Raw genomic sequence first — 70,973 nt, 5'->3', positions numbered from 1 at the left:
GGGCCTGTGCTGGGGCCGGAGACCTTCCCGCAGGGTGCGGAGGCCGCCTGCTCGGGCGGGGCCCACAGAGACAGCCCCAGGTTTCTGGAGCGCGCGCTGGGAGCCGCCAGGGCTCCGCCAGCATTCTCCTGGGGTGACGGGCGGCTGGAGGCCAAGAGAGTGTCTGGGCCCCCTGCTGACCCCCGCTGGCCGTCCTGGAGCCCCACCTGAGGCACCGCGTGGCAGCTGTGGCCCGTGTCACTCCTTGTCTCTTGAGCAGCCAACGCGCACACAGATCAGAGCTTTGCACAGGCCGCGGGGCACTCGTGGGCCCTGGGACCTTCCTGGCATGGAGACCCGAGGCCTTCCTGAGGGGCCCTGCTCGGGGGCGCAGCAGGCGTTGGAGAGGGGCCGTGGGAAGGCAAGGGCTAGGCTCGCACCAGAGCAGAACCAGGGCCTTGGTGGTGACAGACACCGCCTGGGGCAAGTCCTTTGACTGCTGATACCTCAGTTTTCCCGTCTGCAAAATGGTAATAATGCTGGTTTCACTGGGAGGGTCAGAGCTCTGTGTCACCCTCTGGACCCGTAGGAGAGGGCTGTGCAGCCAGGGCCTTGCTGGTGGGCTCGGCTTGCCCTGGGGGAGCCTGCAGGGCCAGAGGGAGGCAGGTGACAAGCAGGAGCTGGCCTCTGTGGTCCTGACTCCTGTCATCTTCTTACTCAAAGCCCATCGTCAGCTGCTCTCCTGTCACTTGTCCCGGGCCACGTCCTTCCCTTGCAGTGCTCCACTGCCTGGCATCAGCCCTCCCTCAAGCTGTGGATGGATCGCTGGTTTTCATCCACGAAGGTGGCACTTACGCTTCCAAGTCCGCCAAGTCTGGGTCAGATCAGTGCGATAAAAAATGTACTCTACATTTAGTTCAAGAAAACATTGAAGCTGAGTCAAGAAATACATGCAATCTAATAGGACAAAATAAAATTAAGGGAATGAGGAAGACAAGAAGAGAGAAAATTTACATAACATAAAATTTGCCATCCTGACTGTGTCCCAGTGGCCTTAAGTACGTCCACACTGTTGCACAGCCACGGCCACCACCTAGCTCCACAGCTCTCCTCCTGCAAAACCAAAACTGTCGGCAGCAAGCCGAACTCGCTGTCATCCCCGCCTCAGCCCTGTCAGTCATCCCTCTACTCTCTGTCTCTTACTTTGCCTGGAGCAGGTGCCTTGGGTAAGTGGAATCACGCAGTGCTTGTCCTGTGTCTGGCTTCTTTCATTAGCATAATGTCCTCAAGGGTCCCCGTGCTGAGGCCTGTCTCAGAACTCCTTTCCACGAAGCTGAGTCACATTCCATTGTGTGAACATACCAGCTGGAGGCTGTTGTAGCGTTTTTACATTAATATAATTTTAATAATTATAAAACATATGTTATGACTTATGAAAACTTATAAATCATGGCTAGTGTAGTAGGTAGTGATAGTTCCAAATAGATTGATCTCCAGTCCCTTACATGTAACTCACTCACTCCCTGATTGCTTGGCTGGATTCCCAGCCCCACCATCATTTCAACCTTAAATTATGCTTATTCTTTCTCACCGTCTAAAAGCTTGGCACCCCTGCCCGGAGGGAGCACTGTTATAACTGCAGCAGCTATGTCTTAAAGTGCAGAACTCAGAATGCAGTTTTGATTAGTCCCCAGCAGTCAAGGGCTTGGGGATGCCATTCTCCTGACTGATACTGAGCAAGTGTCTAGTCTGTGGCTCCCACAGAGGACGGAGGCTCTGTCCTGGCCTTGGGATCTGCCGCTGCATAGGTGAAGGCTGGCGATACAAAACCAGTGCGCAGACAGCAATTACAGGGTGGCCTGAGCGCTGAAAGAAGGGGCGTGGGCCGAGCCGAAGGCCTGCTCGCAGGGCTCCAGTGGGTCTGAAGGCCTCTCTTAAGGGAGGGCATTTAAAGGAGGAGTCAGGCAGGCAGAAGTCACAGTGGGGCGGGGGGCGGGGGGCCCTGAGCTGGCCCTGCTGGGCCCGTCAGGGAAGGAGAGGAAATCACGGTGCCTGGGTGCCCAGGAGCAAGGGGAGGGGAGGGCAGCAGGCCTGCGCAGAGAAGGGGGAGGCCTTGGGGAAGACGGGGAAGGGTGAATTTTATTCCAAGTTTCCCAGGAAGCACAGAAGTCAGAGCACCTGAGCTCTATTTTGCAAGGCGCTCTCTTGCTGCTGGGTAGAGCTTGGATCAGGGAAAGGCAAGAGCGGAAGGGGCACTAATGAGGGGGCCCCGGGGGAGCCCCAGGAAGCAGCAGGCTCAAGCACCTGTTGGAAGTAGGTGGATGATTTGCTTGACCGGTGAGAAGATGGTGGCACTCCCTGTGACACTGGCACTCCCTGTGACACGAGGAAGGAGACAGCACCAAGGGGAACAGAACTCATGGGTTTGTTTCAGAAACGGAGGCATCTCTAAGGACCCCTGGGGGAGCCAAAGGCCGTTGCTGGAAAAGCCCCTGTGGATCAGCAGAGGCTCCAAGCTCCTGAGAGCCACCTGAGAGTCCCCCACGAGAGGGGAGCAACCTGGGCGGCGCCCGGGAGGAAGCGCAGAGGAGAGAGTGGAGGCCAGTCAAGCTCCAGGAGCCCCATGTGGAGAGGGGCTCAGGGGGAGGAAGGCTGGCTCAGAAATGGCGCGGGGTGCCCAGCAGAGCAGGCGGGGAACCCAGAGAGACAGCGTTCAGGGACCCGGCCAGGGCCTGGGCGCGGGAGGCCGCAGCTGACCATGTCCCTGAGACGCGGGCCAGGGTGGCCCACAGCGGGCGCGGGCGGGCAGGGCACGAGGCTGTCTGCTCCTGACCAGGAGCTGGCGCGGGCGGGTGGGGGTTTGAGAATGAATTCTGACTTAGGAACAGGAGTGGAGGAACTGGGTGCTGGCTGGAGGGGGACAGTGGGTGAGGACCTTTTAGGTTGAGAGGCACCAGAGCCCGAGGGTGAGGGCCTGTCCTCACTTCCCTGCCTGTCCCCTCAGGGCCCCTTCCCGGTCCCTCAGGAGGGCTGGTTCCTCCTGCTCCTGTGAAAGGCCACTCATCCCCTCCTCCTGCCTCACCCAGAGCACCAGAGCCTGAGTCCTCAAGGACAAGGGGACGGGGGGGGGGGGGGGGGGACAGGGACTAGGGGACGGGGACTCGGGGAACAGGGACTCGGGGACGGGGACTAGGGGACGGGGACTAGGGGGACAGGGACTAGGGGGCGGGAACTAGGGGATAGGGACTAGGGGTACAGAGACTAGGGGATAGGGACTAGGGGACGGGAACTAGGGGATAGGGACTAGGACGATGGGGACTAGTGGAGGGGAAGTAGGGGATGGGAACTAGGGGACAGGGACTAGGGGGACAGGAACTAGGGGACAGGGACTAGGGGACAGGGACTAGGGGTCAGGGACTAGGGGGATGCGGACTAGGGGAGGGGAAGTAGGGGATGGGAACTTGGGGACAGGGACTAGAGGACAGGGTCTAGGGGACAAGGACTAGGGGGACGGGGACTAGGGGGACGGGAACTAGGGGATGGGGACTAGGGGACAGGGACTAGGGGGAAGAGGACTAGGGGAGGGGAAGTAGGGGACGGGAACTTGGGGACAGGGACAAGAGGACAGGGTCTAGGGGACAGGGACTAGGGGGACGGGGACTAGGGGACAGGGACTAGGGGACAGGGATTAGGGGGACAGGGACTAGGGGGACGGGAATTAGGGGACAAGGACTAGGGGGACAGGGACTAGGGGGACGGGAACTAGGGGACAGGGACTAGGGGGACGGGAACTAGGGGACAGGGACTAGGGGGACGGGAACTAGGGGACGGGGACTGGGGGACAGGGACTGGGGACAGGGACTAGGGGGACAGGGCGACAGGGGCTGGACATGGACTAGGACAGGGACTGTTTTGCGGGGAGTCAGGAAGTGCTATTCTTTGTCGTGGGAAAGTTTACGTGCGGCAGCACTGGAGCCGTTTCTGAGGTCCAGCCCCGTGTAGCAGGAAGCTGGCATCGCTGTGCAATGGTCCCCAGCACCCTCCCTGGAAGGCTCTTCAACTCCCGCATGAAGCTGCGCCCAGGGAAGGGCAGCTCCCCTCCCAGGAGGGCTGGGCCGTTTCTGGCTCACACTCCAGGGGCCCTGCAGAGGAGCCCTGGCAGCCAGGAGGAGGGTGGGGCTTCTCCTAAGACCCATTCCTCTCTGGGTAAGGGGGACAGAAAGGCCCCACGCAAGGCTGGGCATCTAAAAGGCCACTTGGTGGTGTGACCCCAAACCCCAAGTGGCTAAGCTGGAGGGAACCTGGGGTCGTGTGATCCAAGCTCCTCATTTTACAAATGAAAAATCTGAAGGTAGGGAGGCAGCCTTTGGAAAGGGGGGGCCTGTAGGAGAGCTTGCTCCAGTCCCGCAGTGAGCCCAGGGCCCGCAGCAGGTGCCCCGGGCACGGGGCCGCGGGGCCTCCAGAGCCGCTGCGTGTTCTCCCTCTGCGTCCCCTCCGCACATGTCGCAGGTGGCTCCCTGAGATGAGCCTCAAAGTCGAGCAAATTTTACCTGCGGGGTAGTGAACACCAACCACCAGAATGCTGGTTATTTCCTTCCCCTCTGCTTAATGCCACATGTAACCCCTCGGAGCTTTCTGTGGGGACCGTGTCGCTGGTGGGCGGGTCCCTGCCAGAGTTGACTTTTCAGCTAACACTCAGCTGTGTTACCAGATCCTGGAGCTTTGCGTCCACGAGCCTCTCCTGCCAGCCTGGCACACGCTCAGAACTGACTCACAGGCTGAGGCGACGTCCTGCCCGGCTCTCATGTGCACGCGGCCTGTCTCCCGGCAGGGGCTCGGGTCCTGGCCGTCGGCGTTTCCATCTCTCACACCGTTTCGTGTTCAGGTTGCGTTTACCAAATGCTGAAATGGTGGGCGAGTCCTGCACCCAGGAGTGCTAACATAGTCCAACAATAAAGAAACGTGGGGGGTTACAGACAGCGAAGTCAGGAGAGTGGCTTCTCAGAGCTGGCAGCCTCGCGGGAACAGGGAAGAGCCCGTGGGACGTTCCCACGTCACGGGCAGGGCCAGGCCTCCCGCCAGCTGGCCACCCCGGGGAGCAGTCCGGTTCTAACACGAGGCGCTGCTGTGCCCTGGGCTGGCAGGCAGCCTTGACCTCGAGGTAGACGGGGTGAAAGGACACAGGGTAACCCGAGGCATGTCCCTTGCCCCTAGAATCGGACTGTCTGGGAGGCAGGGGGAGGCTATGTGTCCTAAGGAAGGACATCTAAGACGGTTGAATGCTGAATGGTGGCAGAGACGGCAAGGACTGCTGAGCACGCGGGGACCGGCAGGGCCACAGACGCACCCTGGAAAAGTGCTCTGAGGCGTGAGAATCGTGCGTATTGAAGGGAAAGGTAACATGGGGCAGAAACAGACGCGGCCCCTGCAAAGGTGCGAGGGTGCAAAGGAGACTGAACCGAAGGAGACGCAGTGCTTGTGCCTGCAGTGGGCACCCTCATCTCACGGTGGGCGGAACACTAAGCAGAATCTTACTAAAATGTGATAAGGCACTGAGGTTTTCTCTTTCTTTTATGCAAATGCCTGAGGCCCCAAATCCAACATGTTATTACAGATCTTATCCCTTGGGGTAACAGAGTGTCCAGAGTCATGTCACCTTGGATAGAGGTGACTGCGATTGTTTTACCTCTTTGGAGAACAAACAACACAGCAACATATTCCCCAGCGTCTCGTGCTTGGGGGCTGACCACTGGGCTTCGCTATGAAGACAACATTTCTGTTATCAATGGGAGCCCGGGCGGATCGATACGGTGCCTCCTGTGGTTTTCCCCTGCCTTCCTCAGCCTCCCTGTGGACGAGGGAGCTGCCAGGCTCTGTGACTGTGGGCAGCTCAAGTTAACCGCCAGGCTTCACTTTATGGGGCATCAGTGGGCCCATAGGAGCAGGCGGCTCCTCCCACGGTGCCGAGTCCAGTCCAGGAGGCTACTCTGGCCACCAGCCTTGATTTCAGTCCCCTTCAGGAAGATCATTCCATTTCTTCCATGTCTTTGCTTTTATCCTGGGGTTTGGCTCACTGCTCCACCTCGAGGCAGAGAAAGCTGATCACTTGACCCTATGCAGAGGTTTGTTCTGTTTTGTTTCATTAATTGTTATGGTGTAGGTTTGTCCTCTCCACGCTCACTGTTCATACCCTTTGCCCTGGGAGTCACCGCACAGAGAAACTTCTCCTGCTCCAGGGTTCTCTTTCCAAGTTCCATCTGCCCGCGGCCATCCAGGCCCATCTCCCCTCCTGTATCCAACACTCTGATGATCCTCTGATCCTCTCCACTCTCCCTTTGTCTTTTCTTATACCCCTTTGAAGGTTCATTTTGTGTGTCAACTTGACCAGGCCACACAATGTCCAGCTATCTGGTGAAACATTACATCAGGTGTGCCTGTGAGGATATTCCTGGGTGATACTAGCATTTGAGTCTGCAGACTGAGTGAGCAGATGCCCTCCCCAGTAGGATGGGCCTTGTCCAATCAGTTGAGGGCCTGAATAGAGCAGAAAGGCTGATGTCCTCAATCAAGAGGGAATTTACAGCCTGCTGGCCTTTGAACTGGGACACCAGCTTTTTCCTGCCTCAGGTCCTCCTGGGTCTCAAGCCTGTTAGCCTTCAGACTATAACTATACCATTGGCTCTCTCGGGTCTTCAACCTGCCAAGTGCATATCTTGGGACTCTCAGTCTCCATAATCATGTAAGCCAATCCTTTTACAGTCGCACATTGCTTAACAACAGAGTTATGTCTGCAAAGTGCATTATTGGGTAATTTTGTCATATGCAAACACTTACACACACCGAGATGTACAGCCAGTGCACACCTAGGCTGTATGGTCTAGCCTATTGCTCCTGGGCTACAAACCTCTACAGTGTGTGACTGTACTGAATCCTGTAGGCAATTGTAACACAATGGTAAGTATTTATGTGTCTAAATATATCTAAATATATACAAAGTACAGTAAAAATATGATCTAAGAGATAAAAAATGGTACACTTACCATGAATGGAGCCCGCGGGACTGGAAGTTGCTCTGGGTGAGTCAGCGAGTGAGTGGTGAGTGAGTGTGTGTGCACTACTGCAGACTGTAAACACTGCACACCTAGGCTAACTTTATAAAAAGTGTTTTCCTTTCTTCAATAATAAATTAACCTTAGCTACTGGAACTTTTATATTTTATTCTAATATTTTTAACTTTTTGACTCTTTTGTAATAATATTTAGCTTAAATACAAACACAGTGCACAGCTGTACAAAAATATTTTCTTTAAATCCTAATTTTATAAGATTCTTTCTATTTAAAAATTATTTTGTTGTTTTATTTTATTTTTTAGTTTTTACACTTTGTTATTGAAAACTAGGGCAGCCCTAGCTAGTGTTCTCAGTGGTTAGAGCATCTGCACAAACTGAAGGGTCTGGGGTTTGATTCCCGTCAAGGGCACATACCTCAGCTGCAGGCTGAATCCCTGGCCCGGTCAGGGAGTATGCGGGAGGCAGCCAATCGATGTGCCTCTCTCGCACCCGTGTTCCTCTCTTTCTCCCTCCCGCTCTCTCTGAGAAGCGATGGAAGAAATATCCTTGAGTAAGAATCCAAACAAACTGGGGCAAACACACACGTTAGCCTAGGCCTGCGCAGGGGCAGGGCCGCCAGCGTCACTGCCGGCCGCTCCGCACGCCGTCCGGCTGGGAGGCTCCCGGGCAGGGGCCGGAGCGGAGCCGCCCGCCCGTGAGGACCCTCCTCCCGGAACAGGTCCTGAAGGACCCGCCTGAGGCTCTGGTCCAGGAAGGAGGGGTCGCTCTCTTCAGAACTATGTCCACGGTGCTTTGCTTCCTGTCGCTGTTTTTTAATCGTAGATTTGGTTACAAGCGGATCATGTGCCACGAGCGTTCCTCTCTATCGTGAAAGGTTTTCGCCTTGGGGTTCGCGGTTTTGAACTTTTTAAGGAGCTCGCTGAGGTCTGCAAAGGCTCCTGCTAAGCCCTTCACTGAATTTCCTTGGGGCTTTTCTTTCCTCCTGCAGGTTCCTTTCTCCAGCCTCTCCTTCAGCTCTGCATTCCTGCCCAGGTCCAGCAGCCCCCCATGGTCAGCTCCTCAGGACCCACCTCCAGGGGCCCCATGTCATCCGCTTCGCCCAGGTTAAGGGTGTTTGCCATCTCACCACAGCCTGGCGGGACTTCGCAGCCTCCGCATCCTGGGCAAATCCTTTGAAGTCCCGGATGAACCTCTTCTGTGTCTCCTTCTTGATGACACCATCTGCTTCTTGGTGACATCACCCCGAGTCAAAGCAAGGTTCTCGGTGCCGCCACAGACGCTGGAATCCTTCCGGAACTGCATCAGCGCCTTCCTGGGTTGCAGCAGCCAGGGCAGCGGTGCCTCAGGTGGTGCCTCTTAAAAGCTGCTGGTTGAGTCAAAGAGGTGCTGCCAGGGGCATAAACTCCACGTGGACGTGGTATGAAGGTCACCAACGAGAGGCAGATGTCGAGGAGCATCATCAACAAGAAAAGGCTTGGAAAGTATGTCCCTCCAAACAGCACTTCTCCATTTCGCCGGCGTAGCAATTCAGGAGGGCATCGTGGAGGAGGCTGGGTCCCCAGGACTTCTCGTTGCTGCTGTAGGGCCTGGTGGTGCACGCTTCCCGCAGCGCGTGAAGGCCCTGGGCTCTCCCTGGGCCAGATCACAGAGGGTTTCAGCTTGTAGCCTGTGACACTGCCCCCAAGCAGGACTGTCTCCTGTTCATAAAAGCCTCGAAACCTCACACTGGCGTGGCCTCCGTAAGGCACAAGTCCTTTCAGGCATTCTTTACAGAATAGGGAGTTTTCACCCATATGGAATATTTTCTCTGGCAAGTAAGTTTTCTTTACAATCGGCTTCTCTGGAGTTTCCAAAACTTCCTCAGCTGCCTTCCCGTGAGCACTCACGCTCCCAGCTCGCCCTCACATTACGGGGTGAACGTGACTTGAACTGTGTCCTCCACCCAGGGGGGCAGTGAAGTCCACGTCAGTGTCAGGCCGGCCTATCTTTCAACATCGCCTACATTTCCCTTTGGCCCGGAGCGTGGTGCCGGGAGGGATGCGCTTCTGCGCCTGGTCTTCAGCCCAGGCCATCGGGAGTGTCCCCGTGGCTGACAGAGGCCTTCCAGAATCTTCATGAGCCTCGCTGCTCAGTGGAGCAGGAGCTTTAACAGCTTCCGTCACTCTTTTCTTGCTCCTCAAGGTCGTGGCTGTGGAGGTGCCTGACCGGCCAGCAGTAGCTCACTGCCTTCCACCTTTGCGATCCTCATTAACCCCCTGTAACTCCATCTCCAGGTCACCCACTCGACGTGGCCTCTCACTGGCAACACTGCGGTGGATGTGTTTGCTTAGCAGTCACGATGAAAAAAACAACATGAGATTAAATCAAGCACCACATAAAATGATGTAGTCAAGAGATGTGGTATGAGATTGAAGATGGTGGTGGACTGAGTGGAAGCTACACTGACACTCTCCCAGGACCAAGTTAGAATTACAACTAAAATATGGAAAAAGCATCCTGAATAATCAACTGCAACTGAAGACGAGCTGGAGAGCACCCTCATAACCAAGGAGGAAAAGTGGAGACCTCATAGAGACTGGTAGGAAGTGTGGGGGTTCAAGAGGGATGGCTGGAGGGATCTGGAGGGAGGCAGCTGAAGGTCTGGAGGGATATCTCAGCTGTGGGGAGGTTCCCACTGAGGACTCTGGGACTTAAGCCCCAAGCTTGGCTTCCCAGCTCAGAGCACCAGAACTGAGAAAGGTGCCCACATAACATCTGACTGTGAAAAGCAACAGGGTTTCTGTCTGCCACGAGGAGACAGCTGGAAATGCAGGCACCCTCTTAAAGAGACAATGCACAAAGTTTTATGTGCAGCCACTCAGCTTGGACTATAGCAGAGAGAGGGCTAGAGATGTGTGAGGAGAATCTAGGGTTGTGGGCTCTGGAGATAGAGCTCAGAGGGCATCCCTCTAAATTCCTGTGCCAAGACATTCCCCCATACTGCAGAGGTAAAAATTTACCTACCAAGCAACTTTTGCCTGAGGGGGAAGCAATTGCACCACCCTTCTGGGAAATCCTCTCACCCTACCCTGTGGAGGTGGAGTTTCTACAGCCTGAGCTCATTAAGGGACTGATAAAAATCTGCCACCCCATGCTCTGGAGTTTCTACAGCCTGAGGCTCATTAAGAGTATCAGATTAATCAGCCTGCAAGTAGAGGCAGAGCTCAAAGTGCTTTGAGTCTTTGTCGGATCTGCTTCTGGACCTGGGTCTTGGAAAAGCAGACTGTGGTGTGCATCTTGGTCCTGTCCAAACATGCCTAGCCCTAACAGAGGGAACCTCAAGCCATCGGTGTTGATAGCTCCAAACAGAGTACTCAAGGCCAGTCACAAACAGCATCTGACATTGGCCTGCACCAGAGACCACCCAAAAAGACTGAGAGTCCTAGCAGGCCTACCTAATACATAGAAACAAACCCAAATAGGCAGCCAAAATGGGCAAACCAAGAAAACAAACTCCAAATGAAAGAACAAGAGGAATCTCCATAAAAAGAGCTAAATGAAATGGAGATAAGCAATCTATCAGATATAGAGTTCAGAATACTGATTGTAAGGATGCTAAACAGTATGAAACAAGATATGGAAACTATGAAGGAAATTAAGAATGACATAGCAGAAATAAAGAATGCATTGGAAGGAATAAACTGCAGATTAGAAGAAGCTGAGAATCGGATCAGTGAACTAGAGGACAGGGTAGGAAAAAATCACTCAAAGATTCCAAAAGAAAAAACAATTAAAAAGCAGGAGGACAGTCTGAGGGAGCTGTGGAACAACATGAGACATAACAGTATTCGCATCATAGGAATGCCAGAAGAGGTCGAAAGTAAGCAAGGGTAAGAGAACCTGTTTAAAGTCATAATGGCAGAAAACTTTCCTAACCTGATCAAGGAAAAAGTCACACAAGTTTAGGAGGCACAGAGTCCCAAGCAAGAACTCAAAGAGCAGCACTCCCAGACACATCATAAAAGTGCCCAAAATTCAAGACAAAGAAAGAATATTAAAGGCAGCAAGAGAAAAGTAATTTGTTACCTACAAAGGAGCTCCCATAAGGCTGTCAGATGATTTTTCATCAGAAACTCTACAGGCCAGAAGGGAATGGCATGAAGTATTCAAGGCAATGCAAAACCAGGATCTGAAAACAAGACTACTCTATCCAGCAAGGCTATCATTCAAAATAGATGTTGAAATAAATAACTCCCAGACAAAAAAATGCTAAAGGAGTTTATCACCACCAAACCAGCATTGCAGGAAATGATAAAGGGGCTGCTGTAATTAGAAGTAGAAATAGAAACATTGCAGGAAATGTTAAATGGACTGCTGTAATAATAAGAAAAAATAGAGAGAGAAACATTGGCATAAGGAATTAAAATGGCAATAAATAAGGACCTATCAATAATAACCTTAAGGACTTTAAGGGAGAGATCAACAGAAACAGTCATAGTCATGGACTTAAACACCCCACTGACTTCACTGGATAGATCTTCCAGACAAAAAATCAACACAGAAACAGTGACTAAATGTCACACTAGATCAGATGGGTTTAATTGATATTTACAGAACATTTCACCCAAAAGCTGCAGAATATACATTCCTCTCAAGTGCACATGGGTCATTCTCAAAGATAGACCACATGTTAGGACACAAAACCAGTCTCTACAAGTTCAAAAAGATTGAAATCATATCGAGCATCTCAGATCACAAGGGCATGAAATTAGAAATCAACTATAGTAAAAACACTCAGAAACAAATACATGGAAGCTAAATAGCATGTTATTGAACAATGAGTGGGTTACCAATAAGATCAAGAAAGAAATCAAACTTACTAGAAACAAATGAAAATGAACACACAACAACCCCACATCTATGGGACGCAACAAAAGCAGTCCTGAGAGGAAGTTCATAGCACTGCAGGCCTACCTGAAAAAGCAAGAAAAAATATTAATAAACTGTCTAACCCTACAACCTAAATAATTAGGAAGCTTCCCTGGACCAGAGCTTTTGTTTACTGGAAGTTTTTTTTATTGCATCAATTTCATCAGTTGTTATTAGCCTAGTCAGGTTTTCTGATTCTTCCTGGTTTAGTTTTACAGGATCTCACTCATATGTGGAATCTAATAAACAAAATAGACTGAGGAACAAAATAGATCCAGAGACACAGATGCATGGAACAGACTGAGGGATCTCAGAGGGAAGGCAGGGGTGGGGAAGTGGGTGGAGAGAGATTAGTCAAAGAACTTCTATGCATATAGGCATAACCCATGGACACAGACGGCAGTGTGGTGAAGGCCTGGGGGAGTGCAGACGTAAGGTGGAGGGGATCAATGGGGAAAAAACGGGGGGACATCTGTAATACTTTCAACATTAAAGATAAATTTTTAAAAAAAGAGACATGGTAACCAAGATGTATGAGGCATATGAAGGCATATTATTTCATAGCAAACTTATTTTCTTACATAAATAGAAATAATGCACTCTAAAATAAGAAATAAAAGTATAGTATAGTAAACACATAAACCAGTACCATGATGTTTAATTAGCATTATCACGTGTTACAGACTGTACATAATTGTAAGTGCTATTTTATACGACTCAGTGTCCCCACAGATAGGTAAGTAATGCGTTGTTTTATGACAGCTGCAATGTCATGAGGCCATAGGGACTTTTTAGCTCCATGATCAGCTTATGAGACTACCATGGTATGCATTCTGTCATTGTCCAAAATGCCATTATGTAGCACATGGTGGTGATGAACACACACACGGGCACACACACAGGTATGTATGCTCACATGGGCACACATGCATGCATAGGCATGCATGCCCAGGGACACACAGGCACCCCCCACAGACACATGCACAGACACACACACACGGGCACACAGGCACACACGGGCACACACGCGCACACACAAGTACACACACATGCACACACCCACTCACTTCGTATTGGTTCTATGTCTGAAGAAACCTGACTAACGCAGTAAGATTTTTGAGTAAAAACTTACTGGCAGATGCGGCCTACTCTGTCATGTTGGGTTGCAAGGAGGCCTTATATTTCACATAGGCATCAAGTGTACAATTCTATTGTCACCCCAATAAATTTAATTAAACAATTAAAAAAGGATTGGAGTGAGTTTATGACGATGTCAGGTAGAGAGTCCCATCTTCTAGGTGAGGCTGAGCCACAGAAAGATGACAGTGCTCAAGGCAGGGCCATTCCACCCACATGCCACAGCCTCCCTTGGCATTTTATGCTCTTATAATCTGTTCTCTTTTCAATTAAACAAATCCATTGTTCTGCAAAAAAACCCCCAAACTTGGATCTAAAAGAGAACCTATAAATCATCTAGTATGAATTCAGGAAATTAAGCCCTAGAGAAGGTAAACGACAGGTCCAGCTGGCGAAGAGGACTGTGCCTGGTGTCATTTGCGCCTGGAAGTTTGGCGGCATCCCCCATACCACAGGGCTTCTCCAGATCCCGTGACTCCTTCCCCCAGGCCTGGGGGCGCTGCAAAACCGAAGGCAGGTTATTACTGAATTTATTCCTCCCTCCAGCAACACTTCCCAAGGGGACTGCTGGACAGCAAGCCTGCGATGCCTCCGGCGGAAGCTTCCCTTTGCTGAGTCTGCGGGGCCACCTCTGCTTGTTGCCGCCACCCAGCCAGACCCTGCTGGGACCACAGGCCTGCGTGTCCCACCACCCGGCGGTGGAGCGCAAGGCCCCGCCTTGCCCTGTGCCTCGCAGAGTCCGCTGAGCATCGCTGACGCTCGTCCAGAGCCCCCGAAGGGAGCCGCTGGATCCCCCGCAGGGAGGCGCTGGGGCTGTCGGCAGCCCCTTCCTGTTCAGGCGCCAGAGGCTGCATGTGGTTCCTGGAAACGAAGTGGAGGAAGTCCTTGCCCTTGGATAATTAATTACTTCACCTTGTCTCGCAAAAATTCCTTTATTAGCTCAGACGGAACTCCTCCAATTCCCCTTACCCAGAGTATATGTGACATTTAAACAAATGTCCTCTGGCATCCCGGGGCTTTGCTCCTTAGGAACCCCTCCTGCATGGAGACGGAGACCGTGGCACCGTCCTCTGCGAGCGCACGACTCGCAGTGACAGCCGTTTTCCACGCCTTCCTTCCCGCACTCCGGGTTAGCAGCAGCCCGGCCTCAGTGGTTGCAGCAAGAATGACTGGAGAACTGAAGATTTCTTTCCCAGCTTTTTGCTATAACAAGTTAAGTCAGCATTCTCATGGTGAGTGAAAGAGCAAAACCACCGTAAGGAGGATGGAGAATCAGCTCTGCCTGTGTCTCTCCTGGGGTTTTAACACAGCCGCCCGTTGTGAGCCATGCACCGTGTGGCCTCAGATCTCAGGTCATGTTCATTATCACCTATATATATTAAGAGGTACAGAGAATGTTAGGGTTGGAAATATAGCTGTCAAAGTACAGATGATGGGGTTGAAAACTGCAGAATCAACCTCAGAAACAAAACAAAACAAAAAAATGCTTCTGAGAAAGGAAGAGTGAAATGAGTTTACACACAGGCCTATTATGAAAAAAAAGTAGAAAAGAATTTTATATCTGACAGACCCGCTCGAGTGAAATAGATGGCCATGGCCAAGTGTGCAAGTAGAACACAGAAGATGGGACAGCTAAGCTCTGGTATTTTCTGGAAGGTTTGGTGGCCCGGATCGGTTTGGGCAGCCTGCCGGGGGAGGATTCACGTGGGGTTGTTGGGGCCTAGGGGGTTCTCTTCACGACAGCCGGTGAGTCCCCCAGATGCGGGCAGAGCGCACAGCTGGCTCCCGCAGGTGCTGGGCCCCCAGCTTCCGCACGGCGCTGGGCCCTCCCTCTGTGGGCCTTCTGACCGCGACGCCCTGCAGGAGTCTCAAACTGGGAAAGTGCCCGAGGGTGAGGCCCCGCAACACCCAGAAGGCAGAGAGGGGGCATTTCCACAGGGGCACCCATGAAGTCGGTGTGACTAGTCGGCAGGCACAAACGGAGACTAGCTGTGGCGTAGCCACGGAGGCAGCACCCCGGGCTGCTGTGACAAAATAGCGCAGGCCGGGGGCTTGAAGGAGGGAAGCTTGTCTCGGAGTCTGGACCTGGGGCTCCGGGGGCTGCGAGCTGTTGGCAGGGCCAGGCTCCCCTGAGAGCGGGGACAGAATCCTTTCTGTCCCCGTGAAACTTCTGGTGTCTGCTGGTCACCCTCGGCATTCCTTGGCTTGTAGATGTGCCTGTCCCTCCAGCCTCTGCCTTCGTTGTCACACAGCTGTCTTCTCCCGCATCTCTCCTCCTCTTTGTAAAAGGGTACGAGTCACTTTAAGGGCCCACTCGCTCCATGTGACCACCTCTCCAATCATTTTGCAATAACCTGTATTCAAATGAGGTCACGCGTCTGAGTTCCTGGGGGACGGTCTGCACAGATCCTTTTGGAGGGGACGCAGTTAAACGCATAGCAGCACATGACACAGCCTTAACCAGGGTGATCAAGGGAGGCCTCTCTGGGGACAGTGCGTTTAGGAGCAGGTCTGAGGCAAGGGATGCAGTGGGCTGACCGTGGCTACAGGAGCTCGCAGAGCCGCGACGAGCGCCTGCAGCAGCCACGACGGGAGGAAGGCCTTGGTGCGGTTAGGGAATTGAAAGCAGGCTGGTTTGGGGCACCTGTGAGCAGAGGGGAGCGGACGAAAGACGGAATTGGAGACGCAGCAAGCAGCCAGGTCACAGGGCCTTGTGAGCCTGTGCGGAGGTCGGAGGTCGGGCAGGACTCTAAAAGCCCCGGGATGCCCCCAGGGGGTCCCTGCTCGGCTGGCTGCTTTGGGCACAGGCTGGAGATCGCCAGCCCGGGGCGGGGAGGCTGCTTAGGAGCTCAGCACCAACCGATGGGTGATTCCTTCAAGGTACCTGGTTCTTCAAAGAAGATAAAAGCGAGAGGGCCGGAAAGCCTGTGCATGCTGGTGTTGTGCCGATGGGGGAAGGAGGGTGATGCTGAAGAGACAGGTGCGTGGAGGAGGGTGACGCTGAGCGCGGGAGGAGCTGGCTCGCAGGGGAGGAGGCCTGGCTGCGCGGATGGCTGGGCGACCAGATGTCCCGCTGCCTGCTGTGTGTCCAGGCGGACGGGCGCAGGATGTGGCCGCCAGTGGGATGGGTGGGAGGTGGAAGAGGAAGGGAGGCGCTGGGCACAAGGAGGCCCTGGGAACGAGAGAGCAAGACGTGGGGTGAGCATTTCAGAAGGCGCTCTTTCCAGGTGGAGAGGAAGACCACCAGGCCCAAAGGACGGAAGGTGGCAGGCGGCCCAAAAGATGGCAAGATGAGAGGAGGAGGAGCTGCGGTCCAGAAGGAGGCAGGGCTTTGCAGCCACAGGGGAAGCTATGCCCCAGAGGGGTCAATGCATTGAGTGCAAGGAGTTGATGGTCATGAGAAGAAAGTCTGCATAAGATGCTACAGGAGAAGTGAAGACTGCACAAGAGTGAGCTTTGAATTAGGGCAAGTGTGGCAGACCTTCCACAGAGCAGCTCAGGCGTAGAGGGAGTGAGGAAGAAGGCGCAGTGCTCCCCAGGACACAGCGGGAGCTGGGGCAGGAGGAGAGGCAGAGCCCGGCGGGCAGGATCCAGGGATTGCAGAGCAGTAGGAGCTTATGAAGTTGCATTTTTTGCATATAAGCATCTGCCTGAGTTTGTTAATATTTTAGTAGAGCAAGGGAACTGGGTCAACCTTAGATGAAATAGGGATAAAAAACTCTCAGATTACAGAAAGCAGATGTCAGCTTAGCATCTGTGTAGCCCTGGTAAGCCGAAGAGATTAAAAACAAATAGAAAACATGGTGCCCGTCTGCACAGGGGTGCGCATGGCGTCAAGGGAGGGGAGGAAGAAGAGAGGCGAAACCTCCTTAGACTTAAAACATGTGCCGCGGTGGATAGGCCTGAAGGGGTGATTGAAAACACAGAACCAGAATTAGCCTTTATTCTCTGCAAAAGGCCTGCCCCTGAGCTTCTTCTTTCACATCAGATCGATGCCATACTCTACAAACCGTCCTCGGCTGCTGCGGTGGGTGCCCGGCGCCCTGCCACACCCACGCGCTCTGACTGAGCTCATTGCCCCCCGTGGCTGGGGCGTTGCTGCCGAGGGCTCTCCGTGGACGTTGTCCATCTTGGGGATGGAGCTGCCCTCCGAGAGGGCCTGGCAGGTGGGCAGCACATACACGGTGGCTGGTCCAGTGCTGGCCCACGTGCAGGGCATCTCTGAAGGGCCGACCAAACTTCAGAGCTCTTATTGTGGGGCCAGTGAACTCACAGACAAAACCAAAGGAAAACTGCATTTTCTGCTTCCCTTTGTGGGAAGCCCTTATATTCCTAGGGCTTTCTTCTCTCCAAGTAGATATGAAAAGCTTCTTGCATTTCAGGGTTGACGTCTTAGTGTGGGGGGTCTGGCCCAGGAATTAGATTGGAGTGACTCCATGGGGAAGAAGAGGGTCACACCCGTCCAGGAGGTGGCATCCTGACTGCTGGTGAGATTGCTGGGAAATGGGTGTCCTCTGGGCACTAGAGCCCTGCACCCATCCTTGTGTGATAAAATCTTAGAAGGGTAACCAAGAGATAAGTACTAAGGTGCAGGACCAGAAGCATCTGGGGTGGGGTCACCTTCCCTCGAGCATTTTTTATCAAGATGGTATAGCCCTGCACTAACTTTTATGGAGACATGTTGACATGGCATTCATTAAAAATATGTTTAGAAAAATACATTGTAGCCAGTGGGTTTCAGGAGCTGCTCTGAATCATTGTGACCACCTGAATTGTTGCTAAAACACAGACTGCTGGGTCCCACCTGAAGCTTCTGGTTAAATAAGTCCAGGGTGAGGCTGAAATGTGCATTGCTAACTACTTTTCAGGTGCTGCTGAACTGCTGGTGTTCCAAACTACTGTCTTAGAGAAACAGGGTGAAAGGGAGACAAGGAACGTGGTCCAAAGGTGTGTCTTTCCATTATGTCTGCTTGCTCACCAGCTGGCAGGGCCTCTCCGGCCTTATCTCTCAGCGCCTGCCCTTGAGGTTAGAAGTTGGCTCTGCCTCTCCCTTGATGGTATTTGCCACTCTCTGGATCTGTGGACCCAGGTCCCAAATGGGGTTTTGCGCTCTCACCTGGACTGCGCTGCCCTGGGGAAGGAGCAGGGTTGAAGGGTTTGGTTATGCGGTTGTGTAATATTCAAAGGTGACCAGCAGAGGGCGAGAGTGAGGCTGGGGTTCAGCAGGTGCGCACTCACCCAGCCGGAACCTGGAGTGGGCTGCACCTGTCCCAAGAAAGTTCTTTGCACAAAGGGTCCTCTGACCCTCAGACCTCATGCACTCTCCTGAAGGAGAGAGAGGAGAGCAATTGTGTCCATCCCCAGAGGGGTCCTTTCTCTAATTTGCGTAGAGGCCAAGAGTAAGCTTGCAGAATCCTCGGTCATAGAGCAAAGTGGGAATGCAGCTGAAGAGGCTCCTTTTATGGTCTCCCCAAAAGACTTTGGGGCACATGTGTGAGTCTATGAGAAGGGCACAACTTCCTCAGAATGAGGGATGCTGGACTGGCTGAGGGTCAGGTTGCTTTAGAATACAGAGTGCTGTGTTTCTCTTCCTTGGCACATTGCCACTGTGCATCAGTCTCTGCACTACCCAGGCGGTGGGCTCAGCACCAGCCTGCTCCAAGCAGCTCGGCATAGAATCACACATTTTGGGACCCAGCCCCAGCCCTGCTGAAGCAGAAAGTGGGGGGTTGTGGCCCAGCTGGCTGTTTCCCAAGCCCTCCAGGTGATTCTGGCAGAGTTTGAAAGATGCTGGCCTAGAGCTTCTCACCTCCAACCTATTAAATCTGCTCCAAGACTGGGGCTCTGGGAGCAATCTGCTCCTCTGGCCTAGGAAAAGCCAGGGCTGTGGGGGAGTGACAGAGCACATTAAGTGTATTGCTCCTCTTTAAATGGGGCCTCTGGGGCCCATGCTTCCCTTTCTAGAACAAACAGCAATCATATGTGGCACAATGCAGGATTCTTCCGCAATGTGCGACTTGCAGAATCAAACTGGCACCCTTCACCAGCTCGGTTCTTGCTCCCCACTGGATCTGGGCCAGAACCGGCTTTTTGCCTTCCATATTTTTAGCTCTTTAAATTTTTTCACCCTTCTCTATTTAGTCCTCAAGCTCCATTTTATCATTTAACTGGATAACCTACATTTTGGGTTGTCATGGAAAACAACATCTTGATTTGTTAGGCTGGATGGTCCTTTCGGATTCTAGAAATGGCAGTGGGGAGTGCCCACCTTCCACAGGGTGTCTGGGCCTCCTCTGGGACAGCTTTCCCAGTGGCCGCCCAGTCACTTGAAAGAAAAAGGAGACTAGGGTAGAGTGACAGCCCTGCTTTCCAGCATCAATAAAACAGAAGTGGATATGCTGAAGGTAGCCTTAAGTGACTCACAAAAATGGTGTCTTCTTTTCATATTCCAATGGCCATGGCTTCAAGGTCAGCATTAGGATGAACTAGTATGCAAAATAAGTTTGCTTGATTATAATTATAATTCCTGAGTTAGATTTGAAAGACAGATATTTCCTATGAGTAACAGGGTAGAAATTTACTTTGGAAATGAACATGAAGGATAATGCTGTTTGAAATTATACAGAAATTCAAAAATAGCTTTAGAACAGGTAAATGGGCTTCTATCAGCCAAATCAAAGTTAAAATCAGGAAAATATGAATATTGCTCAACTCTTAGAAAATTTGGTAGTATTACAAAAGAGTAAGTTATAACGAGGAGAGAATCTTCCTCAAACCTGTAGTTTAAATTTACGGATCAATGTTCCAGGCAAGCATTTTAAAAATGTCATACATCTTATTTCTTGCTGACTCACCTGTTTTTGACCAATACTTCTTTGGCAAAATTGTTTATCAATGTCAGAAAATAGACCTGATTATTTTCTTGAAACAATAATGTACAACTAGTCAGTAGAAAGGTCATTCTAGCCTCAGATGGACAATGATTTTTTTTCACAGGAGTCCCTCCAATTAAAATGTATTTATCGGCACTGTGTGGTTGGCTGTGGGCATGGCCCCATTTCGTCTGCCTTCTTAAGTAGTTGGTTTTTAATTTAGTGTCTGGACACGGAAAGAAAGGCTCCTGTCAACCATTATATGTAATAATTATAGTTGGTGATGTGAACGATCTAAACGAGAGCCGGGTGCATTCAATGAAAGCATCTTAATTCATCCACATCCCAGGAAGCTCCAGCCCGGCATCCGTTCCGGAAGCACGCGCTAGGTGGCGCCCGAGAGCTCTCGGGCGGCGAGCGGGCGCCATTTGCGCGGGACCGGCCTCGGCTGCGGCGGGCATTTGGCGAGCGCAGAAGTGGGGGTGAGGAAGGGGGGCACTGCGCGGGCCGGGCTGCGCCGGGACTCGCTGCCGCGGCGGCGCCGCAGCGGGCGCAGGTGCGCGGGGCTGGGGGCGCAGGTGCGCGGGCAGCGCGGCGGGCGCGGGGCTCCGGGCGCGGGGCGCACGGGGCGCAGGTGGGCGCGGGGCGCACGGGCTGGCGGCGGGCGGGGCGCGGGCCGCTGACGGCGTCGTCACGGCGGGGGAGCGGCCCCGCCTGCCTGCGGGAGGAGCCGCGTCGCGCGGGCGGCGCTGCGGGTCCGAGGCGCGGCGCGCGGGCGGCGGGAGCTCGGAGCAGCCTTCCCAGGTACGGTCCCCTCCTCGCGGCTCGCGGAGTCCCCGCGGGGCCCCCGGCTCCGGCCCTGTCGCCGCGAGTCCCTGCCCAGGGTGCGCCTGGGGCGAGTGGCGGGAACATCGCGGGCGGGGGAGACGGTCGCCTTCTGCATCCTCCGGGGAGGGCGCGCCTCCGATGCCCGGTCTACAGCAGGTGTAAAGGTCTGACCGTGCCTGGCGTTTTTCCGAAGCAGAAGTTACTGCTTGTTGGTAATTCTGTGGAGCCGGGTTTCTGTTCACGCGGAAGGTGATGTGAGGAAGCCCTGGGAAGATGGGACGCGGAGGGGGCCGCCAGCCCGTTGGGGCGGCCTGGGCGCGGCGCGCGCCCGCGGCCCGCAGCGCCCCGTGCGCGGGCGGGGACGCCGGACCCGCGGTCCCCGGGGCGCTCGGTGACCCCGCGCTCCGCCGCCCTGCGCGGAGCGGCCCGGCTGCGCGTCCTCCCGCTGCCCCTGGCTCCGGGCCGGGCTGCCCCGGGCTTGCGCGGCCGCCGGTGCGGGTGCCGCCCCTGGACCGGGCCTGGGCGCCCCGCGGAGAAACGCTGCCCCGCAGCTGCGCCCGCGCTCTGCGGGCGGGGGACGGCCGGAGCTGCGGCTCCTCGGTCGCGTCCTGAGTGGGGACTGCGCCGGGATCCCGTTTCTTCCCGCTGCGGCCGCGCAGCTCCTTCCTCGGGAGCCTGCTCCTGCCCGTCCCTGCGAACAGCCGAGCTCCACGCGAGGAGCTGGAGTTAGCACGCCCGGGCCTTTCTGCTTTGAGCTAAGAACTTTTAAAATGTTCTTTTCGGGAAGATACCCTGGATGAGTCTGAAGGCCTGCAGGGCTGTACGCCCGGGCGGGTCAAGGCGCTCTCCCGGTGGCGCTGGATTCCAGAGGCCGTGGGGTGGGGGGAGAGGGCAGAACAGAATTAGCCTGCACTGAAGAATTTGCGGGGGATAATACCATTCTTTTGGCGGTTGTCTGAAACTGCGAGCGGTCAACAAGTCTGCCTCTGGGAACGCAGGCGGTCCCGCGGGCTGCGCTCAGGAAGAGCCCCGTTCGTGCTGTAGGAGTGGAGGCTGCGAGACGGCCGCTTTCGTCCCCCTGACTCGCCATGAATCCGTGATGGGGCCCTGGTGCGGGGTGAACGGGGGGGGGGGGGGGCTGCCTCTACGGGCGCAGCGCTGCTGCTCACTGCTCGGTTCTCTCTCCAGATGGCAGTTATATGTGCATATTATTGCAGAAGCCTCCAGAATCTTTCCTTGATGGCTTTGATAGAGTTACTCCCAAGAGAAGAGGCAGAAGACGCCTAAACTAAATGCCAGGCTGTGGCATTCCTTTCCGGCTCATGCCCAGCAATCCAGCTTTCTCAGCAGTCAGTGATGCCACTTCGCCGTGAAAGCAGCAGGGTCTTCTTATTAATTTCATGTGTGCACACCCTGTAAAGCACACGGACTTCACCCTGCCAGAAACAGATTGTTTCATGGGCGGATACTACCTCTCCTCTGATACCTTCCTATCTTATTGAAAATTAAATTGAAAAATAATGGAGATTCTTTTATTAAAAAGAAAGTACATCTGTGATGATAAAAACATTGCTTATTCTTCTAATTTTGTTGCCATAGTTGATATATTAGTATATTGGAAATTAACCTATTGATTTAGAAAAAAATTATCATTTCCTCCCAAGATAAATACAGTAAATTTTTGCACTGTAAAGAATTTCTTTGTTACAAAGAAGAGCATTAGGTTGTCTGGGGTGAGATGGTGGCTTGCCAGCTGTTTTAAATTAAAAAGGGGTTGGTGCCAACCTGTAACTTCCAATTCAGATAACCACTGTGAGATGGACTGATCTTCCATCCATCCATCTATGCATCTGGCACCCATCATTCTATCTGCCTACCCATCTGTCTATCTGTCTGGTATTAGTGTTTATAATAGACAGATGTCTCTTTAAAAGCTGAACTGATTTCTAAGACATTAGTTGTTTTTTGTTATGATTTTTCTTGGAAAATAGCTGCTTTTCGTCAAAAGGGAAGGTGATGGTTGTCATGTCACAATTCTTCATGGTCTTTAATGAGGTAAAATTTACATGTGCACACATATAAGTCTTAAATTAATCATTTAATTGATTTCAAACAATGTTTTAGGATTTATTTTATTATGTGGCTTGCAAGTCTCCCCTTCATTGACCAGGTAAAGACTCTGAACAGATGCCCTCTCCTCCTCTCCTCCTCTGCTCTCGTTGCTGGTGAAACCAGGAAGGAAAGATTCCTCGCAGCTGTCTCCTCAGTGCAGTTAAGTGTTTTCCCATAAATTGGTATCATCCAAGAGAAATAAAATGTGTGAGCAACATGCAAATTTAAAATATCCTAGTAGTTACATTAGAAAAGTAAAAATTAACAAGTAAAATTAATTTTAATGTTTTCTTTAACCCAGTATATAAGAAATGATTGTGTAAAGATATAATCAAAACAAAGTACTAATAAGATATTACATTTTTCCATGCTAAGTCTTACGGAGTATCTCAGTTTGGATTAGCCATATTTCAAGAGCTCAGGAGCCCATGTGGCTAGTGGCTAGTATGTTGGCCAGCACAGCTATAGATTTTTAACCTTTTCATAAAGCAATTTAAAAGCTGAAATATTAGGAGCCATTCCATTAAGCCAATTAAACACTATAAAAAATAAATATACAAATGGTCTCAAATTGCTAGAAGATCTCTAGCTGTGTAATCTTGAACCTATTACTTACTTCTTTATCAGTAAAACAAGAGGATTGGGTCATATACATCCCCTGATTCTGCAGAATATAACCAGTGGACAGATTGGTGGACTGAACCCAGTGCAGCTAGAGTCTGCTGTAGCAGAAGCAGGGGTGGCCTCGCGGCGTGTGTGGCGTTTGTGCTGTGGGACTGGTTTGCTTCAGTCCAGTCCCTTGTCCATGTCAGCAATGAGACCCCACATCCCCTTAGAGGTCGTGCAGTGTTCCTGTCTCCATTCCTTTCCAGTGCACACAGCAGCAAGCCCCTGGCAGTCAGTAAACAGCAGGTGCTCTGGTGTTCACTGCGACTGAACAGGCTTCGCAGGGCCTTCGGGCATTATCCTTCCTGGTCATATGTTTTCATATTTCGATGTTTGTATCTTTGCATTGATGAAATGTTCATGCTTTATGACTGACTGACCCACGAATACTGACTTCTTGATTCATGGAAATGAATGATCTTAATGAAAAGATGACAGCTTCCTCGCCCAGGTCCTGGGTAGCCTCCATGCTCAGTGCATGCTGAGGGGCCGGTACCATTTCTAGACATGGCTCTCTGTCCTGGAAACCATGACAGGGGAATGAGAGAGGCTGGCACTTAGTATGGAAGGCATTTGTGCAGTATTTTTCTAAAGCTAATGAATGTTTGGAAAGTGATTGTTTTTCTGAGAAAGAGACCTTCACTTCCTATGAGGCCTTCACACACACACACACACACACACACACACACACACCCCCCCCCCCCCCCCCCCCCCCCCCGCCTTCTCTTCCCTTAACTTCTGAAGCTGGGGTCCAGACACTGTGCAGAGCTCGGACTGAGGAGGCCTCGGGGGGAGGCTCTCTTCTGTGCATCGTCTTTGCAGCTCCGTTTCATTGCAGCACACCCGTGGCTTTGATTTTGGACTTTATCTTCAGATGATATAGAGCAATGGGGGGAAATGAGCTGTATCCAGGTCTCTGCGCCCAGAACAGAGCCAGCGGTCTCTCCACTCTGTCACTTCCAGCATCCAGCTCTGTGGCATTTTCTTTGTATAAACTTGGTCTCCTCACCTCTCCCACCCAGCTCAGCTCCTCTCACTGTTGCACGTGCGTGCATGAGATTGGCGGGCCGTCCATTGCCGCCTGGCCTGTGAGACAGTCCCTGACCCTCTTCTGAGCCTCTTTGGCCTTCCTTGGGTTCTTGACCACAGAAGAAATTAGAGGGGATCACAGAATGTAACACTGGCATCACTGTTTTAGTGAGGCCGGGACAGTGTTTGAAAGCAAAGGAGACTGGAGAGGTCAACTGCTAGGAATGACTGGGGGACCTAGGTTTTGAAAGGAACCTAAATTTCCCAGGAATCATGACAACCAAGTGTTTATATATTTTTGATGATCTCAGGTAGATTTATAGATGACACTGCATCTTTTTTGTTATTCCATTCTTTTCAATGTTTAAATTCCTCTAAATATACCAACAATTTCAAGATACAGAAATAAATCAAATTATTAGAGCAAATATTTAAACATAAAGAATGGAAATGTAAATGCAGGAGAACTTTTAATAATCTCAGAGTAGGAAAGAATTTTCTAAGGATGATTCCAAACTAGGATACTAAACAGGAAAAGTTTGTTAAATTTGGCTGCATAGGAATTTTTGAAAATTTCTGTCCAGAAAAAATAAACAATAAACAACATAACAAGGCAAATGACAGCTGGGAAGAAATATTTGCAACCTATTTCAGGTGAAGTCTGATTTCCTTAGTACAGTGGGTCTCAAATTTTGCGAGTATCCCAACCATGTGATGCGTTTGTAAACCTGAGATTGGCAGCTTCAGCTGCTGAGATGGGTTCAGCGGCCAGAGCGCTTCCAGTGTCACCATCTTTATATAGGACAACGGCCATCTATGCAGACTAATAGAAAACCGAGCAGATGGCAAGAACATGCCGGTCTCAGAGATACAAACAAAATTACTTTAACATGAAAAGATGCTCAGTGTCATACAGATTAAATAAATGCAGCCAGATCAGTAATGAGAAACTGACTTGCTCCTGTGGAGAGGATTAGAGTTTGCTAATACACAGGGCTGCGCCAGGCGTGAGGAACTAGCACTCCCACACACCTTTAGGGGCAAGTGGTCATTTTGGAGAAGAACTGGCAATCTCTACCATCTTTAAAATGCACATTCCCTTTGATCTGGCAGTTCTACTTATAAGAGTTTATTCTCCACATGGTCTCAAAAAAGAGATTAGATATTTATGTTTAAGGCTATTCATTGAGCAAAAACAAGCATCCAGTGAGAAACTGGTTGGTAGGTGATGGACCGTCTCTCAGGGAGTCCTATGCAGCTGTAACAAAGCACAGTGTGGCTCTGCAGTGATCTGCAGGAAACACTGGGAGACAGCATGCCCATGTTTGTCTGTGTGTGTGTCTCTCATTAGCTACGTGTTGAGATCTACCTCTGGTTGACTAGGCACCATTTTGTTAACACCTGATTTCACTCACCTGTAACTCACATGCTAAATGTTTCCTTACCCGCCTTCCTTTTCCATCCCATTTGTGCTCTTGACTATTTCTGGCAATTGAAACAGAAATGTTAGTTGCTGCTGTGAGTTTATGTGAAAGTGAGCTCAGTCAAGGTAATGCATTGAAAAAGTATGGGAAATATTGTTGATTTCTGCATTGGTAATTGGTGTGTACTGTTTTCATCCTTACATGGACATCCTGAGACTTTCTTCTCAAAAGATTATCCATGTCCATCCTTTAGGTCAGCTCCACATCCCACAGAAGTGTTTCCACTTCCATTATGGAAACACAAGCCATGTTTGGGGCCTGGGATCTTGCCCTACAGCCCTGAGACAGCCACGGCCTCCTGGACCTTAATTGTAGGATTTGTGCTAACTCGGAACTGTACTAATTAGAAATATGTCCTCATTAGGAGCTGCGAGTCTTTATTTTAACTGAGCACTGCGAGGTGTGTGAATCCTAACCATTTCCATACCCTCTGCTTTCTGAGGCCCACAGAGATCAGCAGAACCGGAGCTCGGGTTCTGCCTCCTCCCTGCACTGGGCCTTGACTGCTCAGCCTATCAGGACATGTGCCCCGGCACTAGGGTGAGGCTGAAGCTGGTTTAAATGCTCATGGATAATATAAGCCATGTTTTCCTACAGTCATGTCTTGTGCTAACCACTTGGTTTGGTGGCTCAGAGTTCAGCTTCATGAGTCAGAAAACACAGGCATCCATTATTAGCTGCATAATATCATTATTAAATTTAAAAAATAAATATAAGACCACTCTGAATGTTGCTTGGCAATATTACACGTTGGTGTGAAAAAACTTTCTCTCCATTTTGGAATCCAGAGCTCCTTGTCCAATTGTGAATTTGGATTGACTTGAATCGCTTACTGCACCTGCTAAACCTGAGTTGAAACGCAGGATCTGCCACTTATTAGCTGAGCAGCGTGTTACTTTAACCCTCTAGAGTCTCAGTTCCCTTATCTGTAAAATGGGGCTACTGACACCCAAAACAAAGGTGTCTTGAAGGTCAGGCTTGTCCGGTGCCTCTCAACACTTGCTCTTGCTCGGTGGCCAGGATTCCTGGGCGTCCTGCGGCTGCTGCCTGGTTGGCACCTGTGGTCCCGGGTTAATCCCTCCCTCATGGCCTGGCGCAGGCCCTCCCTCTCCTAGGTGCACGTACCCTCGGGGAATGCCGGCCCCTAGCATCAGCCTCTGCTTGCTCACCTAGTACACAGCCTCCAATTAACCCGGCAGCAGTGGTTCCCCCTGCGCCAGCAGCCAGCCTCTCAGGATCCCCTGTTTTGTGTCTGCTCGAATCCCTGTTCCCTCTTTCATCGACACTCCTTCCTCAGCCCCCCACAGGCAGCCCTGACTCTGTAACGGAACCCATGCTGTTTGCAACATCTCCTGGTTGATGTATTTGTCATTCTAGTCTTGAGCTGTGCATCATGTAACACCCGGGGGTCCTGGCCTGGATGCAGGCCTGCTGAGGATGGGGTGCCGGGACTGTGTGATGTCTGTCACTGGGTTCTGGACGCATTGGTAGCGCCAGCCCTGTAGAACTTGTTTCCCTGAGCTGCCTAGGACCGTAGAGCAGACCCAGGTGCACACTCGTTGGTGACTGGCCCCTGGCTTTTGGCTGTAAGGCCTTTCTCACTTGGTCCCCTTCTGGCCTCCTGAATGTCCCGGTTTGCTCATCCAGAGCACTGGCCCCTGGTTGTCTCCTTTCTCACCCTGTATTCAAATGTCATTTCTTTGAATTTTTCCTCCACTCCTCTTACGCTGCACACCCCCGGCCCCGGGGATCTTTTCAGTGCTGGAACCTCCCCTCCCACAGGGACCGTGGGACACCCCCCCCCCGACCACAGCACCCTGTCTGTACAGCTTCTTTTCCGACCTCTCCCAGAGCCTACATGGTATCTTGCTAATATATTCATTTTTATCTCCCCATTAACATTTATACATGTTCGTGTCTCTGTATTTTAACATTAATTAAAAAGGACCCTTTAAAAATTCAAAACAGGGCACCACTCAGTCATCAATTCATAACCTTTCCTCCAGTCACAACCGAAGTCCCAGAACCCTGTCTAAGCTGCTGAATCGAATCCTGCGCCTCACGCTCACTCCCCAGCTTCCTGGGACAGCGTCCACCACGCTGCCGTCAGAGCGCCCCTTGCTGGGACTGTCGCTGCCTCCCACCCGAGGGTGCTTTCCAGGTCTCTCTGCTCTTCACTTCCTGGCACCCGGTCGCGCTGGGGAGCCCGCTCTTTGAAGCCCTCGCTCTCCTTGGTTCCACAACATGGCCCTTTAGCACAGTTGCTTCTACTCTAAGGTCAGCCCAGCTTTCAGCTCTTGCAGGCTCCCGCCTTTCCAAACATTGTGTTTGGCGTCTCCCGGGGCCATGTCTCGGTCCTCGACGCCGCTGCTCTCACAGCCAGCTCGTCTCAAACTGGCCTCAGCCGTCAACACCAGGACTCCCACCTGTGCGTTCTGACGTCAGGGACCACAGAGGCCGAGGACGCCTTGTCCACCTGCCCGCGTGCTGGGGGCCCTGCGCTGTCCAGGGCACAGGGCAGTCCACACGCTGGAATCACGCACGTCTTCCTCACACACCTGACCCCGTCCCGCACTCTCCCAGTAAGTGGTCGCATCCGTCTTTCTAGTTCTACCAACCGGAAACCCTGGGAGTTTCTCTCCACACTTCACTCTCGCTCCACATCTGAACTCCTGCCCCCGCCAACCATCGCCAGCTGACGTCCCACTATCTCTGCTGTTGTCACTCTAACCTCAGCTGCCGGTTTGGGGCTGGATTTGCTGTGATAGGCTTTTGTCCACTTTCTGTGTCAAAGCCAGACCTTCGGTGGCTGCGTGTTGCCCTTGAGCCCCCTGGGGTCTTGGCCACGCCTCCCTCTCCAGCCTCACCTCGCTGCTTTCTCCCTTGCCGATTGCGGGCCATGCTGCCTCCTGATTCTCCAGGGCTGTCCCTGCACAGGGCCTGCACGGGTCCCATCCGGCTTGGTTACTGCAGTCACAGCAGGGCCGTGGGCAGGCCATCGCCTGCAGCAGCACGGCCCTGGCATTGAAACAGTGGCTTGGTCCCCACTGGTCCTCGTTGCTGCAGGATGGAAGCCACATCTGAGACCCCACTCAGCTCACTGGCGTGAGGCGCGTGGCGAGTGGAGCGGAGCCCGCGCCTCTGTTCCTGCAGCTCCTGGGCCTGGCCCTCCCCGCCAGCTCCTGCGGAGTGAAATGCGGCCTCACCCACGCAGCGCTCAGGCATTAGGGCGTCACTTGTGAGCCAAAAGATAAAAAGCCCTCATAGAGCTTGTAATGTACTGGAATTAAACACAAATTTTAAAAATGTAAAATACATAGTATGTCAGAAAGGAATTTGTGCTCTGAACAAGCGAAGCAGGAGGAGGGTCCAGCTGGCAGGCTGAGGGGCTGAGGACGGGACTGTAACTTCATGGGGCGGTCAGGGGCGCGCTCACTGAGGGCAATACTGGCACGTGGGCCGCTGGAGGGCGGGAGGAGAGTGGTGCAGGTAGGGGCAGGGCTGGTGCAAAGCTATGGGGCGGGAGAGCATGCCAGGCGTGTCCCGGTGCGCCGAGGGGACAGTGTGGCTGGGACGTGGTAGGGAGGGAAAACCAGCCAGCCATGAGGGTGCAGACCCTTCCGCTGTTCCTCTGGGGAGATGGGGTGGCAGGCGGAGGCTTCACAGGAATGATGCGCCTGGGGCCTGGCTGGGGAGCTCATTGCAGTGGCTCAAGGCCAGAAGCAAACGGACCACTCAGGAGGCCACTGCAGTGATCCAGGTAAGAGGTGACAGTCGTTGGAGAGCATGGGAACGTGGGGAAGGGGATTCGTGGTTCGGTCTGGACATGTGAAGGTAGCGCTTACACGCTTTGCGGATGGGTTGGACGTGAGAGACGAAACAAGGGGGACTCAGGAGGACTCCGAGAGCTTAGGCCTGGACGACTGGAAGCCGAGGTGGCCGTGACTGAGACAGAAGGGGAGCTGTTTTGGGCCCTATGGGGAGGTCAGATCTGCACACGTTGCCTTTGGGTAGACTCCAGGCCATGAGGGTGATGGTATCCTGGAGAGAGCGGGCCTAAAGGCTTTTCTGTTACTAAAAATGAATAAAATACCCAAATGCGTGCCACCCGGTACTTCCTGCCTACTTCTGGCTACAGTGTCTTTGCTGTAACTGGGGCCTGGGGAGTAAATGCTCTCCTCTGGCTCTGGCTCTGTAATGTCACAGAGCCTTTTGAATTCTTATTTCCATTGACCTCGCCATTCTGTGCGTGTTACTCATACGTCGATTTTCAAACATGTGTTATGGTTGTTTAAATAGTTCATTTATCTTCCCTGGTACGATTTTCCTTGGTTGTCTCACAGAACCGTTTGGGCAGCAGAGGCAGTTGGTCAGTGTGTTTGCTGTTTCTGGCATGTCCCAGGTGGGTTAAGTGCCCTGCTGGGCAGGTGAGTGAATCCCTCCCTTCAGGGCACTGATATTCTGATGTCCGCATGGAGTGGAGGGAGAAAGTGCACACTGAGAGTGGACGTGCCGAAGCAGCTTATTACTGAGGGTGATCCCAGCAATGACACAGCAGAGGCACTGAAGCATGTTTGGCTCATTCATACTTTTCTCAACTGTTAGCCGATCTCTCCTCTGGGACTTCTAATACTGGGTATTCAAACCTTCAGCATTATTTTTTATTTATTTTCATATAGGATTCAGAGGCAGGTATTCATTTGGGCTTGTCACCATACCGTTTGTGTATTATTTTATATATTTTACCACAGCAGGGAAATAAGTCTTTTCCAATGGCTGTGGCTTCTTGCCTCCCACTATCAATAAGAAGAGGATTCTAAGAATTTAAAAAATCAAATTCAGTTAAATTTTACAATATATTAGATTAAGTATGATGTGTTGTTAAGTTTTGCTTAAAAAACTAGAAGTTTGTTTTTATGTTCTAGAACAGTGCAGTCTAATAAATACACAATGTTAGCCACACGGGTAGCTTGGCATTTTCTAGTAGTAGCATTTAAAAAACTGAAAAGACACAGGCAAAGTGAATTTAAATATTTTACTTTACCTAATGTATATGTATATTATCATTTCAGCTTGCAGTCAGTATCAGAGTTGTGAAGAGATATTTAACAATCTTTTCTATACTAAGTGTAAGATTCAGTGCCGATGTCCCAGTGCAGCGGGCGCGTTCCCACGGCCAGTGGCTCCGGGCTGGACGGCGCAGTCTGTGGGGGGAGTCTGAGTGCTCCGGCTAATAGTTAAGCTTCACGTTACCGCGCTACCATTAATACAACAGAAAATTAGGTCCAAGAAGTAGGTGCCAGCTTTCATTGGTCTTCTCTGGAAATCAGATACTTTTGGCTCTGTCAGATCCGATTACAGCCTCTGTGGATGCGCATTGTGCTCACTTTATGAGGGTGGCCTTGAATTCATGGTTTGGCTGTTGCTAAGAATGTTTTTACTTGTGGTCACATATTTTTACTGTAGCAAAATATACAGCCCTTAAAATTTACCATCTTACTCATTTTAAGGGTCCAGGTGTGTCGTTTTGTGTGTTTAGGCTGCGTTTTGTTTATCCAGTTGGTGGGCACTTGACTTGCCTCCACTTTTTGGCTACTGTGAACCGTGCTGTTAGGAACATGGATGTACAGAGATCTCCAATTCTATGCCCAGATATCACTTACATGCTGTTTACATTATTTGGGATCTATTCCTACAAGTAGGTTGCTGGATCATATGGTAATTCTGTGTTTCACTATTTTCAGAGAGCCTGAACCATTTTAGATTTCTGCCACCAGTGCACAAAAGTTCTAATTTCTCCACATCTTTTGTAAGACTTTTTTTTAACCATTCGCTTTGTTTTTCATGTTGTGTTTTTTATGGTAGCCACCCTAGAGGGCGTGAGGTGGCAGATCTGTGGCTTTGATCAGTGTTTCCCTGGTGACTAATAAGGAGCTTCTTTAGTGTGTTGTTGGTCATTGGTGCATCTTCTTTGAAGAAGTGTCTGTTCAAGCTCGTCTATTTTTTAGTTGTTTTTTGCTTTTGCTATTCAGCTGTAAGTTTTTATACATTTTAGATACTAGATCCTTATCATGTATATATTTCCTCCCATTGTGTAGGTTTCTCGATTAGTTTTCTTGATAATGTCCATTGTTGCATATTTAATTTTGATGAAGTCTTAGTTATTTGCACAAAATTTCAAGGGACCCCCCCAATAACCAAACAGTCTTGAAAAAGAAGAACAAAGCTGGAGGCTTCACACTTATTAATCTCAAAACAACTACAAAGCTACAGTAGACAAAACAGTGTGGTACTGGCATGAGGGTAGATATATAGGCAATGGGATGGAGTCGAGAGTACAGAAATAAACTTCCACATTTGTATTTAATTGATTTTGACAGGGGGTCAAGACTCTGCAATGAAGAAGGAATCATCTCTTTAACAGGTAGTCCTTGGACAATGGGATATCCACATGTCCAAGGGTGGAGTTGACCCTTTCTTACATCATATACAAAAATTAAAACTCAGGCTCTAACTCTTAGAAGAAAGCATAGGGGTGACCTTGGATTTGGCAATGAATTCTCAGGTATAACATCAAAAGCACGAGTAACAAAATAGTTCTTGATTGTTTGAAGGAATCTTTTCTAGCCACTTGCCAGTTCTGTAAACTTTTATTTGGCTAAAACTAGAAAACGACCTGCTCTAATGTGGGGACAGTGAGGGGAAGGGCCCGGCTGCACACGGCAGCCCGTGAAGCCGCGTGCCTGGCACCGAGCACTTGCCCCTGTGCACAGAGCTCGTGTGACAGCCTTCGTCCTTGGGTGTCTGCTTCCCTGCAGGGGCAGTGTGCTGCATTGGGCAGAGGGTCAAACTTGGTGACGTGACCTTTGACTGAGATGGTGACATTGTTTACATTCAAATGACTTTCCTTCTCATTCCCTCACATCAGCAGAAAGGCGCAGTGCAGTCAGGCTCTGGGAGTCTGAGAGCGTCACCAGGCGCATTTTATTGGCTCCTGGGGACCCTGCCTGTCGTGCTTCTCCAAATGGAGCATTTCCAGGTGGACACCAGTGAAGCTTATTTCTGTGCCTAAGCTGTGGGCTCATGTGTCTCTTGGTGATGAAACCCTTAAAGAATGATTGACTCTGCCCCTCCGTCCCAGGAAATGCCCGTTTCTCTCTGTGGGGCTCATTCCTGCAGAAAGTGAGAGCCTTGGAATGAGGTCCTGAGATGCCCTCCTGCCCGATCTGTAGCGGTGGCTCCATTACCTGGGTGCAGATGTGTCACCTGCGTCAGCACCTGCACTAACACTGCCTGGGTGGGTGGGTGTCACCCTGACACCCGAGACCAGATTCCTGAAAAACGATTCTGCTGCTTTGGGGAAATATGAACCACGAAGGTTAAACTCTTCCTATGATCAGGCTACGTTTCCCACTAAGAAACAAATCTCATTTTTAGGTTCAGCTAAGAAGGTACATGAAATGAATTTTTAATTAAAACGAGATTCTAAAATTATAAAAAAGTAGGCTTTCTTGCCTAGAAAATTTACACTTTGTCAAAAACTGTTTCTTAATTTTTTTAAAAGATATCCTTACTGACGTGCTAGCAGGAATAGTCCTTGTTTCTACTTAAATGACCCATTTACCTTTTAGTAGTAGTAGTTTTAGATATAGGCTCTCAAGGACCAACCTTAAATATGGAGTTTGTTTAAAGTTAATAAAGTTTAAATGTTATAATAAAGACAAATGTATCTTAGGAGAAGGCACCGCGAGGCAAACGCTGAGCAGAGGCTTGCTAGTGAGCATCGTGGGGTGCCTTTGAGCTTGGGTTGCGGGTGGGCCTTGGGGCAGGACAGTGCGCCGGCTGCTCTAGGTCTTTACTTTCGATGTGCTGAACTTTTCCAATCTGTGATTTTTCTGTTTTAACTACTTGTTTTTGGTAAAAGACTCAATTATAATACAGAGAAAACTTGCTTTAACTAAGATGCTCCTCTTGGCTCATCCACCAGAATCAAGTTTCTTCGAAATGGCAACTTTGGTGATGCAGGAAATCAAAATGAACTTCCCAGAATTCAGGCCTCATAGACCTAGGAAATCAAAATGAACTTCCCAGAATTAAGGCCTCATAGACCTAGGAAATCAAAATCCACTTTCCCAGAATTCGGGCCACATAGACCTAGGAAATCAAATTTATTTTCCCAGAATTCAGGCTGTATAGATGTAGGAAATCAAAATTCACTTTCCAAGAATTCAGGTCTCATAGACCTAGGGTGCCTCTAGGCTGATTTTCAGTATTTAAAAGTCTCATTTTTCATACTTTATTCCAAGACACACATTTTTATATTTTGTGACGCTTTGGCATGAACAGTCCGCTCCCTTGCCTTGGTCCTTTCCTCCTGCGTCTGTCTGTGTGTACTGTGTTTAAAGTGACTGTAGCGGCAGTTTAGTCCAAACAAATTCAAGGAAAGGCAAAGAGAGGGTGGAGTTAAAGTCGTTGCAGACAGTCTTCCTAGTTGGGTGAGCAGATCTGGGTATTAAGAGAAGCCAGTCCAGCCGCCTCCCCCAGCAGCCTAATGACTCCTTCATAAATGAGTGGGCCACCAGAGAAACCAGCAGACATTTGGCGACACCAGCAGCAGGGAAGAGAAGAACCACAGCAAACAAACAGAACCAGAGATTTCTCAGATAAACAAGGGCAGTAGCAGCAAATCTCAGCATTCTCCTGGAAATTCAGTGCTGTGTCACCTTTCCTAAGACAAGAAAGTGCTCCCAAGAAAACAGAAAAATCAGAGTACAAGAAAGCCTATTGGAAATACAGGGAAAAGTGCTCTAGAGAAGTAAAAAAAAGGTATAGGGGTCCATCATATAATACAAGCTCCAGAAAGAAAGAAAAAATATAGGGGTTAGGATGATGTAGTTCTTAAAAATAGAAAAAAAATTCTCTAAGCTGCAGAAAGGATAAGATTTGTAACCCTTTCTCAATTGAAAAGCAGCTCTGGATGTATCCTGATGAAATGTCTTAACTCCTCGATAAAGAGAGTACCCTGACTCTGCCAAAGAGAAGGGAAATCCCAATTTTCCTGCAAAGGAAAGAGAGTCATCCTGGCTTTGATTTCACATCAACAACCCTGATGGCAAAGTGAAAAATTAAATAATCCTTAAAATCTGAACCAAGGAACCAAGTGAGAGGGGGTGAACTCAGAAATTTAATGCCATCTAAAAGAATTTACCAGTAATGTTTATATGAAAATATAAAATGGATCCCAGGAAGGTGATAAAATACAAAGGTTGGCAACTGAGAGTTACCTAGCAAAAGACAGACAAAGCTAAAAAAAAAAAAAAAAAGAGTGGAAAAGCCCACTTGAGTGAGGGCGGCTTGGTGGAGGCGCCCTCTCTCGGGCCCGGGGACCCTCCACGTCTACAGCAGACGCCTTTACAAAGTCCTCTGGGTGCTGGAGGCTGACGGGTGCAAAGCAGCCTGTGGAAAAGCATAGGAGACAATTTAAGGTTTAGAATAAATTGTAAATATTTGGAAAACTTAAATACTGGTGTATGACTAAAAGTCTAGTATAAGTTCAGAAATCAGGCCATGGGGGACGGTAATTGTGCCAGTTTTGTAGGTAGGCGTGGCCCAGAGTCATTAAGTCGGCACTGAGTATCGGGGTCACTCGTAGGTCACATGATGTCTAACCTCCGTGTTCATCTGAAACTAACGTAACATTGTATCCACTGTAACTGAAAAACAAGACGTTTCCACCTGTTATTTAAGCAGTGAATGTGCTGGTTAAAGTTATAATGGACACCAGGAAAGGACGACTGAGTTTCAGTCTTCCCCAGGCGGTGGTTTCCGAAAGCGAGTCTGGCTGTGGAAGGAAGGGGCCTGGGCGCGAACGAGGGAGGATTTCATCATCGTTATTCAAAGCAAAGACGTGCAGTTTGCCATTTCCCCTGTGTGTTTTACAGGTTGCAGCGGGGCCAGCAGGCGTGGTTTGGGTTGGTTTGTGCAGGTCCCACTGGGGCTTCCGGCACTGTCACCTCCCTTCCTTCGGTCCTGTCGCCTCTCCGTGAAGACCAGCCTGCTGTGCGCGTCCTGGCTCCGGCTCCCGCTCTTCCAGATTTGCTCCGTGGGACACCCGTCACCAGGTAATCTTCCCCTCCATAACCCCTGCGCTACCCTGTGCGGATGGATGGTCCCTTCCCCTTTCCCTAATCCCCGACTGTCTTTATAGAGGAATCTGCACTCTCGTCCTTAGTCACCCTTTCAGTCCCCACCACTCTCAGGCCCAGGGCAGAGTGACCAGCTCTCTTCACAGCCAGCAGGTCACTCACCTGCCACTTCGCCAGCCTCCGCTCACCTCCGCGTCTCCAAAAGCAAAGCCTTCCTTCCCATTCCTGTCCTGCACAGCATCTATAGGGTTTTAAACTGGGGTCTGAGAATGAATCCTACTGGGGTTCCCAATTTCCGGTGACTTCTTTAAAATTTGGTGTTTCATTTTCATAATGTTAAAAGAATAAAGTTCTTCAGAATAATGTGGACAGTGGCCTTGTACCAGCACTCCCAGCTCAGTAGCCACCACCTGCAGGGAGCTAGGTGATGTTTCTAGCGCCAGCCCGCCCATGCCTCCTTCATCTCCACCGTCGGCTTCAACCAGGTTGCTGTAGGTTTATTCCCTGCACTGCATTTTCTGCTTGTAGGAATATGTATTCACTCAGTATGTTGGTCCTGTGGTATGAGTATCCCACTGTTTGCTTGTCATTTCTACTGTGAGCATGCGGACTGTTTTCATTACCTGGCTTTAGGAACAATGTGGGGCTGTTACTTGTTGCCCTTTCCTCACCTGGGGTCCAGGGACCTGTTGCTCTCTACCTGTCACTCAGCTGGGAATGGCATCGTTACAGTAGATTCATGCCCCTCCCAGTGTCTTCTCTTTTTTAAAAATATTGAGATATATTTATTGAAATATAACTCACCCAATGAAAGTGTACAATTCACTGGTTTCTAGCATATTCATGGGGCTGTGCAGTCATCACTCAACAGTCTTAGGATGCTTTCGTCACTGCACAGGGAACCCTGTGGCAATATCAGTCTCTTCTCATTCACCCCAAATGCCCACCCATTCTCATCCCTAGGCAACCACAGACACATTTTATGTCTTTATAGATTTACAATTCTGCACATGTCATGTAAATACAATCAGACAACATGTGTGCCTTTGTTACTGACGTCCTTCACTTGGCATGATGCTTCCAGTTCCTCCTCCATGCTGTAGCACCCTCCCGTATTTCATATCTCTATTGCCGAACAATACTCATTGTATGGATAGACCACATTTCGCTTACCCATTGTTACTTATTGCATTGTTTCCACTTTTTAGCTATTATGAGTAATGTTGCTGTGAACATTCCTGTACAGTATTTTTGTGCATGGCTATGTTTTTATTTGCTTAGAAGGGAAGTTGCTGGGTCACGTAGTAGGGCTATGTTTACCTTTCTGAAGAAGTGATGGAATGTTTTTTGAAGCAATTGTGCCATTTTACATTCAGACCAGCAGAGCACAGTGTTCCAGTTGCCAATACTTCTTATTGTCTGGTTTCTGTTAGTTGTTTTTTTTTTTTTATCATAGCCCCCTAAGGGGTATGAAGTGATATTTCAGTGTGGTTTTGATTTGCATCTCCCTAATAACTAGTAATGTTGAGCATATTTATGTGCTTATTGGCCATTTGTATGGCTTCTTTGGAGAAATGCATATTCAAATTATTTGCCCATTTTAAAAATTGTTTTTTGTTATTGTTGTTGAATTATAGGAGTTCTTTATATATTCTGGAATTAACCCCTTTCAGATATATGATTGGCAAAAATGTGCTCCTATTCTGTGAGTTGTCTTTTCACTTTCTTGCCCTTTGATGCACAGAAGTTTTTTAATTTTGAGGAAGTCAAATTTACCTATTTTTGATCTTGTTGCTTATGCTTTTTGGTATCACATTTAAGAAATGATTGCCAAATCAAAGATCATAAAAATGTATGCCTAAGTTTCTTCTAAAGTTTCTTCTAAGAGTTTTATAGTTTTCAGTCTTACATTTAGATCTTTGACCCATTTTGAGTTAATTTCTCTATATGGTGTGAGGGAAGGATCCAACTTTATTCTTTTGCATGTGTGTATCCAGCTGTCCCAGCATCATTGTTGAAAAGACTACTCTCTCCACATTGAATTTTCTTGGCACCTGTGTCAAAAATCCATTGGCTGTAAAGGTGCTGGTTTATTTCTGGATTCTCAGTTTTCCCATTTGTCTATCCTGTGCCAGTACAGCATGGTCTTCATTACTGTAGCTGTGTAGTGAGTTTGGAGTCAAGAAGTGTGTGTCCTCCAACTTGTTTTTATTATTCAACATTGTTTTGACTATTGTGGGCCTCTTAAAGTTTCATATAAACTTTGGGCTCAGCTCATCAATTTTTGTAAAGTAGTTTGGACATTTTTAGGGATTGCATTGAGTCTGTAGGTGATTGGGAAGTACAGGAAGTCCTCATTTAGTGTCATCAGTAGGTTCTTGAAACTGTAGGGAAATGATGAATAACAAAACTATTTGACCACAGGCTAATTGACATAAACAAGAGTTAATTTCCTACCACATTTCATCAGTGTTGTAATGAAAGGACATTGAGTGACATGGCATTATTTTAGGGCCACCTATATTGCCATTTTAACGCTATTAAGCCCTCTGACAATAAACATGAGTGTCTTTCCATTTTCTTAGGTCTCAATTTTTTCAACAATATTTTATATTTTTCAGAGTGTAAGTTTTGTATTTCTTTGTTAAGTTTATTCCTATCTTGTTTTTTGATTATACTATAAATGGAATTGGTTTCTAATTTCATTTTCAGATTGTTCGATGGACATGCATAGAAATAGTTGATTTTTTCTTTTAATCTTCACCTGAGGATATTTTTTCCATTGCTTTTTCAGAGAGAGTGGAAAGAGAGAGAGAGAGATACATTGATGTGAGGGAGACACATCAAGTGGTTGCCTCCTGCTCGCGGTGGGACCAGGGCTGAGCCTGCAGCCGAGGTACATGCCCTTCGGTCTGCGGGCCGATGCTCTAACCACTGAGCAAAATCGGCCAGGGCTACAGTTGATTTTTATATGGGTGTTGTGTTCTAAAACCTTCCTGAATTAGGTTATTAGTTTTAATATTTTTATTGAATTTCTTAGGATTTTCTGTATATAAGGTCATGCCTTTTGCAAAAGGATAGTTTTATTTCTCCCTTTCCCTTTATAGAAATATGTACCTTTTATTTCATTTTCTTGTCTAGTTCTCCAGGCTAAAACCGCCAGTAAAATGCTGATAGCAGCTGTAAGGGAGTGCACCATGTCGCAGGAGCAGCTGTTTGGTAGCTTGCTCCGGCAACATGGCCTCCAAATTTGGGGCTCCTCGGGCACCTTGGGCACCACTGCAGCCCCTGCAGCTCCCGTGGGTGGGTTCAGAGGATTTGGACAACATCTACAGCAGCAGGTTCCGCATTCCGCTTTTCTGCCCCAGCTAGCAGGCACTACTAGATTCTTCAGTGGGACTCAGAACAAACATTCTGGATTTGGTGCTGGTTTTGGCACAGCTGGAACTAGAACTGGTTTAGGCACTGGCTTGGGAGCTGGGCTGGGATTTGGAGGATTTAACGCAGCAGCAGCAGCAGCAAAGTACATCAGGGTCTCTTTAGTCAGCCTGCACAGGCTTCTCCCCAGGCCCCCCAGCTCACAAATACTGCAAATGCTCTTTCTGCTCCAGTGCTGTTAGGAGACGAGAGAGGTGCTATTTTGGCAAAATGGAATCAACTGCAAGCCTTCGGGGAAGCAGGAAAGGCTATTTCAACAATAACATCCCACCAGTGGAATCGGCACAAGAAAATCTCCTTGTCGATTTAAGGCAGTAGGTTATGGGTACAACTATAACCCAATAATAAAGATGAAGATGGGCTAGTGGTTTTAGTTTTTAACAAAAAAGAAACAGATATTCAAAGCCAGCAACAGCAGCTGGTAGAATCACTGCATAAAGTTTTGGGAGGAAACCAGACCCTTACAGTAAATGTAGAGGGCATTTTAACACACTGCCAGATGATCAGACAGAAGTTGACATTTAGGTTGCTGAGCGTTCTCAAGAAGAGTCACAGATACAAGGCTAGATGTGCATTCTGAGCAAACCAGTATAGAAACACAGCTGCAGCAGCGTGGTGTGCCCCTCCCCATGGCTAGGCCAGGGCTCTCCTGCACAGCTCAGACAGCTTGTACAGAATCCTCCCGCTGTTACCCGGGAACAAGCCATGGTGGATAACTGAAAAGTTAGTTCCTGTACCAATGGTGGGTTTCAAAGACTGAAGAGTCACGATCAGATGATTAAGCAGCATCAGACCAAATTAGATATCTGAAGATATTGGTGAATTACAGAAGAATCAAACTACAGCTATGGCCAAAATTGCATCAGACAAGAGGAAACTCATGGACCTTCCCACAGAACCTCACAGGTCCTAGTCAAGTTCAGAGGCAGAGCGGGTGTGCCATCCACGCTGAGGAGGAACAGTGGTGGGCTCAGCCAGATACAGTCCAGTGTGAACTCAACGCACCACCTCTTTTAGGGGCCGACTGAGGGAACCCATGTCCCAAATCAGGATGCAGGCTCATTTTAGATACAACAAAATTATATTTTATTATTTTTGCAACTTTTTGTTCTTTAAACCTTTTTAGCTCTAAAAAAGATGAAAACAAATTCTTGATTGCAGCTACTTTTATAAAATTCTGATTGGTGCTTTATTTGGTTCTGGGAGAATGACCATTCATGTCTACATTAAATCATAATCACAATCCAAAAAAAGAAAAAAAAAAAGAAACTCTTAAGAGTGGACACTCTTACCTTATTTCTAATTGTAGGGAGAGAATATTGTCTTTTACCATTATACATTATTTTAGTTCTGGGTTTTAAATTATAAGCCCTTTATTTGATTAGAGGCAGTTCCCTTTTATTCCTGGTTTAAAGTTTATACTTTTTTAAATAATTGGGTGCTAAATTTTGTCATTTTTTTTGTATCTACTATAATTATCATAGCTTTTGTCCCTTAGTTTATTGATAAGGCGTGTTGTATTAATTTTTGGATGATAAACTAACTTTGCATTTCTAGTATGTATCCCACTTGCTTATATGTATAATTTTTTTCATACATTGATGAGTTTGATTTGCTTGTGTTTTGCTGAGAATTTTCATATTTATATTTATAAGAGATACTGGTCTGTGGTTTTCTTACAACACTTTTGTCTGGTGTTGGTATCAGGGTAATATTGAATTCAGAAAGAGGGAGAAGCATTTTCTCCCATTACTTTTTTTGGAAGAGTTTGTGAAGAATTGATATTAATTCTTCTTTAAATGTTTGCTGGAATTTACCAGTGAAGCCATGTGGACACGAGCTTTCCTTTGTAGATAATTTTTTGATTACTAATTTACCTGTTATAGGTCTACTTATATTTTTATTTCTTCTTGAGTCAGCTTTGGTAGTTTGTGTCTGTTTCATCTAAATTATATAACTTGTTGGCATATAGTTGATCATAGGAGTCTCTTATAACCTTTTTTATTTCTGTAGGGTCAATAGTAATATCTCCTCTTTTATTCCTGATTTTAGAATTTGAGTCTTTTCACCCCCCTTTTTTTGGTCCATTTAACAAAAGTTTGTTAATTTTGTTGATATTTTTAAAGAATAATTCTTTGTTTTATTGATCCATCCTTACTGTGTTTATATTTATTATTTTATTAACTTTCACTGTAATGTAATTTTTCTTCATTTTTTGGGGGGGTTAAATTTGCTATTTTTCTCTAATAAGGTGGAAAGTTACATTACTGGTTCGAGATGTTTGTTCTCATATAATGTAGATGTTTATAGCTATGATTTCCCTTCATGGCCTGCTTTAGCTGCACACCCTCAATGTCTTTTTGACACTTTTTGCTCCCTTGACATTTTGTCATCTTCTCTCCAGTTTTTCCCCCCTCTCCTTACTGCTCCTCTGTGGCCCTCTTTACTTCCTGGCCCTTACTGAAAATAGCCAGAGACCTTTGCACCGGCACCTGCGCTAAGTGCTTGATCATGTATTGTCTTGCTGAGCAGACGCTCTGTGAAGCACATGGTGTCGTGATCATTTTCTAGCTGAGGCAGCTCACATGCGGGAAGTTCAAGCACATAACACGCCAAGTTCTCTTATTAGTATACGTCAGGTTTGGCATTTGATCTTCTCCTGTCATGCTCCATGCCTTCTCCCTGGGTTTTTATTTTATTATTTTATTTTATTTTATTTTATTTTATTTTATATTTTATTTATTTTATTTATTTTATTTTATTTTTTATTTTATTTTATCTTATTTTTATTATTTTATTTATTTCATTTTATTATTTTATTTTATTATTTTATTTTTTAATTTAATTTAATTTTATTTATTATAGTGCTATTTCTATATGGACGGTCTTACCATGGGCTGTCCATGGGCTCTAACCCTGCTCTCGTTCCGCTCTGTGAGGTTCTTTCTTCTGATTGACGTACGTGCCTTTCCGTACTGCACCCAGCCCTCTGGGAAATCTTTCCTGAGGGCTTGGGATAGGATGAGGTGCCCCACCAGCTCCTTCTCTGGCCTTTGTTTATGGCTTTACCACTGCCCCTACCAAGTGGGGTACAATGTATATCCTTTCCTATGTTTGTCTTCTACTGCTGTGAGCTTCTATTGAGTAAGCCCTGAGTTTGCATATTATTTGGAGGGTTCTTTCTTTAACAAATGCTTGTAAAATGAATGAATCTGAGGTGGAAGAATATAGTTTGGGGGAAAACTGTTAGAGAGCTGGAGATCAGTATGGAGTTATCTCCCCAGACCTCTCTCATAAATTCAGTGAACTTTCACCTTCCACCTGCCTGTCTCCTGTGCGTCACTCAGGTTCCCGCTACCAGGCCAACTCCTTAGGGAAGTTGTTCCTGCCTAAAGGTTGGATAGGCTCCTTTAAACCTCTTCTGTGGCACTGCTGTGATGTAATTTATTAAATCTTTGTGAAGTTGTCTCTCTAATGTCTGTCTGCTCCACTTGATCCCAAGTTCTACAAGAACAGAGCCCCTGCCTTAGGTCTGTTCTCTGCACAGCTGTTTGCTGGCCCAGAGCCCAGAGCCTGGCCTTTAGAGGAAGTTCAATAGACAGTTCTTGGATAAATGAATTGCAGTAGCTTTCTTCTTTTTTATGTTTTTTCTTTGTTTTCTATATCTTGGTTGCCAGTTTAATCATGGAGACATTTTAGGTTGGCTGAGAAATATTCATCAAACACAGAGTGAGAGTGAGCTGCAGACCAAGAGATTTCGGGACACAGAGCTTCCTAAAACAGGCTCCCTTCCAGCTAAATGCTGACCCTCCAGTCCAGAGCTAAAGAGCCATCATACAGGCAAGGCTGAGTGAGGACACTGCCTTCTGAGCACAGAGAGAACCTCGCTCTGGGGATGCAGAGAGAGATTTCACCCAGATTCCACAGGCCTTCACATTTTTTTTTTTTTTTTTATATATATCTTTATTGATTTCAGAGAGAGGAAAGGAGAAGGAGAGAGAGAGATAGAAACATCAATGATGAGAGAGTCATTGATCGAGCCCGCAACCCGGGCATGTGCCCTGACTGGGAATTGAACCCCGATCGCCTGGATCCCAGGTCAATGCTCAACCGCTGAGCCATGCCCGGCCAGGCCACAGGCCTTCACATTTTTAAAAACAACAATTTATTTCAATGCTGTGTCCTTGAATCGATCATAGTGACCTTATGAACATTTAATAGGCTAATCAAACTCCCAAGCAGGCTTTCTCACCGCCTCCCTCTGGCAGTGAGGTTCCCGACACCATTCTGTGTTCCCTTTCAGCGTCAGTGCTTCTCCAGGTTCTGGGTAGGTTCTGGGTTCCAGAGGGCACACGAGATGGCTGAGTGTTTGAGCAGATGCGGAGGCCTTGGCACAGGACCCGCTGTCCTTGTCTTTGATCTGATGTCCCGTCACTGGCCACAGCCGCTCCGTTCCATGGTTAACCATGTTTAATACTTTGTTCTGGTCCCTGGAAATGACTTTGTTCAGCGGTCCCTTTTATGAGTGATCCTTGGTTACTCTAAGATTTGAAGAGTGAAAGTCACACAGTGGTTGCCTAGAGAAAACAGGTTTCATGCTTCATGTTATTATATAATTTGTAGACTTCAGCTAAACCAATTTAAATGTTGCTTAATTTTCCACTTTGTGTGTGTGTTATGACCTTTCTTACCAAAAAAGGGGCTGGATTAAAGACACTTGATAATGGGTGTGGAGGAAGTGCGTTTGTTCCTAAATTGGGTGCTGTTTGTTATGAAGACAGACCCCGTCCTACTCATTTTAATGCCTGTTGATAGCAGTTTATGCTACTCTCCTGGTAATGCTCAATTCCTTATAATTCATAAAAATAAAGCACCTATACCTGTTTGAATTTTGATGAGTGAAAGGACTCTCCAAGCTTTTTTGTTAACTGTGAGCTCTTGCTGCTTGGAAACAGCTGGCCCAGTGCTGCGTGGTGCCCTCTCTCTGGCGGCAGCCTGCAGGGTGGCGAGGTGGCCCTCATGGCCCGGTTTGCATTTCAGCCTCCGCTCTCGCTGGCGCTGCCAGGCTGGGAGCCTGCATGGCCAGATCCCTCTGTGTTTCCAGTTTCCTCATTGTACAAAAGGGACAATGACCTTAATTCTGAAAGGTGGTGAGGAGTTCATGAGTCAGTGTGGACAGTGACTACATATTACTATCCTTCCGTTCCTCGTGGCTCCCCTCCCTCCGCTTGTAAACATATAAAGCACATATTGTGAGTAGAGTATTGGGTGTTTACAGGACTTCAGGCAGCTCAGTGAAGACCTGCTGTGACTGTGTGCTTGTCGGGGGCTCACTGCCATCTTCTCTCCATCGGCTGTCCTTGGTTCCGCCTCCCTCGGGCTCACTCAGCATCTGTCCTCTGGGTCGGTGGTACATATGGGAGAAAAGTTGTTGGCCACCGAGTAGATTGTCTGCCTCTTTAGAAGTTGCGGATTGACTATATATTGGATTTAGAGTTGAAGAATTAAAATGAAATGTGAATGTTGGAGAGAGAGCAAACTATCACTTCAATTTTTTATTTTTTATTTTGTTTAGCTATCAAAAGGGTAGAGCTATCCAAGTGATCTCTTTCAAGATGCTTTTGTATTAATTCTCTCAACATCTGGCTCCTTTCCAGGTGCTTTCGGCTGATAGTTGGAGCCCACAGGCGCGATGCCGGAGCAGAGCAATGATTACCGGGTGGCCGTGTTCGGAGCGGGTGGTGTCGGCAAGAGCTCCCTCGTCTTGAGGTTTGTGAAGGGCACCTTCCGGGAGAGCTACATCCCCACCGTGGAGGACACCTACCGGCAGGTCATCAGCTGTGACAAGAGCATCTGCACCCTGCAGATCACGGACACCACAGGCAGCCACCAGTTCCCCGCCATGCAGAGGCTGTCCATCTCCAAGGGGCATGCCTTCATCCTGGTGTACTCCATCACCAGCCGGCAGTCCCTGGAGGAGCTCAAGCCCATCTACGAGCAGATCTGCGAGATCAAAGGGGACGTGGAGAGCATCCCCATCATGCTGGTGGGGAACAAGTGCGACGAGAGCCCGAGCCGCGAGGTGGAGAGCGGCGAGGCCGAGGCCCTGGCCCGCAAGTGGAAGTGCGCCTTCATGGAGACCTCGGCCAAGCTCAACCACAACGTGAAGGAGCTCTTCCAGGAGCTGCTCAACCTGGAGAAGCGCCGGACCGTGAGCCTGCAGGTGGACGGGAAGAAGAGCAAGCAGCAGCGGCGGAAGGAGAAGCTCCAGGGCAAGTGCACGGTCATGTGAACCCCTTCCCGCCCCCGCCCGCGAGCCCGCCATCGTCAGGGCAGCATGTCCGATGCCCGCGTGTTAACTACTGCATTTTGACTGAGACGTGCCCGGTTGTCCTCAAGAGGGCATTTCCCACCACCAGGCCCCTCCCAGAGTAGGGAGTCCCCCCCATGAGCAGGAGCTGAGCACCGCCCCCTGAAGGCGTGTCCCCTGAGGTGGTGTGAGCTGAGGGAGGGCCTGTCACCCGCATGAGTGCCCGAGCATGTTACCCTGGGGCAGCAGGCGCCACCGCAGGCCAGGCCTTTCCCTCTGCGCAGAGGCCAGCGCCATCCTTGGGCGGGGAGAGGCAGGAGGAGGTGAGAAGACCAGGCCAGAGCTGCTTTAGTTCATGGTTCTTTAACAGAATTTAAATAAAACCTCACAGCCTCCCCAGGGGACATTCACTCCCAGCTCCCAGCTGACCTGTGAGCCTTGCTTCCTGAGGGGACGCGCTCACCGCCCTAGACCATGAGCAGGCACCGGTTTCCCCCTTCACAGCTTTCCTCCCACGCCGGACGGTGAGCTCACGCCGTGGGCTGCGCTCTCAGCTCTGCGGAGTGTGGGTGGGGGCGTCCTGATGTCACAAAGCCCGCGACACTCGTGTGTTACACTCAGAGTGTTTTACATGTAAAGTTTCCCTCTTTAACCCATGGAGGGCACACCTTCTTCCAGCCCTCAAATTTTAAATACAAGTTATTAAAGTAGCAATTTTTAGACATTTCTGCTTTTCTGCAAGGTGGTTTTCTTCTTTTAAATAACTAGACCTGCGTCCCGCTGGGTGGCGGCGGCCAGGCCATGTGAAGCCAGAAGCACATTTGTTTTCCCAGTGACACCCAGAATATGCCACACTCTGTACCTTAATGAAGTATTTTGAACAGAAGTTTCACTGCGCCTTCGATGACTAGGACACTATTACCGGAAAGTGGCTTGGAGTGATAGGCGGTCCTGCATGTCCATTAGCAAGGTCTCTGAGCGGTTTAATGCAGCGCTCGCTCTGCCAGCAGCCTAATGAGCTGCGTGCACCCGAGTTCTCCAAGCCAGGGACGGCCACTGCGGCTCCTGCTGCTGGCGCCCAGACGGTTGGTTCCGGGAAGCCAGCCCCCGCTGCCAGCTCCCGCACCTGCCTCGCAGCAGTCCTCCCAGTCGCCACCTGGCAGGCAGGTGGTCCAGGGCTGCGCCAGGCCCAGGAGGGGTCCCTGCTGGGACAGCAGCCCCGCCCCGCGGAGCTGTGGGGTGTGGGGCGACTGCACTGTGCCGCCCCCCCCCCCCCCCCCCCCGCTGTGGGGTGTGGGGCGACTGCACTCCCTGGGGCTCCTGAGCGGGAGGCAGCAGCCGGCAGCCCCTGCTCTCAGCGAACCCTAGATTAACCCTTGCTGGGGAACTTTCCTTGCTACTGTCTCCTCCTCTCCACTCCCCTGACCACTCTCCCTGGGATGTGTTTGGCTCTGAGCACCTTTGGCTCTGTGGTCTCCCACCACGGGGCCTTCACGCGGACCTGAGCGGGGAGGCGCGGAGGAGGCCTGGCAGCAGCGGGACGGGAGCTCTGGCCAGGCCCCTCAGTGGACGGCCCTCGCGGGCTTGCTCTCCCGGTGGCCGCCCCACAGCCGTCAGGAAGAGCGAGTTGGTGGGTTTTCTAAGGCAGTTGTCCTTCAACTTGTCTCTACCTTTTTTCTGTTTCTATTCTCAGAGAAATGTTACCAAGTTTTCATTTGGCTGTGGGTTAAGTGGCAAAAGAAGCAGGACTTCGAGGCCAAAATGGGACCTAGAGGTCCTGGGTGGGTACTTGGCTAACAGTGACATGGTATCTCCCCCGGGCTACAGTGTGCACGGGGCTTCCCGGGTGAGCTCGCCTGCCAGCCGCCCTGCTCCTGCTGATGTGAGCCAGAGCCGCTCCTCACCCTCTCGAGCCAGTGGCTACCGTTTCAAGTGTTTAGAGCTTCATCAGTATGAGAAACTTACAGAAATTTGATCTCTTTTGGGACAGATTTTGTTCCTCTGTATTTTGCCTGTGAGTTTAGGGGAATGCTACTGATGCTTCAGTCGCGGGTCTTTGTTCTGAAGTGACTTTCTGTGAAGGGAAGTGATAGCATCGGTGACTACAGCAAGTGGTCTTTCAGGGTCCCTGCTGATTTGGGGCTTGAGGCGTCAGTTCCACGGAATCAGGTGTTGTCAGCACTGATGTGGCCCATCCCGGAGGTGCAGCTGTGGCTCCTGGGACGCATCCTACATTGCATATGGGCAGAAGGTTTTGACCTAACCCAATAAGTTAAAAACTCAAAATACTGCTTGGGAGATGGAAATAAGCATGGGGCTCCATGAGTTCCCTCTGTCCCTGCCTGTCCTCCCTCCATCAGTGACAAGCCATGGCGTGCCCTGGGCATGCATGCAATACAGCAAGAGCACACCAGAGCAATACCAAATTGTTCATCAGATCAAGTATATATATATATATATATATATATATGTGTGTGTGTATAGACATATACACACACACACACATATATATATATATATATATAAAATAACTTACAACTCATCGTTGGTATTTTGGAGTATAAAGTAGTACATTGTACACACCCATGAGCTAATATATTTGTGTTACTATTTGTAATATTTCAGAAGTGCTCATTCTTTGTAGAACAAAACATATATCAAATATTTTAAAAGTTGCTCTGTGATCATTTTTTCCCCAAATTTGTAATGTGTTGCTCTTCCATAAGCTATCTGGAAATGTCCATAACTCATGGGACACGTGTAAGCCCTCGAGTGCCCCCCTGGAGTTCGGTGCCCCACAGACCACTGTGGGCAGAGCGTTTATAGAGCATGACTTTTATATGTGTGGGATGCCCATGTGTATATTTATATTTAAGGTGTATTTATTGTTACAGTTCCATTATCTATCATATTTTACTTGCTCTACAGTTATAAAAATCACCCTTGCATTCAAGTTTCCAGTTGCCAGTGATGTTCTGAAAATAATGAAACATTAAAATAAAGCTTTTGTTCTCACACCCGAGCTGGAAGATGGTGTTTCTTATTCTTGAGTGTGCAGCCTGTCTGTAGTCGTGACCTAGTTCCCTGCAGCTGCTCCTCTGGTTGTGGACCACAGAAGAGACTGCCTGGCTCTGTACAGGTCTGGGATGGGCACAGCAGCTGCCTTAGACTGGTCCCAGGGTGTTTTCCTGGCTGGTCTCTGCCACTGGGCTAACAGGATGTGCCAGGCTGGCTCACAATAGGAGTGCCGGACTCCCCACAAGGGCCAGAAGTGGGGTGGATCCAGAAGCCCAGCACTGTTCCTGGTCCCAGTTTCTGCTTGACGCACTTGACACCCCTCCTTTTCAACACTAACACAGGAAAAATAAATCAGCAACTATAAGCAAAGCAAAATCCTTCCCGGGCCATTGACTAGCTGGGCGACTGTGGGCAGGTTCCTAACCTCACTGTGCTGCAAAATGAGAATTGCTAACATCTGCTGCACGGCGAGTCCTGAGGATGAAATGAATGAGAAGTGCAAAGCATGTAGAGCTGTCTTGTCGCACATTAAGCTTTCAGTAGAAACCCAAACCTCTGCCTCTGTAGGACTCTGCTGGGAGAGTCGGGCCGTGCAAATTAGCCTGTGCAGATGCGGTGGTAAGACAGATGCTTTCAGGCTCTTTAAGGCCCTTGAGTAGCGTCTGGGCCTTGCTCTCAGCACACATCACCGCATGTCCCCACCGGGTCATTATTATTCCATTATTCAGCCTTCTCCATTTGTGGAGATAATTCCAATCACCAGGCCCCATTAGGCCCCATTAAAGGGCATCCTGTCCGGTACTTATCAAGCCTAATGTGCAAACAAAGCACTTGAGGACCTTGGGCTGCAGCAGAGCCTCAGTCAGAGGGCAGGTGGGGCCAGAAAGCTGCATTTCTAGTGGGCTCCTAGGTGATGCTAACACTGGGGTACACGGGCATGTCTTGAGGAGAAAGGCTGTAAGCTACTAATGCTCCAACTTTGCTGCCCACTGGAAACGGGGTGGAGTCCTGGAACCTTGTGATCTCTAGGCCCCAGCCTGAAGTCACGACTTTGCAGGTTTGGATGTGACTTTGGCTTCAGGGAATTTAAAGTTCCTGGGAACTGAAATGTGGGGTAAACTTTAAGAACAGATGCTGCTGGCCAAATTTAATTGGGAACGCCTGCCAGTTCCCTAAATCTCCCCGGGGGTTGCTTATTAAGTGGAGTTCCCTTGTAATAAATGTTTCCCAGGCAGCAAATGGGTGGAATTGGTGTGAGGGGTCTCCTGGGCCCCTCTATGTACAGCATCTCCCAGTATCGTGTACAGAGAAAGGGGTAACAGAGCTGCTGCCACCCACCACCTAGAGAGGTGCTGCCAGCTCTAAATGTGGGGTGACCTCACTGGTCTTGGGCCTAAGCCCCAAACTATCTGAAATGTTCCATCCTTAGCCCAATCCTAGCACAGCACATGCGTCATCCTGGGTTCTACAGACTTGCTGTTGCCCTAGATACTGCTAACAAGAGTCAGGGGTCAGAGCTCCTCACTTGCTGCTGTGACCTGAGACAGCTGCCCTGTCCTGCCACTGTCCTGCTCCAGACAGGGCAGGACCTTTCCCGCCTTCGTATTTTTACAGTCTGAATTGCTCTCAGTCATTTTCCTATTCAGTTACCTTTTCTTAACTAAAAGAGGCCTCTGCTCAGGCCAGTGTATCATGTCATTGGTGATCCAGAGAGGCAGACGTCTGCCTCAGGTATTTTAATTTAAGTTCTGTGGTGATAAAGATAATATTGTTGTCTTATTGGTTTGCCCTTATAACTCCTCACACTCCTTTGTCTCAAGAAAATGGAGGGGGTTAGCCTTGGGGCAGGAGCACAGTAAGCCACCAGCTTTCACTGAACTTCCCTAAGAAGGGAGGTCTGAGGGTCCTGAAACACTGCAGAGATAGATCTGGTCATGATGAAGGTGGGATCAACATTTGCAGGTGGTTTATGAGGGGCAACAAAGGGACGTAATGTAGATGTGGGAGGTTTATTGCCCTCTAGTCAAAGTCAGGATTGTATTCTTTGCTGTCTGTCTAATAACAAGGACACATCGACTTTCTAGAAGTTCCTGTTGAAGGTACCAAGTGCTCAGTAGCCCTCAGCGCGCAGGTGCACTGCAATGTACCAAGCCATCAAAGTTCGATACCACACGGTACCTCCTGCAACCCATGTGACAAGTGCTCAGTCGTCCTAAGCATGCAAGTGTGCATGCATCAAGCTATCAGAGTTCAATACTACACAGTACCTCCTGCAACCCATATGACAACCCTAGGTCAGTACCGGGAACTCGGGAGGGTGAGGACACAGGCTTGGTTTAAGATGTCATTGTCACTGTAAAACTGGCACCATGCAGGACTTCCAACCAAGATGACAGTGTAGGTAAACTTGGTACTCACCTCCTCCCACAACCACCTCAAAACAACTAAACTACGAAACCACCATCATTCAGAACCACCTGAAATCAAGCTAAATGGAAGTCCTACAACTAGGAATTGAAGAACTCAGGTCAAGTCTAGTAGGGGCAGAGGCACAGAACTGTCTGGCTCCACACTTACCTGTGGCTGATAAAAGTCAGGAGGGGTATCTGGGCTGTGGAAGTACCTCAGGAGCAAGGGGTCCCAGTCCAACACCAGGCCCTCCAGCCCAGGGATCCAGTCCCAGAAAGAGACATCCTATTAACTTCTGGCTGTAAAAACCAGTGGGGATTGAGGCTGAGGAAGGCCAAGGCTATGGGAGTCCCAGGCAGCTCCTCTTAAAGGGCCACCCACAGACTTACTTGGACTCACTCCCTCTGAGCTCCAGCACTGGAGCAACAGCTTGAAAGGCATCAGAGACATATGGGGAGGAACTAAATTGTTTGGTATCAGGGTGAGAGCTTGGGGGACAGCTTTCTCCCAGATAGAAGTGCTGGCAGGGGCCATTGTTCCTTTGCTGAGGCCCCCCTCTAACAGAGCCAGCAGACCAGTGCCACATTTGAGACTCCATCAACCTGGCTCACACTGTTTGCCCCACCCTGGTGATACCCTGAGACCCTGCCCCACCCAACTTTTGGGCCCCCCAAGCAGTTTCCAGTGGCTTTTCCATATGAATGGCCTGTTTTGGCTTATGCTTCAGATTTTTCTAAAATCTCTCAGTCAAGCAGCATCTGGCTTCAGCGTGCCCCATACCTCTGGCTAAGTGGCCCAGGCCTGGCACTAGCAGCAGCCAGCTTTGGTTCACAGCTTGACCTTGTCTGCACACCTCTAAGCCCAGCACAAGAAGCAGCCATCTGCAGATTGCTCTGTAGCTCATGCTGGGTGGCCCTGCGAAAAACACAGGCTATCCTTTGTCTGTACCTCCCAGGAGGCCCCAGAGCCAGCACACCCAGTGGACAGCTTCAGGCAATGTCAAAGCACCACCCAACCACCCCCACAAGTGACACACTTGAGGACAGACTCGGGCTACCAGAGCCCTGCTCTGTGCTGTGGGTCCCTGCACAGCTGATCCTCCAAGGTGGTTGGAGGTCAGTGGTCAGTGGTCACTGCCAGTCCTTGCAGCTGACTGGCCTGGGTAAATCCCTCCCATTGATGTACTAACAACAATCAAGACTCAACTACAACAGGAGGGTGTACAGCCCACACGGGACACACCTCGAGTGCCCAAATGGGGTGATCAGGGAGGCTATGCCACTGTACCCTACAGAACACCTACTACATTAGGCCATGCTACCAAGCTTGAGAGACGTAGTAGGTCTACTTAATACACAGAAACAAACACAGGGAGTCTGCCAATATGAGGAGACAAACATGTGCCAAATGAAAGAACAGAACAAAACTCCAGAAAAAGAACTGAACAAGCCCAACCGGGTGTGGCTCAGCGTTTGAGCTTCGACCTAGGGTCCAGGCGATTGGGGTTTGAGTCCCGGTCAGGGCACATGCCCGGGTTGCGGGCTCGATCAATGACTCTCTCATCATTGATGTTTCTGTCTCTCTCTCTCCCTTTCCTTTCCTCTCCTCTCTCTGAAATCAATAAAGATATATTTAAAAAAAAAAAAAGAACTGAACAAAATGGGGACAAGCGACCTACCAGATGCAGAGTCAAAACACTGGTTATAACTTAGTGAGAACCTCAACAGCATAAAAAAGAACACTAACTGAAATGAAGAATAATTTACGGGGAATCAACATGGGAGCAGATGAAGCTGAGAATAAAATCAGAGATTTGGAAGATAAGGAAGCAAGAAACACCCAAAGAGCAAAAAGAAAATGGAATCCAAAAATGGTAGTGTATGGAGCCTCTGGGACGTCTTCAAGTGTACTAATGTTTAAATAATTGGGATGTCAGAAGGAGAAGAGAGGGAGCACAAAATTGAAAACCTATTTGAAAAAATAATGGCAGAAAATTTCCCTAACCTGGTGAAGAAAATACACATACAATTCTCGGAAGTGCAGAGAGCCCCAAACAAGAAGAACCCAAAGAGGCTCGCACCAGGGCACATCATAATTAAAATGCCAAAGGTTAAAGACAAACAGAGAATCTTAAAACCAGCAAGAGAAAAGCAATTAGTCATCTACAAGGGAGCACCCATATGACTGTCAGCTGATTTCTCAACAGAAACCTTGCAGGCCAGAAGGGAGTGGCAAGAAATATTCAAAGTGGTGGAAAGTAAAAACCTACAACCAAGATTACCCAGCAAAGCTATCATTTAGAACTGAAGATCAGATAAAGAGCTTCCCAGATAAGAAAAAGCTAAAGGAGTTCATCACCACCAGACCAATACTACAGGAAATGTTGAAGGGTCATCTTTAAGAAGAAGAACAGAAGATTAAAAATTTGAAAAATAAATGTCAATAAATTCCTTTCTATCAACAATCGAATCTACAAACAAAATGAACAAGCAGAACAGAAACAGACTCATAGATACAGAGAACTTTTTATTGGTTGCCAGAGGGGAGGAGTGTTGGGGAGGTGGGCAAAAAGGTGAAGGGATTAAGAAGTACAACTTAGGCCCGGCCAGGCCTGGCTCAGCGGTTGAGCATCAGCCTAGGATCCAGGAGATCTCGGTTCAATTCCTGGTCAGGGCACATGCCCGGGTTGAGGGCTCCATTCCCGTAGGGGGTGTGCAGGAGGCAGCTGATCAATGACTCTTACCATTGATGTTTCTCTCTCTCCCTCTTCCTTCTTCTCTCTGAAATCAATAAAGATATATATATATTTTAAAAAGTACAAATTAGTTGTTACAGAATAGTCATGAGAATGTAAAGTACAGCATAGGTAATATAATAATAATATTCTAATAACTAGGCATGGTGCTGGATGGGTGCAAGATTTATTGAGATGATCCCATATCAAGTTATGTAATGTCCGGTCACTGGGGTGTACAAACATGTATATGTATATACACACATGGAAAACATTTGTCACCACACAGCTATAAAGCTGGCACACTGAAATCCACAACTTTGTCCATGCTGTTTCCTTTGCTCAGAAATCCCTTCTTTCTGTCTCCCTGTCCCGTCCCTGCTCATTAAAACATTTTCCTATGGTAAGGCTGCCATCCAATGACCTCCTCTATGAAGCTCCCCAGTCATTTGAATAAAATCATTCTCCCCTCTTCAGAATTCCTCTTGATTCTTGTGGTCCTGTCCTTCATGGCTCTTCCAACATGTTTCACTTTGCTGACATGGTTCCCGCTTATGTCCTGATTTGCTCCATACTATTTAACCTGAAGTCATTGCTGAGCCCTCTTGGCAACCCAAACTGTAATTTGGACCCGTCAGTACCCTGTAAACATGTGTTAGAATGAGCGGCAAACCCCATCTAGACGCTCATGGTGGGATTCTGTGCAGCCCTCCAAACATGCCCATCTGCCCCCACGGGCACACTGTAGTGTCACACTTCCTGGCACCCTTGTTGTGGAGTAGGATCTCCCCTTCCCGGCCGAGGAGTTGTGAGTGGAAGAAGACATTTCGTTGCCAAGGAGAGGCCCTCCAGTGCTCTCTCCTCCCCCGCGGGGCAGCGGTGCTCCCCACTGTGGCTCCATCAGCCCGCGCCTGCGCGAGCAGGAGGGTGAGATGGGCGCAGAGCTTCCCCACCTGCGGAGGACACATCGCCGAGGGACAAATACCTTTGTTGCTTTAAGCCTTTGAAATTTGGGGGGTTGTCTGTTATGGTAACATCACCCGTCTTATCTTAACTAGTACTGTTATCTTTGGTTTGTAATCTCAAAGATTAGCATTTCCTTCTTGTCAACTTTTTCCTCTTAAAATAACAAATGAACACAATATATACAATACAAATAAATGCGGTGCCACTGTAAAGGGTGAAGTTCTTAAGAGCCCACCAGAGTCAGACTTGTAAATTGTTTTTATCCGCTTTGACAGGTTATTATTATTTTTTTTAATTCTCAAATTTAGGCTGAGTCACGCCAATTTAAAATGAATTAGATTCCAGGAAACGTGCAATGCATTTGGCTAACTGGATGGCAGCCCTTCCAGACTTCTGAAACATCTGGCCTTTGCCCCCAAAGCCAGCATGGCTCCAGATGTGGCCGGCTGAGTAGCCTGTAGGCAGTTTCAGTTCTTAAGAAAAAAATAATTAGCTTTAGAATTTACAAATTAGTTTTGAGAATTTATCATGGTGAATTCTAAAGCTAACTGGCTCTCACAGAAGCCCCACTGGAACCTCCTAGCTGTGTTTTCAACTTCTCCACAGCCATCCCGGAGCCACCGGGACTTCTGCTGTCCCCCAGGCTGTTTCTGTGGACACTATTCCTGTCATCTCCGCCAGCACATCTCATGCTTTTGGTACATACTTTTTCTGGTGTTTGTTAAATTGTGTCTTTTTTTTCCTTTGTATGTCTAACTCATGATTCAATGAAGTCTAAAGGCAGAGACAGGAGTAAACTACTAAACAACTTGAATCCCTGCACACGGTGAGTCTGTCCATCTGTGTGTATGATCATTTTCTAAGACAAGAATCTCTTTCCCCACCAAGAAAAAAGAAGAGGAAAGGTCTTTGGGAAATAAGATGAAAAAAGTACCTTACGATGTGATATGAGTCTGGACTACTCATGCCAACAAGTTGTTTGCGAACAAGTTGTTCTTTCCGGAAGTTTATCAATTCCCCCAACTTTTGCCATCACTAGTAAGGCAATCAAGATCTCTTTTTTAACAGAACAAATGCAGTGTAATGGTTTTATGTGTGAAGTTAATGAAATGTTAAAGAAAATAAATAACAAATTCTACATTTTGTAGCAGAAAGAGACACAAGTCATATCATCACACAGAAGCCAATAAGACCAGACTCAAAGCTCATGACAGATGTTCTCAGAGAGGAAGCACAATCAGGTTTTGGTTAAAATCCCTTTATTTGCTGTTGGATGTCGCATAATGCCAATGGCCTCCCATGTGGAAGAGCAGCGGCCAGTGTGTTAGTGTGTTTGCTGATTCCGCATCTCACTGGAAGCAGTTCAATACATACTGGTGGGACGTGTGAAGGGTCAGCAGGGAACCCACAGTAGAGGAGAAGATGTCTGGTCCTTGTCATTTGTTTTAATTTGTGACCATCAGAGGTAATATGCTCTGCAAAGGGTGCACTGGGGAGCACTGGAGTGCTGGTGGGGACTGGCTATACCTGGCATGGAAAGGGGGAGGGTTTATTATGTGTGAACCCACGCACTGCTTTATGCTCCAGAGCAGGAGGCGGTTAACAATATGCCTCTTGATCTTGATTTGTGGTCCAAGGAAACAGTGGAAATTGTAAATATAATCACATCGTGGCTGCAGTACTTGGTAAGTCGTCTGTGCTTAGGAAAAGTGGAGGGTGGGGTAGTGAGCATGCTGGCTTTCGGCACTGAATATGTTGACCCTGGAAGGGAAATGCTCTTACCACATTTTTGACATTAAAGATAATTTAAGCTGTTTTCTCTTTGAAACTGATGTCAGCAGCCTGATCAGGTGATATATTTTTGGGACACATTGAGTACCTCAACAGGCTTGAACCCATGGCTTCAGGCCACAATATTATAATTATTTTTTACATTAAGGATAGTGCTTTATGTGAGCTTATTTTACTGAATATTAACAGAGAAATCTCAAATAATACTTAGACAACATAGATTTTTATTCTCTGTCACAGGAAAGGGGCTCATTCGCTTCATGAAATAATGAGATCCACATTCATTAGCTGACTTAGCCCCACCTTCTCCAGGGTATGGGACACTCCTAATGGCTCCTAATGGCTGCTAGGCTCTAGCCATCAAGTCCTCTACGGGGTGGCAGCAAGTGGATGGGCACAAAGGAAAGCCTGGGTACCCCAAAACACGGCCGGGGACCCTCACTGAGCAGAACTTATTCACGTAGCTGCTGCTAGTGGCCAGGGAGACTCAGAAAACACTCTCGTTTTATCTGGGGTGCAATGTGCTTATCTAGAAGTTGGGGCTTTGTTATTAAGAAGGGGGATGGGTATTGAGAGGCATCTGACTGTTCTAAAGTTCAGGTGTGATGACACCCACAGCTCAGGAGGTGACTGGCATGGAAAAGGTAGTTTGTCACACTTGCAGATTCTAAGAGGAGGCTCACGCCATGGGGGTGGGGGGGCTGTGGGCAGAGGCCTTTACTGTGGTTTTCGTGATACGGAAGGAGCATGGGGCGGGGTAGGCAGGGCTCAGGGCTGGCCAGTTTGAGTAATTTTAGGGGCTGTGGGGCATCGGGGCTGTCCTTGGTTGTTGGGACCTGACGGTGGGGTAATTAGGGCAGGTGGATAGTGAGCCGGAGTGTGAAAGCCCCAGAGAGGAAGGGGTGGGAATTGGACTCTGTGCTGGTTGGTTTGCATGGAAAGGCACACTCATGGGTGAGCTGTTAATATCTGTAGGAATTATCAGCAAGTTCCCAGATGTCAAATACTCAGAAACATGGGAAGTGGAAGACATGGCTAATACGCTGGCCACCTGCCATGGGGTGGCTCAGTTATCAACACCTTCCCAATGTTCCATGTTTTTCTAAATGTTAGAAAATAAAGCAATGTCATAGTATAAATAATTTAAAACTATACCCAAGTGCTAAAAAAGAACACGAAGGAACACTTTCTAAAGCCAAGTGAAATAAGCAACTAGGTTAAGATTGCATTTGCTGCAATCTCTCTATTGAAACTTTTAACCTTTGGCTTTTGAGTGTTACCTGTTTTTTAGCAAAATCAGATAAAGCACTGAAAACAGCATCCTTTGAGGAATATCTTCTCATTTCTGAGTCCATTTTAAGTCTTAATACTTAGAACTGTGTACCAAAGTAATCAACTACTTTCTGTCACTTGTAATGAGTTATTATTGTGCTGAGTTAGAATTTTGCTTTTTGTAGAAATGGCTCATCAGTAAGACATATTGACTGTGCAATGGAATGTGACGCACAGCGCAAGGCATCTGTTGTCTGTCCAGATGGAACAAGACCTTGTGAAAGAGTAGGGGAGGTGGTGGTTCATGGGGGGCACTGCTTCCCCAAAACAGAGAAAAGTTCCCTGTGGGTCTATGTCCTGGTGCCATGGTCGGGGGCGTGTGTATCTCTTGACCACACAGGACATTCAAGTACCCCGTGCTCTGCTTTGGGGACCCTGTAAGTGTCCAGAACCGTTGGGTGGCAAGCCTTACACAGCAGAGTGGAGGATGGCGGTGGCTCGCCCATGCCCAAGGGCCCTTATCCTTACGATCCCTTCCAGTGGCCCCTCGGTCCCTTTGGTACACATGGTGATATATGGGTCCAGCTCCCACTGGCTCACCAGAGCCCAGCTGGCCCGTCCCCCCAACCCCGGGTTGAGTGAGTGAAGTTGGCCGTGGCAGGGACACGTGTACCCTGACAAACGCTGTAGATCAGGACTTTCTCTTGTCTGGAGAGCTGGCTGTTCAGCGTTCGCCAGCGCGCCATTGCTTCTGGCCGATGAGCTGCTTTGCTTCTTTCCCCTCCGAGGCCCCCGGGGTGCTTCTTTCCTCTCCTGGTTGACTGTCACCCATCTTTCCCAGGAACCTCCTCCGCCGGTCTCCCAGCTCATCAGTTACCAGTTTATTGTTAAATCCATCATGAGCAACTACACTCTAGAAATTGTTTTAAAAAATTATAATGCCGAGTGCTGCCAAGGGTGTGGTGAAAGTTTGTGGCTTTATAAACACTCTGGGAAGCGTTAAAAGAACCATCCAATATGTTATAACTTGGTTGCCCTAACATTTCACTTTAGGCAGATCTGAAACAAATTTGAAATATAGAAGAAAGTTTATGCCCAGAGATCTTTGCAGCCTTCATTCATGGGAGACTGGAAAAACCCCTATAAACCTGGATGGTGCACTATTTAAATGCTGAGGCCGATTTTCAGAACAGTCGCTGAGGCACGTCAGCGAGTTAATTATCAAACACCATTTAAATTGGGTTCCCTAAGTCAAGAAAGTGCATCTTACATACTTTGGGAAAACATGCTTTAATGGAAAAGTTTTCTTGGTTAGTGTTCAATTAAGCCAGGAAATTAAATTACCTGGATCAGTTGCTTAATTGAAGACTCTCTTAATTGAGATTTTTACGACCACATTTATAACAAGAACCTTCCCAGAGTCTTTAGACTCGGGCCATTTCTGCTGTAGCCGGTGTAGACGGGGGTGGGGGGTGGGGGGTGAGGCTCTCCATCCCTGTGCGGCGACCCGCAGCGGGCGGACATCCAGCGTCCTCACCTGTACTTGGGCATGACATCTGGTGGCTTTTAGGATGTCTTTAGAGTTAAACAAGACCACAGAGGTGAGACTGGGCACAGTGTTGTCACAGCGGCGGTCTGCCAAGGAGTGCTGCACCGAGAGGGGTGGGTGGGGTGATGTCACCCCCCTTCCTATTTCAATCCCGAGGAGCCTGCTCGGTCTTTCCTTCTTCTTCCCCTAATCCTAAGGCCACCAGTCAGCTGGAACTGAGCCGGATGATGCAGCGATGACGTGAGTTCCTTCGCCACTGCTCTTTCCTTCTAGGTTAGCTCTCCACCGCTCCCGCCTCTTAAAACGGGCCTCGGCTTTCATTCACACACCACTCAGAATAGCTGCTTCCAGGAAGAGCTAAATATAGGTACCCCAAGCCTCGTTCCTCCTTCCCCTCCAAGGTCCCTTTCCCTTCCAGTTCTGGGAGAAGAGGCTGTGCTGGGGTGGTGCTGCCGCCCAGTCTTCTTGACATGGACCCCAGCGCCCCTCCACGTCCCCAGGCCTCCTCCCGCAGGGCAGGGCCCCCAGGGCCCCTCCACGTCCCCAGGCCTCCTCCCGCAGGGCAGGGCCCCCAGGGCCTCTCCACGTCCCCAGGCCTCCTCCCGCAGGGCAGGGCCCCCAGGGCCTCTCCACGTCCCCAGGCCTCCTCCCGCAGGGCAGGGCCCCCAGGGCCCCTCCACGTCCCCAGGCCTCCTCCCGCAGGGCAGGGCCCCCAGGGCCCCTCCAGGTCCCCAGGCCTCCTCCCGCAGGGCAGGGCCCCCAGGGCCCCTCCACGTCCCCAGGCCTGCTCCCGCAGGGCAGGGCCCCCAGGGCCCCTCCACGTCCCCAGGCCTCCTCCCGCAGGGCAGGGCCCCCAGGGCCTCTCCAGGTCCCAGGCCTCCTCCGGCAGGGCAGGGCCCCCAGGGCCCCTCCAGGTCCCCAGGCCTCCTCCCGCAGGGCAGGGCCCCCAGGGCCTCTCCAGGTCCCAGGCCTCCTCCCGCAGGGCAGGGTCCCCAGGGCCCCTCCACGTCCCCAGGCCTCCTCCCGCAGGGCAGGGCCCCCAGGGCCCCTCCAGGTCCCCAGGCCTCCTCCCGCAGGGCAGGGCCCCCAGGGCCCCTCCAGGTCCCCAGGCCTCCTCCCGCAGGGCAGGGCCCCCAGGGCCCCTCCACGTCCCCAGGCCTCCTCCCGCAGGGCAGGGCCCCCAGGGCCCCTCCAGGTCCCCAGGCCTCCTCCCGCAGGGCAGGGCCCCCAGGGCCCCTCCAGGTCCCCAGGCCTCCTCCCGCAGGGCAGGGCCCCCAGGGCCCCTCCAGGTCCCCAGGCCTCCTCCCGCAGGGCAGGGCCCCCAGGGCCCCTCCACGTCCCCAGGCCTCCTTCCGCAGGGCAGGGCCCCCAGGGCCCCTCCACGTCCCCAGGCCTGCTCCCGCAGGGCAGGGCCCCCAGGGCCCCTCCACGTCCCCAGGCCTCCTCCCGCAGGGCAGGGCCCCCAGGGCCCCTCCACGTCCCCAGGCCTCCTCCCGCAGGGCAGGGCCCCCAGGGCCTCTCCAGGTCCCAGGCCTCCTCCCGGGAGCAGGGCAGGGCCCCCAGGGCCTCTCCAGGTCCCAGGCCTCCTCCCGCAGGGCAGAGCCCCCAGGCCTCCCATGGCTGCAGGGCCTCAGGCAGCGTGGTCGCCTCGCTGAGGTCAGGGCTGCTGCTGGCCTCCCATAGCATCTGCAGGGCCCTGCGGGCCAGGCTGCCCTTGTCTTGAAGGCCTGTGCTCAGTTGCTGGGACAGAAGCCCCCAGTGACAATGGCTTAACCAGGCCCTTCGTCTTCGGTAACCAGGAATCCTGAAGGAAGCACCCTGGGGTCCTGGGCTCGCTCTGGGTGTCTCCATCATGGTCACTGGCAAGGCGGCTGCAGCAGCAGGGAGGCCGGGGAGAGCAGCGCTGAGCCGGCCCCGTGCAAGGAGCTTTCTGGAAGCCCCACCTCATAGCCCTGCCCTGACATTCTGCGGCCAGCACTGTCTGGTATGGCCAGCCCCCTACGAGGGAAGTGAGGGGGCTCTTGGTGGAACTGGGTGCTGGCCACCCGCCACTCGCTGCTGTCCGCGGAAGGGAGGGCGGCTGCCTTTCTGCTCCCTCCCGCAGGGCCACACCCAGGCTGCACTGTCTGTAGGACCCCTGCAGAGCCGGGGGAGACAGAGGGGCTGCGGCACTCAGAGTGTCCTCCTTCCTCGCCCAGCTCTGCTACCCCTGTTGTCAGAAGGCCCCGACTAACTCGGGACCCCGCCCCCCGCCCCAGCAGGGAGCTCGCCTCCCTCTGCAGCTCTGCTCTGACCGCAGCAGCGGCCTCGGGCCTCAGTGAATCCCTGCACAGGGGCACTTACCTGACGTGAGTAACGGATGGGTGACTTTGAAAGGACTCGGAGCCTCCGGGTGGTGAGCTACACTATTTGTTTTCGATGCTACTCTATGTAAAAACACTGAACTTGGTTGAACTTCTTAAGCTTATGGTTTTTTATGCATCTTTAAAACAAAAACAAAATTTTACGGCAATTTCAAGAAAAACTATACAATCATCAAAATCAAACGAGCATAATCGACCTCATGGGAAGCGGCCGTCTTCCTAGGCAGCGGCTCCGGGCCCTGCAGCAGGAGCCTGGTCCTGCAGCGGGAGGCCGGCCCACAGCAGCTGTGCTCCCTGCTGGCTCCAGGGTCCCATCACACTTCTCTCTCAAGTCACTGCAGAAATCATCGTTTCGCAGACACCAGGAGCCATTTGGCCTCCATTCCTTTCCTGCTAATGATCAATAAAGTTAATTTCCCTGGTACCAAGGGTATCAGAGACACAAGTGAGGGTTCGAGGCAGATGTCATGTCAGGCGATCCCCCAGTGGCTGCGGCTATGGCAAGAACCCAGAAACAGCAACTCCAGGTTCTCTCTCCACCTTCCCATCAAAGTGTGCCACCCGAGCCCACCTGAAACAAGAGATTCCTGCAGAGAAGAAGCAGGAAGGGAGGAAAGAGCCGGCAAGGCACTGGTGACCGCGGGCTGATGTTGCCTTCCAGCTGCGTGGAGGGTCCGCAGCGAGCCGGCGCTGGGAAACTGGGCCTGCTCCTTCTGCTGGCGGATTCACAGTCTTTACTGAGAAAATGCTTTTACAAAAGAGAATGCAGAAACCTCTCTGCTGACGCTGGCGTGGGAAGTGAGGCTGTGCCCCACACGGGGAGGGGGCGTCTGCCTCGCTGGCGTGGGAAGTGAGGCTGTGCCCCACACGGGGAGGGGGCGTCTGCCTCGCCAGCTGCACCTACCGTTTCGGTACCCGGATCACTTACTGCATCCAAGTCATTTCCAGTCTGTGCAATGCCTACCTGGCTATGGGTTAGACAAAGGCATTTGCTGAAAGTGGTCCTGCTGAGCAAGATTTTGGAGACAGGATACCCCGTGAGGCAACAGAGCAAAGGTGTCTCAATCCCCTGTTCGTAAAGCACCTGCTAAGATGGGGACGGTGGAGTAGGTGCTTTAATGGGCCCCGGGAGCCGGGAGCAGCCAGTGCTGGAGCAGCACCGAGCTCTTACTACTACTTGATGGCGAATTCTAGACGTCGGCACCTGTTGCCATGGCAACGCGCTGGAGGTAGGGGGATGGTTTTTGAGAAGAGGGATCCTAGACCATCTGAAGGAGAAGAGACACACTGAGCTCCCCGTTGTCTAATCTGCACGGACACATAATTTTAGCTCCGTTTGAAATTGTTTATGGAATGTCGCCTTATTATGCGCCATTAAGAGAAACACATGAATGTGGCTGGCAGCCATGGCAACCTGGCAGAATCTGACAAGAACTGCATCTCCGCCCCTGCCTCCCTCTACAGCAAAACGAGAGGAAAGGAAACTGGAAACCCATCGGGTGTAAATCACAGAGAAACGGAAATTTTGATTGAAAAGAGTTCTATTGGTGATACGTTGTGTTTATATAGTTTTCCCTACAAGCCTCCAAAGCACAACGGACTGCGGACACAGTGCCGGTGCTCTTCGTGTCCGTGTCACCTAGACCGGAAGGACAGATGAACAGATGCTCCAAACTGTCTGCCCCCGGGAAGAGGGAGCAGGGGGAGCCGGCTGCACCGTGAGCTCCTCGCTGAAAATTCCATGTTTATTATAGTTCCTATGGAATAGAGCCGGCTTTCTATGTGATGGGCGAGACGTGCTGTGTGCGGCGAAGCTGGTCGCCACTCACCCGTATTAGGGTCTGCGGCATGTGGCAGCAGCAGTGAGAGCGGCCCCGCGGCGCTGAAGCCGCCTTTCAGCCCTGCAGGAGACACTGTTCTTTCACATCGCTCCCAGAGATCGCCTAGCTTTCTACTTCTAGCGTGTTAGTAGCAAATCTAAAACATAATAAAGGAGCAGCCACATGTAGGAAAAATAGGCAACTGAAGAAGGTGGAGGGGTAGTGTGTGAGCCCTGCATCCCCACCAGGTTCTGTGGGCCGATGGGAGAAACAGGCGGCCAGCGGCCCCTGGCCCATCCCGTGCCTGGTCGGGGAGGACACCGGGCCTGAGACGGGTGGATGCCCTGAAGTAAGGGGAGGCCTGAGTCCCGCTCCTGTGAGCAGGAAGGGGGCGGCTTGGGAAGGGGAGGGGGTTGGGGTGAGGGGCAGGCTGTAGCCCGGAGGCTGGACTAGGGGCTGAGGACTGAGAAGTGCCCCCGGTTCTGTTTGTGGACGCAGAGCACCGAGGAGCCGGGGTTTGAAAGATGGGAACAAGAATATCCTGCTTTTTGAAAATTCACATTAAGCCACTTTGTTTTTGCGAGAACTTACATTAGTACCTTTCTCTCTAATAGAAAGAAACCTTAAGAGGATCCCCCCTTTTATGCAGAGAAAAGAGCAAAAACAGTGTCATGTCTGTGCTGCAGGCCCGTTCCCAAGCCAGCTACTCCACTGCGCTGACAGTGGACCCCAAGCTCCTGGGGGCTCAGCCCCTCAGCCTGGCCCAGGGGTGGGGCTTTGTCCCGAGTTCTCTGCAGCGTTAGCAGGCTGTGGCCTGAGGCAATTGCTTTCAAAGGAGCTCCCTACTTGCCAATTGCTGGGGAACCTGGCTCACCTAAGGTTTTTTTTGTGTGTGTATTTTTTAAATAGAAGCAAAAGCTGATTCTCTTTCACTTTCTAAGAGCAAACCACCCCGCTCGCTCCGTTCTTAGAGCCAGGACCCGCTGGGCAGCGGGCCGTCTACAGGCCGCGGCACTGGGGGGAGGCGGCGGAGGGCGTGCTCCTGCCGCGGTGCAGGCCCGGGCTCCTCGGGCTCCTCCCGAAGGTGCTCCCCGAGCCCTCACGTCAGGGTCCTTCCATCTCCCCTGTAATTCTGGACCCCTCAGGAGAGACTGGACACATGGTAATGCCTGAACTTCATGCACGGGTGCCCACTGCAGGCTAAACCAAGACAGCTCTTTGTTCACATCTGTCCGGGTTCACGTAGTGACACGGAAATGGCCTCGTGGGGAGTCGGCGCCAAGGAACGTTTTCTTTAAGGTACAAAGAATATGAAACGCACTTACCCAAGGACCAACGCTTGCTCTCTTGGGCATTTGTTCCAGAGAAATGAAAATTTATTTTTATGCAGAATTCTGTCCGTGAACGTTCATAGCAGCTTTATTTGTAATAGCTCAAAACAGGGACTTACCGAATGTCCGTCAAGGAGGGAGTGGTTAACCAGCTGTGGTACGTCTATGCCAGGGAACACTGCTCAGCTATGAAGATAAATAAACTGTTGATAGACATGCGGCTTGGACGAACCTTGAAAATTATGGGGGAGTGAAAAAAGCGCATCTCAAAAGATGTATACTGGAGGATTCCCTTTTTCTAACATTCATAAAATAACATAACTAAGAGATGGAGAACAGACTGGCGATTGCCGGGTGTAGGATTAGGGGGGAGGAATATTAAGGGGCACTGGGAAGGAGTCCTGTGCTGATGTTCAGTTGAACACCTGGATGGTGGCAATGGCCGTGTGAGTGTGCACACTGCACAGAGGCAGTACACGCGCTGCTGAGAACACACGTAACTCAGGAAACCTGAAAAGGCCCCGTGGGGGTACCAGGGTCAGTACCTGGTCCGGATGTTGTGCGGCGCTGTGGAAGACAAGGCGGGGAGGCCGGCAGGAACGCGGGTGGGACACCCTGAGCATGTCTGTGCAGCTTCCTGTGAACCTATAATTATTCAAAAATTAAAAAGTTACAGCAGAAGCAATATGTAGCTACATAATCCAACGTTGTCTTATTTGGTGCTGTTTTCAATACTTGTGTATTATGAAGTCTAAGAAGCCTCAAATTGTCCTCTTTAACTGTAAAAGAAATAATATCTTTGGATGCACTCTTCAGATGCATATACGACCTGTATATAACATTATAAAACAATGATGGTGGAAAATTTAACAGGTTCATGATGTCAGCCAGTCCCTGGTAGCAAAGCTGTTGGGGATCCAGTCCTCTCCAATAAAGTCGGATTCAAAATGGATTAAAAACAGCTCCTACTAGTACCAAGTGTACATTAAAGTAAGAACAAATATGATTGAATTCAAATAATTACAAATAGTTTAGGAGGTGATTATAAACTTATTTCTTTACTAATATAAGCATTTAATGCTGTAAATTTCCCTCTAAGAACTGCTCTTGCTGTGTCCCACAGATTTTGACCTATTGCACTGTGGTTTTCTTTCTGTTCAACACATATTCTTATTTATGCCTTAACAATTTTCTTAAGGATTGGAAAACTCATTTGCCAACTAGGTAGGCTGAATAATGCCCCACACCTCAGTGCCCACACCCTAATCCCCAGAGCCTGTGAATGTTACCTTACACCGTAAAAGGGGCTTCACGGGTGTGATTAAATCGAGGGTCTGAGATGGGAGGTGAGCTGCATTTTCCTGGCAGGCCCAGTGAAATCACAAGCTCCTTTCAGAAGGGAGGCAGGAGAGCCACAGCAGAATGGGGATGCGAGGATGGTGGCAGAGGCTGGAGTGAGGCACTTGGAAGACAGAGGAAAGAGCAAAGAACCGAGGAACGCTGGAAAGGGCAGGGTCTCCGAGCCTCCGAAGGAACCGGCCCTGCACGAGCCTGGATTTTAGCCCTTAAGACCGGGTTTGAACTGACCTCCAGAACTGTAAGATAGTAAGTGTGTATTCTTTTAAGTCAGTAAGCTTGTGGTAATTTATCCAGAACAATCATAGGAAATTCACACACCAACTTTTTATTTTGAACAATGGTAAACCTTCCGATTAGCTGCAGTAACAGCGTGAGGCACACCCGTGTGCCCTCCACCTGGATTAATGTTCTGCCACATTTGACTTCCTTCTATACTCGCATTTCTGAATGTGACTTGTAGACATTGTCCTTCAACATTTCAGCAGGCATCGAAAGCAACGGCATTTTCTTCTTTATAAACAACAGCATTGTCACACTCAGGCACTTCCGCCTGGGTGCAATACTTCGATCTAACATAGTTCATACTCAGGTTTCTCCATTTACCCCATTAGTGTTGCTTTTTTCTCCTAAGGTAAGGCCCAGTCAAGGATCCCACATGGCATCTAGTTGTCATGTCTATTTAGTCTCTTAAGTCTGAGCAGTTTTCAGCCTTTTTGTTCCCCCCTTCATGATATTGATAATTTTGCAGAATCCAGGACAGCTTGTAGACAGTTTTGTGAATTTGAAGACCTGTATAGATTCATGTAATTACCATGACAGTCAAGACACAGCAGAATCCCATCCTCAGAAAAAACTCTTGGACCCCACCCAAGCTCTACTAACTCAGAATCTGCATTTTAGCAAGACCCTCAGGGACATGAACTTTGAGAAGCACTGGCTTAGACAACTTAAGGTAATATCTGCAAATTTTTTGCCATGTATCAGTTCATCAGTAAATCATGGCTGTCTTAAATCCGTCTTTCATTATTAGAAGGTTTAACAAGTACAAACATTTCTGTTTCATTACGTGAGAAAGATCAACTGATTTATAATTTTAATAATGCAGATTTCACACAGGTCAAGAAAGACACGATATTGCTGTAATTGCTATCACTGCAATCACTTTCGTGGTCATCCAACTGTCACCTCTCTGCTTTGGTGACTTCATAAATTGATTATTGACACCTGACCCATGTGCATATTCAAACTCACACACACACATGCCAACACTCACCTTACTTGATATTACTAGGAATAGCTCTATGTTTTTCTTTATTGAAGATGCTGCTATCAAGGCCATTTCCCTGGGTGAGCCTTCTGCTAAGGAGAGCGTTCAGCTAAAACCAAGGAGGCCGCGTGCAGTCCTCTGGGCCTCCAGCTCGTCGCCACTCACCCTGCAGCCGATCCAAGGAGGCCTGCAAAACGCCTGCAAAGGGCAAGCTGGCTGGGTGGGCTATGGTTTCTGTTGCTGGTCCATGAATATACATCTAGAGCCCAGTATACTTGAAAGACTCAAGCTTTTCTAAATCTTGCTCAATTAGAGCTTAAGACCTCTGTGTCTTGGGAGGGCCTTGAAAAACCGAGGGAATATAGGACATGTGGCCGCTCTGATGCATCGATTTTCACCTGGTATGTGCAAGAATTTTTAAAACATGCAATGCCTATTAGTCAGGGCACTGACCTCATTTCTCTTGTATTATCAAATAAAAAATATGACAACAACCAACACAACAATAGCTGTTCAATGTGAATGCCGTGTCTTGAACCATAAATATATAGGTCATATAACAGAGTTGCATCCTATCGGTCACATCGCAGAATAAGGTTGCATCTGATTGGTTAATTCTTGGTACCAGAAATCCTTACATACAAGTATAGGCACCTGATTTTTAAAAAGGATAGGTAATTACTACTATTATTATTACTGTTATTTGTAAATCAATCAAAATTGTACCTATTTTTTGTCAGATCAGCAAAAAATATATTTTGGGTGTGTCACAGAATTTTAATAATTAGTTATGTGCCATGAGAAGAAAAAACTTGAAAATCACTGATCTAATGTAATGTTTACAATTAATTTTAAGACCATTTTAATTCATAAATTCATTAAATCAGAGTATGCACGTATTTGTGTAATTCTATATTAAGGGGAGAGATCTCTTATACGTTCTCAGTCTCCAAATGTCAACTGCCAGTTCCTTAAAAAAAATCACGTCCAAGACTCCTGCTGATCAGGCAAAGCCACTTTTATTAGATTTCTCGCAGGAAGCTGGGGTCGCACCATCGCAGTCATACTGTTTCGGGGGCGGGTCCGAGGAAGAGCCAGCAGGGTTTGAGGGCGCGGACGGTGGCTTTGCGGCGGTCTTCCAAGGGGAGGACTGGGCGGGTGGGGCACTGTTTATGACTCGGTTGGTGTACACAAGAGGGAAGGTCAGAAATAAAGTATTGAGGATATAAGATGCCAGTTTTGATAATAAGTTATTTCAATAGTTGGTTTGCAGTCTTATCTTTCAGGCAAATATTTCCTGGAGCAAATAGTTAGGTTATTTTTCCCTGATCCCAATACTAATTGGCACAGAAATGGGAAGCGTGTCTGTCCTAGAAATGTGAGCATAAGACAAGGAAGTCGTTGCTTTGGGCACTAGCAAGGGCTCTTTGGGTCATGGGTCCGTGTGGGTGTCCTGGCCGCTGCAGGCATCGAAGATCAGAAAGGGACAGGACGCCACCCATGTCCTGCCATCCTGCTGGTGTGCACACATGTGCATCTGCCGCGGCCGAGCAGGGGGTTGACTCAGTGGCTTCTCTGTCCCTTCCCGCCGTGCTTGGGCTTTGTGTTGTGGGGCTGTTTCCCTGCGTCTGCAAAAGCCTGAAGACGGTAGCCCCGCACAGTGCGGACTTACCGCTTAGGCTAGGAAAAAATGCTCTAAGACCGAAAGGTATAAACTGAGAGAAGCTTTTGTATAAATCACCACAAGGATTGCCTGCAGCTGCGTTTCCACGTTTAGTTTCGTGGCGCACTAAGTTCATTCTCTAAGAGCTCTGGCGACATGGCCTGTGTGTTCCTGGAGCGGTCCTCAGGGCTGCTCCTGCAGAGCCGCTGGTAAGTTTCCCCTAAGTCATTGATACTCAGATGTATTTGCCTAACAAATACTTTATCTTAATTAAATGTATCGGGGTGACACTGGTTAATAAGATCACATAGGTTTCAAATGTACATTCCCATGCTCCATGACCTGTCTATGCTTCGTGTGCCCACCACCCACAGTCAAATAATCTCCCGTCCCCAAGTATTTGACCCCCTCACCCCTTGCCGCCGACCCCCCTGCCCTCTGGTCACCACTGCACTGTTGTCTGTGTCTCCGAGTTTTTGTTTGTTTGTCTTGTTTGTCCACTTGCTGCTTTCAGTTTTCTATCCCACATATCAGTGAAGTCAGATGGTTCTTAACTTTTTCCATCTGACTTATTTCACTTAGGTGATATCATTAAGGCCCATCCCTGTTGTCCCAAATGACAGTATTTCATCTTTACTTACAGCTGAGAAATATTCTTTATCTAATTTTTGTTTCCATGTCTTGGCCACCATGAGTAGTGCTGCAAGGAACATAGGGGCGCACATGTCTTTGTGAATAAACATTTTTGAGTTTTTCGGGTAGATACGCAGGAGAGGGATTGCTGGGTCACATGGTAACTCTAATCTTAATTTTTTGGCGAACCTCCACACTGTTTTCCGTAGTGGCTATACCAGTCTACGTTCCCATCTCGGTTCCTTTTTCTGCTCAACCCGTTCCCAACCTGTCCTGTTGACAGTGGCCACTCCAACAGTGTGAGGCCGTGTCTCATGTAGTTTAGATTTGCATTTCCCTAACAGCTAGTGACGTTGGACATCCTTTCATATCTCTGTTGGCCATTCGTATGTCTTCTTGGGAGAGGTGTCTGTTCAGCTTCTCTGCCCATTTTTAAATTGGATTGTTCGTTTGGTGTTGAGTCGCATGAGTTCTTTATATATTTTGGATATTAACCCCTTGTTGGAGCTACTGTTTGCAAATATCATCTCCCACCTGGTTGGCTGCCGTTCTGTTTCGTTGGCAGTTTCTTTGGCTGTGCAGAAGTTTTTAGCTTCATACAGTCCCATTGATTTATTTTTGCCTTTACTTTCCTTGCCTTTGGGGTCAAGTTCATAAAATGTTCTCTAAGACCAAGGTCCATAAGTTTGGAACCTATGCTTTCTCCTATATGATTTATTGTTTCAGATCTTACATTTAGGTCTTTGATCTAGTTTGAATTAATGTTTGTACATGGGGACAAACTGTAGTCTAGTTTCATTCCTTTGCATGTGGCTTTCCA

At 49.5% G+C, this 70,973-nt stretch overlaps 1 protein-coding gene and 1 pseudogene across 5 annotated transcripts; both read left to right on the top strand.

Annotated features, from left to right (window-relative positions):
• The first annotated feature begins 20,398 nt into the window (after positions 1 to 20,398).
• On the top strand, positions 20,399 to 47,149 carry DIRAS2 (DIRAS family GTPase 2). 4 transcript variants are annotated; one of them, XM_081150998.1, is made up of 3 exons: positions 20,399 to 20,448; positions 36,027 to 36,206; positions 45,326 to 47,149. In XM_081150998.1, exon 3 carries the CDS (start codon positions 45,361 to 45,363, stop codon positions 45,958 to 45,960), a length of 600 nt encoding a protein of 199 aa, XP_081007124.1. In that variant the 5' UTR covers positions 20,399 to 20,448; positions 36,027 to 36,206; positions 45,326 to 45,360; the 3' UTR covers positions 45,961 to 47,149. The 4 variants fall into 4 exon arrangements, with proteins under 4 accessions (XP_081007124.1, XP_081007125.1, XP_081007123.1 ...); XM_081150999.1 differs by having other exon boundaries at positions 20,437 to 20,522; XM_081150997.1 differs by lacking the exon at positions 20,399 to 20,448 and adding an exon at positions 20,689 to 20,770.
• LOC308563602 (nucleoporin p54 pseudogene) lies at positions 39,468 to 40,794 on the top strand (annotated as a pseudogene). The gene has a single exon. The product of its transcript is annotated as a nucleoporin p54 pseudogene (transcript).
• Positions 47,150 to 70,973: the final 23,824 nt, after the last annotated feature.

The sequence above is a fragment of the Miniopterus schreibersii genome, assembly GCF_964146895.1.
Source record: "Miniopterus schreibersii genome assembly, chromosome: 11".
Taxonomy (NCBI): domain Eukaryota; kingdom Metazoa; phylum Chordata; class Mammalia; order Chiroptera; family Miniopteridae; genus Miniopterus; species Miniopterus schreibersii.
The sequence above is the reverse complement of the archived record's forward strand: the minus strand, read 5'-3'. Positions and strand labels throughout refer to the sequence as shown.

What these genes read in the sequence shown, in the direction of transcription:
- DIRAS2 (XM_081150998.1), top strand. Translation starts at nt 45,361, where the DNA reads ATGCCGGAGCAGAGCAATGATTACCGGGTGGCCGTGTTCGGAGCGGGT.